Source organism: Primulina tabacum, chromosome 14 (assembly GCF_025594145.1).
Source record: "Primulina tabacum isolate GXHZ01 chromosome 14, ASM2559414v2, whole genome shotgun sequence".
Taxonomy (NCBI): domain Eukaryota; kingdom Viridiplantae; phylum Streptophyta; class Magnoliopsida; order Lamiales; family Gesneriaceae; genus Primulina; species Primulina tabacum.
Genome location: NC_134563.1, coordinates 1559174 through 1631262, shown reverse-complemented (window position 1 = coordinate 1631262; position 72089 = coordinate 1559174). Strand labels below are relative to the sequence as shown.

General features: G+C 31.8%; 4 protein-coding genes and 1 pseudogene across 4 annotated transcripts; all 5 read left to right on the top strand.

Moving 5' to 3' along the window:
• The first annotated feature begins 20725 nt into the window (after positions 1-20725).
• Positions 20726-59822, top strand: LOC142524170 (7-deoxyloganetic acid glucosyl transferase-like). Its single transcript, XM_075627985.1, has 3 exons — positions 20726-20885; positions 57783-58332; positions 58698-59822. The coding sequence occupies exons 2-3, from the start codon at positions 57813-57815 to the stop codon at positions 59615-59617; spliced, it is 1440 nt and encodes a 479-aa protein (XP_075484100.1). The 5' UTR covers positions 20726-20885; positions 57783-57812; the 3' UTR covers positions 59618-59822.
• On the top strand, positions 20868-29167 carry LOC142524169 (7-deoxyloganetic acid glucosyl transferase-like). Its single transcript, XM_075627983.1, has 2 exons — positions 20868-21432; positions 28034-29167. Exons 1-2 carry the CDS (start codon positions 20913-20915, stop codon positions 28957-28959), a joined length of 1446 nt encoding a protein of 481 aa, XP_075484098.1. The 5' UTR covers positions 20868-20912; the 3' UTR covers positions 28960-29167.
• On the top strand, positions 39318-41704 carry LOC142525657 (7-deoxyloganetic acid glucosyl transferase-like). The gene is made up of 2 exons (XM_075630005.1): positions 39318-40019; positions 40666-41704. The coding sequence occupies exons 1-2, from the start codon at positions 39497-39499 to the stop codon at positions 41589-41591; spliced, it is 1449 nt and encodes a 482-aa protein (XP_075486120.1). The 5' UTR covers positions 39318-39496; the 3' UTR covers positions 41592-41704.
• Positions 46536-48551, top strand: LOC142524171 (7-deoxyloganetic acid glucosyl transferase-like; annotated as a pseudogene).
• A 5480-nt stretch (positions 59823-65302) lies between the features above and the next one.
• On the top strand, positions 65303-67482 carry LOC142525074 (7-deoxyloganetic acid glucosyltransferase-like). The gene is made up of 2 exons (XM_075629245.1): positions 65303-65922; positions 66406-67482. The coding sequence occupies exons 1-2, from the start codon at positions 65412-65414 to the stop codon at positions 67341-67343; spliced, it is 1449 nt and encodes a 482-aa protein (XP_075485360.1). The 5' UTR covers positions 65303-65411; the 3' UTR covers positions 67344-67482.
• Positions 67483-72089: the final 4607 nt, after the last annotated feature.

Sequence of the window (72089 nt, the reverse complement as noted above, 5' to 3'; positions counted from 1 at the left end):
ACTAAAAAAATACGCAATAATTAAATTAAAAAAAATATAATAACCTAACCCATAAAAAATATTCTAACATAAATAATAATTTCATTTATAAATTTAATATTTAACATAAATAGTTTATATTACTATACATATTTTATATTGAAGTTGGAACAAAATTTTACCAGAAAAACATAAAAAACTTCAAATTAATTAAAAATTGCCTTGAATTGATGAAAAAATAAATTCAAAAATTTAAGAGAATTCACAAATGAAGAGATGAATGAAAAGGAAATAATGAAACTAAGTATCACGCCAATTGAATTGACGTGATAAATTTACCTAATTATTTTTTTAAAAAAAAAACAATGCAAGTCATGTTTATCGAGTATGCGTGACATGTAATTTTTTTAAAGACAAGTCATGTTTTCTTCGTAGGCGTGACTTACATTATTTTTTTAAATAAAATAATGCAATGCAACTTTAATTAGACGTCTGGATCACTCCAACCGAGGAACGTGCAGCATGTGTCAAAGGCTGGAAAACTAACGGGTCAAAAGATGTAAACTATAGCCTAAATAATTATTCAATGACATTATTATACTCATGTTCATTTATTTTTTTTCCTCTGTATATAGAAGAGTTATGCATCGTATTTTTTCATTATTTCCTCTTCGGTCGTAAGTTATAGTAAAATTTTGAATTTAATTTTTCATCACTTCAAGGCAATTTTTAAATAATTTGAAATTTTTTGTGTTTTTAGAGGTAAATTTTTGTTTCAACTTCAATATGTATATTAATACAAATTATTTATGTTAAATATTAAATTTATAAACGAAATTATTATTTATGTTAGAGTATTTTTATGTGTTAATTTTTTTTTACAATTTTAATTATTACACAGTTTTTAGTTAGTATTATTTGTTAAAGATATTGTAAAATTATTTATTATAATAAATTATCATTATTATTATTTTTAGAAAAATATAAGAAAATGAATTTATATATTAATTTTTTTCTGTTATTATTATTGTTTTATAATAATTATATAATTATATATTACGATGACAATAATTTTATATTTAATGTGTTTTTGTATGTATATATTTTTTTTATCCAAATTCAATTTAAAAGATTATTTTAAAAAAAATGCAAGTCATGTAGTTTTTTTTATTTAAATTATAGAGTCACGTTTTTTAACTTGATTCTTAAAGTTCCAAATTATAATAATACCTTGAAACATAATCAACTATTTTAATCATAAATTTGATATGTAAGATAATGATTATATCATAATTTATATTCAAAGACTAAATTCACATAATTTATATTAATACTTACCTCAAATATTTAACTATTTATTCTATACACCTCTCATACAGTAAAAAAATAAAACCCAATAATGTTTCATAGTGATTAAAATTTTTCACGTGGAAGACGGGTTTTTTTTAAAATTAATGTAAAAAAAAAAAGAATTTCAAAAATAATTAAATTTTTTTTTTTCATAACTACTGTAATCCGCGGACGCTCCACGTGGACGAGCGTCCGCGCTTTTTAATATATTTTATTATAATTATTTAATATTATTTATTATTTTTTAGTGTTTGTACGCAAGTTTATTATTATTTTAAATAATTAATTTAATTCGAATATATTATTATTATTATTATTTTTAATTATTAATTTAATTTCAATGAAAAATATAAAATATGAATATTTATAATATATGTTAATTATTAAATATTTTGTATTATTTGGTTGGACGATTGAGAAATTTAACAGCGTGCAGGCATCGTCCAGTTGTTACATTAATATGACGTGAAATGCATTAAATGCATTTTGTCTACCAAAATTGATGGTGGGTCGTTGGTGGTATGGTATGTCTTATTTATCAGAATTGCGCAGCTGATAAGTTTGACAATGTGCTGCGTGTGAGATTCGCTTGGAAGTTACTTCAACGTTATCGGAAAATGCATCTAAACATCATTCGGCATTTCAGAATTCAGATCATCTCTTTCTCAGTTTTTTTCCTCTCAACTCAAAGTATTTGATTAATTTAAGTGTTTTTTTTAAAAAAAATTTTTATTTGTGAAGTAGATTTCTTTTGTCTTAAAATTAACCAACACACACAACAGGTAATCATCGGCTGATGTCAAATCATTTGATTTCGATTCGAATTCAAGAATTAATCGGGACTCAACTCACCACAAGAACCCTCTCAACTCAAAGTATTTAAAAGGCGGTTAAAGATTTAATGCTAATTAACGCGCACACACACATCTATCTAATCTATCTAACGTACATATAAATATATGACTTTTAATTGTGAATTTTCTAATATATCCTTATTCATTTAAGTTAGTAAATTCAATTAATGGTTTTTTTATGGGTTCTTTTGGTATTGTACATCTTAAATGACTTTGGAGATTAATGCATATTGAATTCACAATTTACCTATTGTTTTTTTTTTTGTTGCTACTAAAATTGGTTGCTAAAATGAGTTGGTTTTTTTAATGATTGCTAATGAATATTTAATGTTTTTATCTTATCTTTTCTTTTATTTTACATATAAATATATCACTTTTATAACAAGTTGATTTTTAAATGTGAATTAAGAAGCATAATATTTTTTTTATTTAAACATGTCATTTTGTTTTTCTGACACTATTTTTTCCTTATATATATTTTTTAATGTTTGCGGGTGTTTTTGTGCTTATTATTTTTATTTAACATTGTTTGAAATATTATATGCATATAAAATTTAAATCATAATGTGTCTACACGCGTTTGCAAATTTAGGATCAATGTTCATAGTGTGTTTTCCGTGAAATGTGTCAACTATACATGTATTTACAATAATAATTAATATTTTTGTCATAAAAAATAATATTTTTTCATTATTGAATCAAATAGAATATTCGTCTCACAAAATTATTCGTGAGCCGTCTCACAAAATTTTGTGAGTTATCTTATTTATATATCTATTTCATTTAGCAAAATCACAATTGATATTTAATTTAATAAATGTTTAGTAGTTTTATTTTAAAATTATTATGATAATTTATTTAATTAAGAGAATTTTATTTGACAAAATTTTGTTTATGTTTACTCAATTTAAGTACATCGTGATTTTGATCTGATAAAATTCACTATTATGTTATTTTTATTATTTTTTCTATTGTGAATTATATTTGGATGAAAGATATATTTTCAAATTTGAGAGAGCTGTCATTATGTTATAATCACGCGGATTGAAAGTGTCATATGAATCAGTGAATATATATGACTTATTATCATAATATATTTTCATTTTTTGTGTTTTATATATATTTAGATTGATAAATACTCATAAACAATATGTTATTCGATTTTAAATATTATCTAAATCTCATTATTATATATTTCATTCTTAGTTATCTACGTGCATCGCACGTATACATTCCTAGTACTATTATAAATATATGAGTTTGAACTGTGAGCTTTCTATTTTATCTTTTATTTGTTTTACAATTTATTATTTTAATGAGGTTCTTTAAGTCATTTTCTATGTTGGTTTAATATAGTCATTAATAATATACTTAACTCAAACAAGATAATTATTATGAGCTTACTATTTTACCCTTTTATTTGTTTTACAATTTATCATGTAAATGAAGTTCTTTAAGTCATTTTCTACATTGGTTTAATATAGTCATTAATAGTGTACTTAACTCAAACAAGATAATTATTATTTTGATTTTACTTTCAAATTTAATTTAATTAATTATTATTTTGATTTTACTTTCAAATTTAATTTAATTACTTAATTTTATACATTTTCGTCAAACTCATGGAAAATCCTTATCATAATATTATACATTTAAGCTATTTTACCCTTTTATTTATTTTACAATTTATCATGTTAATGATGTTCTTTAAAGCCATTTTCTATGTTGGTTTAATATAGTCATTAATAGTCTACTTAACTCAAACAAGATAATTATTATTTTTATTTTATTTTCAATTTTAATTTAATTAATTATTATTTTGATTTTACTTTCAAATTTAATTACTTAATTTTATACATTTTCGTCAAACTCATGGAAAATCCTTATCATAATATTACACATTTAAAAAAATTGCTAATATTACTATCATATATTACTATTATAAATAAATATTATAAATATATGACTTGATTTTACTTTTAAATTTAATTTAATTAATTTTATACATTTTCGTCAAACTCATGGAAAATCCTTATCATAATGTTACACATTTAAAAAAATTACTAAAATTACTAACATATATTACTATTATAAATAATAAATAATAAATAAATATTATAAATATATGACTTTTATTTTTAACTTACTATTTTATCATTTTGTTTGTTTAATTTTCCATGTTCATGAGGTTCTTTAAATTATTTCTATGTTAGTTTAATATGATTATTAATAGAGCGCTTAACTCAATCAAGTTATTTATTATTGTAATTTTAATTTTACTTTTAAATTTAAAATTAATTACTTTAATATATTTTACATTGACATTAAATTAATAGAAAATCACTATCATAATGTTATAAATTAAATAAAATTTTAATATTACGGACATTAAGGTAATAATGAGAAGACAAATGGAGATGAGTTAAATTATTAATAAATATTAAGGTCATATAAAACATTTTTTTTCCATTTAGAATGTAGACATTTTTAGACTACTTATGTATCAAAAGAGAAACGTGATTGAGAGAAAATGTTTGTATATAAGTGATTTAAATGTAAACATTTAAGTTATTTATTCATTTTCGATATATGATGCTAAATAAATATTACAAAATAATATATTATCTATTAATATATTAAATATATGAATTACTTTTGTGAGCTTACTATTTTACCATTTTTTATTTTACAATTTCTCATGTTAATGATGTTATTTAAATTTTTTTATGTTAGTTTAATAGGATCATTAATAGTGTACTTAACTCAATCAAACTAATTATTATTTTAATTTACTTTTAAATTTAATTTTAGTTACTTAAATTTATACATTGCTGTCAAATTCATGGAAAATTTCTACCATATTAATGATTGGTAATAATGGGAAGACGAAGGAAGGTGAGTCGGATTGAATAAAAATAAATTATTAATAAATATTAAGGTCATATAAAACTTCTTTCTCTCATTTAGAATAAATATATTTTCAGACTCTTTATGTATCAATAGAGATACGTGATTGAGAGAAATTATTTAATATAAGTGATTTCAAACACTGTTTTTAAACTATTTAATCAATTTTTTTTATAAATGCTGCTAAATAAATATTATTAAATAATATGATCCATTTGATCATTTTGTGTTCTTGCAATGAGATGAGTTTTTTACCCTAGCGTTAACATGTTTTATTGTTATATGTCATTTGTATTGATCATGTTGTGTTTGGATTGCTTATGTGATTTGTTTGTTTGCCGAAAGAAAACAGAAAACAAAACCACATATCCCACGAAAATGGTTATTTTTCAATTTTTTGTTGTTGAGATATATTGTTAATTTGTAAACACATAATGCATGTTTTCTGTTTGCTTAGATTACTTAGTTTGAAGTGACTTAGAAAATATTAAAAATGATGAAATATTTTTTTGTTTTTACCTTATGTATCAGAATATCAAGAGATAATATTTTTTTATCTATTGAGGCAAATGTTTTTCCAGAATCTTGTCTATAAATCAATATTTAATTTTTTTTACGAATTATTGTATTCTCTATTCAAAATTTTTGTATTTAGATTGATAGAAAGTATTTGAATTTGAGTTTTTATGTGCTTGCTTATATTATTTTTGTAGTAATATTTATTGTGAAAATAATATGTGGACTAAAAAAATTCGGTACGTTTAGGAGTCCTCTTGTGGACGACAAACATGGATAAATTGTTAAAAGATATAATATACAATAGATTTTTTGCATGCGATTTTATTCTAATCTGGTTCCAGATGATTTCTGTCTATCCTGTTACTTAAATTTGACAGATTATATATTTCAGGAGTATTGCTATCTTCATCAAAGACAACATGAACCGATTCTTCAACATTGAGAGTTCTATTGTTGAAGATTCTGAAAGCTTTGCTCACAGCAGAGTAACCAAGAAATATTCCAGTATCTGATCTTGAATCAAATGCAGTTAAGTAGTTTGTACCATTATTGAGCACAAAGCACTTGCAACCAAATACATGAAAATAAGATACATTGCTTACTCCCTTTCCATATCTCATAAGGAGTCTGATTATGCCTTTTGTTGATCATTGTTCTGTTTTGCGTATAGCATGCAGTGTTGATTGCTTCTGCCCAGAAGCGCTGAGAGATGTCTGCATCTGCTAGCATTGTTCTAGCAGCTTCTTTAAGAGTTCTGTTTCTCCTCTCAGCTACTCCGTTTTGTTGAGGCGTTCTGGCAGCTGAATATTCATGATGAATTCCCTGCTCATCTAAATACAACTCAAGTATTTTGTTAGTGAACTCAGTACCCCGATCACTTCTGATTTTAACAATAGAAGAAGATTTTTCATTTTGAATCTTTTTCAGAAGCTTGATCAGGAGGTTACTGGTTTGATACTTTCCAGCAAGAAATATTACCCAAGTAAATCTAGAGAAATCATCAATAACAATAAGGGTGTATTTCATTCTCCCTAAGCTCATGATAGGGATTGGACCAAATAAGTCCATATACAGTAATTCCAAACACCTTGAAGTTGATTTACTGCCTTTGTTCTTGAAGCTGGATCTGACCTGTTTTCCAAGCTGACATGCAGAACAAACATGATTCTTAACAAATTTAATATCAGGCAAACCATCAACTAAGTTCTGCTTTTTGAGATTATTGATTGACTTGAAATTCAGATGATTCAATCTCTTGTGCCAGAGCCAATGCTCAGTAAGAGAGGCAACTAAACATGTAGAAGCATTAACATGATATAAGTTCCAAGAAACTCTGTAGGTGTTGCCTTCTCTCTTTCCAGTTAATACGGTGGACTCAGCAGAATCTTTAACTGTACATATGTGCTTCTGAAAAGCTACAGAATACCCATTATCACACAGTTGACTTATGCTAATCAGATTGTAACAAAGATTCTCAACAAGTAGTACGTCATTGATAGTTATGTTACCATGGATAATCTTACCCTTACTCACGGTTTTACCTTTTGAGTTGTCCCCAAACGTTATCTTTGGTCCAGTACAACTCATTATTTCTTATAGTAGATTTTTCTGTCCAGTCATGTGTCTGGAACATCCACTGTCCAGATACCATGTGGAGCTGCTTACTTTAGCTTTCTTCATCTGTTCCTGCAAGCAAAAATTTTAGTATCTGGTACCCAATCTATTTGGGTCCAAGCCTTATTAGTCCCTTAGGAACACACATTTGTACAATTTTTGGTGATTTTGTACTTCGGGTATCCATAGAGGTGTGTGCAGCAGAGGTTCTGTTATTTCTAACAATATGCATCTTAGAATGTTGTTCTTCCCTTCTGTTCCTGTTGTCTGGCCTGTATCTCTTCTGAACAGGTCTAGAATTATAGTACTGGTAATTTTTAACCTTCATAGGGGGTTGTCTTCCTGAGTTGAATCCTCTACTGGATTCAGAACTTTGGTCAACTCTTCCCTTAGGTTCAACATAACCAGACCATAATGCTTTCTTCTGTTCATCTGATTTACATTTCTTTCAACTTGAACAGTCGGTACTTCTGGTTCATATGCCACACTGGATTTGACAAAGTGAATAAATTTTCCTTTATCTTTCTCCAGTTCTGGTTTAGTACTGGTTTCAGAAGGGCTTTCATTATTGCTGAATCCGAGACCACTTCTGTCACCGGATTGCTTCTGCAATTCTTGCATCTTTTCTAATGAAACAGAAGACTTATTCCAAGCATTTACCAGAACAGATAGCTTCCGATTTTCAGATTTCATTGTCTGGTAATCTGCTTTTACTCTCTCATTCTCAGTTTTCAATTTACTCATCTCCACTTTCAAATCATTGCAGCTAATCTCTTTCAAGCAAGTGAACTTACTGACTTGATTTTTTAAGTTTAGATTTTCAATCTTAACTTCCTCGAATGATTGAGAAAGTCTCGAGTACTCTTCTACCATGTCATGCAGTGCGTTAATTAACTCAATTCGTGTGAATTCATCAGAGTCAAAGTCGAGCACCTCTTCAGATGTCGAGTTTGGTTCAACATCTGCCATAAGACATTTGATCTCTTCTGCATCACTTTCGCTGGAATGACTTTCAGAGTCAGATGACTCAGTACTGGAGTCCGCCCATTTTGATTTGCTTTCCTCAGCAATCATCGCTTTGCGTTCTCTTCTGAACTTCTTGTCATTCCTTCTGTATTCTTTCTTCTTCAGATCATCCTTCTTGGGCTTTGGGCAGTCAGCAATAAAATGCCAGACTTTTCCACAATTAAAGCATGCCATATCTCCAGAAGATGAATCCTTTTTGAAGTTTCGATTTGGACCTTGGTAAGCTCGATGATTCTTTTTCATGAACCTAGAGAACTTCTTTACAAACAAGGACATAGCAGCACTGCTGATCTGCTCAGCAGTCTTTTCAGAAGTACTTTCAATAGAGGTGGCAGATGCTGCTTGTGGAATGACTGCAGCAGCAGCAGTAGAGGTAGTAGCAATAAAAGCAGCAAGGGCCTTGGTTGGCAGACTTGTTGAAGGCTCTTCTCCGCTTCTCACTTCTAGCTCAAACTCATAGGCTTTTAAGTCAGCGAACAAGTCATGTAATTCCAACTTGTTTAGATCTTTAGAGACTCTCATAGCCATTGTTTTCACGTCCCATTCTCTAGGTAACGCTCTCATTACTTTGAGTGCTATTTCATTTTTAGATTTTCAAACTTCTGCATTGCTACAGACAGTTTGTTTTCCTTTGTCTGCTCATTTCCTTCACATATCTGAATGAGCTTTTCCCAGATCTCTTTTGCGGTAGAACAAATCTTGATTTTGCTAAAGGTGTTTTTATCAAGAGTCTTATACAGAATATCCTCCGCAACATTGTCAGATTAGCTTTCTTCTTATCTTCGCCAGTCCATTCGTTTCGTGGTTTTTCAACCATTTGAGGTGCCCCCTCAGTAACAGCAATAGCTGTATTTGGCTTTAAGATCTTTAATGGTCCGTCTGTGATGACATACCACATGTCATCATCCTGAGCTGCAAGGTGAGCTTGCATACGGATCTTCCAATCATCAAAATCTTCTTTTGAGAACATGGGAACCTTGCTAAAGTGTGCCATAAATGTTGCAAATATTCAGAACAAGAGAAACCTGCTCTGATATCACTTGTTGGGGGTCGATGTAGAGTTTAGAAGGGGGTGAATAAACTCTTCTCCTTTGATGATAGTTTATGCAAAGGGTGCTAAAATCCTGTTAGAGATTGTAGTTGTTCTTGTTTAATAGTACGTTCAGCAGATCACAATTGAAAGTGCGGAAACAATCTGATGGAGTAAGGTGAGAAACAGTAATAGCAGTAGGTAGTGACACAGTAGTTGTTTCTGGAAGCTCGAAGATAAAATCTTCTACGTCTCCACTTCTTCTGTTTCCATAAGGTATCACTAAAAGACTTTGGTTTTGTAGTACACACTTGTACACACCCACTTCAGCAGGACTTATCTATTGCCTACTGAAACTCTTAGCAACTCAATACAATAGTTCAATATAGCAATGTTCTGGAAAAGACTCTTTTCCAGTTTACAAACTATTCTACAACAATATTATAAAGTTTTGCTTGAAGAGATGAAGAAACAGCAGTACAAAATGATCTCCAAAGATCAGATGTAAAATATGATGCGTGTACTGCTTTTCTGCAAGTTTGAGCTTTTGAAGATAATGAAAATTTCGCGGTAGCTCAATGTATCTGTAACGCCCCAGATTCGACGACTGTCCTCACTGTATCAAGACGAGTCTTTCCAGCGTGCTTATGTCCTCACTGAAATAACTGAAAGAATAAAATTTAAACTACTGAAATAAAATAATTAACTTTACAGAAAGGCACTTTAAGTACTCATGCAATAAAATCAATTTACTTTAAAATACTAGAATTATGCATGGCTTATACGTAGTCTAAGTTACGGGTTCTACAATCCTTCCCCCTTAAAAGAAATTTCGTCCTCGAAATTCGCTTATCCTTGATAAACAAAAAGTTTAGACTCTTAATTCTAGAATCCTAATAATCCACGCTTCCGATGCGCTACTCTGATAAGATAAATATTAAGTTGTCCTTATGTCTCCTCAATCCTAAATAAATTTGTCTACCAAAGTCCTCGTTTGTGAATCGCAACTTAAAACAACTTATGGTGACTTAGTTCTATTCAACTATAGCCCCGAATTTTGACTTATCCCGCAGTTTCTCATACTAGAGATGGATGTCTAAACTTATCGCACCTTACTTTTCTTATACTATACTCGTACCCTTAATCGACCTATTATATCAGCATTTATGCAGTTCGACTAAAAAAAAAACCTTTGTACCAGAATTTACTGATCGACTTCTATTCTCAGTAGAACGCTTAGAGGTTATACCTTATTTCAACCTCATAGTAGTATTAGCCTAAAATCCTTGAATCAAATCTTTATTTTACGACACCAAACTTACGTAACTTATTATTTAGAAGTGCATCCCGATTGTGAAATCGTTGTAAATCTTAAACCTCGAATAACGTTAATCCATAAAACTCAATTATACAACATCGACCTCCTACCTTAATAATAACACTTCTCGCATCAATTACCTGCTCAAAGTATCCTCTCCCCAATTACAATCTACTTGAGGCCTAGGACTCTGAACTCCTCATTGGAACAAGTGTCGCATTCTTATGTATCCTTAATGCTTACTTAATTCTATCATATAAACTTAATAAGTTAGCCCATGGTAGCATTAGACCAACTTTAATAAACCAATTTCACTTATAACCCATAGAATTCTAGAATCTCCATATCAAGATTTTAGATTCCTTACTTGATAAAAATCTTAATATTCATCAATTGATAACTTATATTGAACACAACTAATTTCCTTTTGTTTTTATTTCACCCAAAATTTTTTATTGAAACGTCCCAGATTTGACGACTATCTTCACTGTATCAAGACGAGTCTTTCCAGCGTGCTTATGTCCTCACTCACACGCACCCTGGGAAACTTCCCAGGAGGTCACCATCCCAAAATTGCCCCAAGTCAAGCACGCTTAACTTTGGAGTTCTTATGTGATGAGCTACCGAAAAGAAAATGCACCTTCGTGATATGAGTAGTACCAATCAAATCTTTTTAAGCCCTCTTCAACTGTACAGTCCATTACATTGAACAGTCTCGGAATCCCTCTCATTCCCGTGTAGGTCAGTTCATTCATGTTCCCCTCCACCTAGAAGCCTGCCAGGAGCCGCTCATTGTCCGTGCAACTGATGGCACCGGCGATCACCCCCCGCCCTCTTCGGCCCCGGGCCTCACATGCCCACCAGCTTCCGCTTGGTTCGTCCCCGAACCACACCGTACTAAGAGAGGATCTGGCTCTGATACCAATGTAACGTCCCCAGATTCGACGACTTATCCTCACTGTATCAAGACGAGTCTTTCAGCGTGCTTATGTCCTCACTCACACGCACCCTGGGAAACTTCCCAGGAGGTCACCCATCCCAAAATTGCCCCAAGTCAAGCACGCTTAACTTTGGAGTTCTTATGTGATGAGCTACCGAAAAGAAGATGTACCTTCGTGATATGAGTAGTACCAATCAAATCTTTTTAAGCCCTCTTCAACTGTACAGTCCATTACATTGAACAGTCTCGGAATCCCTCTCATTCCCGTGTGGGTCAGTTCATTCATGTTCCCTCCACCTAGAAGCCAGCCAGGAGCCGCTCATTGTCCGTGCAACTGATGGCACCGGCGATCACCCCCCGCCCTCTTCGGCCCCGGGCCTCACATGTTACTGTAACGCCCCAGATTTGACGACTGTCCTCATTGTACCAAGACGAGTCTTTCCAGCGTGCTTATGTCCTCACTCACACGCACCCTGGGAAACTTCCCAGGAGGTCACCCATCCCAAAATTTTCGTATGAACGCATATCCCCTAAATTTGAAATTCAAACTTACGCAACCCAAATAGTGTTGGATAACATAATTCCAACACACATATTCACTTATTCTCAAGTTTCTTCATGACTTACAAAAATTCCTCAAGACAAGGTGTCTACCTCAATTCTTACATGTCTCTATCAAATAACCTAATCATCAATCATACCCAACTTTCTAGAAAATCAAATTCCAACAAAGTTATAAGTTTAACTCTTAAGATCATGATTAAAACTTATGATACACCAAAATTAAGTTCCAAAAATTTTGTTAGCTAAATGTCTAATATTATAACTTAACTGACTGATCAACTTCACCTTAAATTGTCATCACTTCAAATTCTTAATTTGCCACAACATTATTTCACTAACGCTTAAATTTTCACGCCTAAGATTGATTCATCCTACAATATCCTTGGGTTACCATACATTATAACATTATAACCCAAATATCTAAATATTTTATATCTCCTTCGAGTCTAAATAACCGAAAATTCCTATCATTTGAACCGTTCAATTCTCACTTACTACTAAATAGATTCTCAAATTTCTTAAAATTGTAAAATTAATTCTTACTTTCCTCGAATATCATCCAACTTTTCCCTAAATCTCGAAATTCCACAATTACCCATTAGTTCTCAGTATTCCCAATTTCATTTTATAGATTTCCCGCATCATAAGGTTCAATAGCCTTAAGTTTATTAAACCCAAAATTAATTCCCATAACACGTCTTACATTTCTATAAATACTTAAAATTCCAATTCCTCAAAAGTTCGCATTTAATCCTTAAAATTTTGAAAATTGCAATCTGACCCTTACAGTTCTCCAAATTTACATTTTGGCCCTACAACTCTTCGAAATTTGCATCATTGTCCCCATAAAATTTTCCATCTTTACCTCATTAAACTTTTAGATTCTCGAACTCGAAATTTAATCCCAAAATTTGGTAAATTCGAAAATAGTCCCTTAGAATTTTATTTTTTGAACCTAGGTCCTCAAATCATTGGTTATTACAATTAGGTCCTTAAAATTCTCAATTCCTGCAATTCAATCCTTAAATCCAACTATGTAGAGCATGTGTCCTAAATAAATTCTCATAATTAATCTTACATTTTTATAGATACTTAAAATCCTCAAATTGTACATTTATTATCCTAAAGATTGTCGTAGTCTTCGAATCGCTATTGCTTATATGAAATCCTCAAAAATTCACTCGACTAGCAACCAAGAACCATCAATAATTTCTTAGAATTTCTACAAGTCCCAAAAGGATTCATAATTTTTTAAGTTTAACTTATAACCCATAAGGAGGACATTAACACTACTGACCTAAAAATTAATATAGTCAAATCATTTTCAACCTCTCCTAAAGCCCAATATTCGAATTCTTAGACATGTCCAATTCCAAACGTACCCAACATGCATAATTCCATAATTTATTTATTTATTTTATATAAACACTGAACAATTAAAATCTGAACGTAAAGACATTTCATGAAAACATGCTGTTAAAATAATTCATGCTTTAAATAAAATGCGTAAATGTAAAACTTACAGACCGAAGACGTGACTTCATGAGCTTCTCGAGATCAGTAGTAGTACAATCCTATACAGAACCTGGCTCTGATACCACTGTAACGCCCCAGATTCGACGACTGTCCTCACTGTATCAAGACGAGTCTTTCCAGCGTGCTTATGTCCTCACTGAAATAACTGAAAGAATAAAATTTAAACTACTGAAATAAAATAATTAACTTTACAGAAAGGCACTTTAAGTACTCATGCAATAAAATCAATTTACTTTAAAATATTAGAATTATGCATGGCTTATACGTTGTCTAAGTTACGGGTTCTACAGTATCGTTGGATGGATAAGAATGATCAGCGTTGTTATCTAAATGATTTTGATCCATATATATAGATAACTTGAGTCCAACGTCTATAATCAGAGATTGTCTTCTGTCCTCTGATACAATCAGCTTTATTACCGAAATAGGTTCCTGCATAAGAGCTACAGAACAATCAGTCCTGTTTTATACTAAAATCGGTAAAGCGTATTAAATGACTTAGTATAGCATTTAATGGTGCAATAAATGCTTGGTACTAGATAAGATAACGATAACAATTAAGATTGAAACAATCGAGTAGAAAGTCGTTAAGTGCTGTTCCAGTAGAACTAAGTTCTGCTAAGCCGTTGAGTATTAACTAAAATACTGCTTCTGATAGAGCAACTCAAAAGCTACTGTTTTGCATAATCTTCTGGTTGATATTATTCCTACTGGTTTTAATACTTATCACCACAATAAAGTTAAGTCTAACATAATAGATGGCTTCTGTGAAATATATAATTTATGGTTCTTCATACATATAGTCTACGAAATGCGTCAAACTTTGAACACAAAAGTTAAGACAAATATAATGGATGAAAAAAGACATGTTAAATAAAAAATAATGTTGCGTATTAATATGTGCTAAATTCTGTATGATATAATTCAAGCACATTTTTTATAGATATTTGAAATTAGGTCTAACTAAGCAACATGAAACATATACATATATATTAAATCGTATTTAAAGCAAAATGTTAAGATCAAGAATGATTCAGATTTAAATTTCAATGAAGCACAATGAAGAAGAAATTGAAGAATTGTATGTGTACGTTAAGTGTTATATAGTGATTATGGTTCTACTACATGGTTTGCGACATATGGATGTCATATAAAATGTCAATATTTCTAAAAAATAAAATAGTTTTTCAAAAAGAAAAAAATTCTTCAGTCAGAAAAAAATACATGAAAAACAAAATATGCGTAATTCTCATTCTATTTATAATGGTATGAAAATAATTCTAAAGCGTTGTGGACACAATAAATCAATTTTGTGCATTTTATTGAGACATTGAGCCATTTCACTTTATTTCCTCAAATATTATCTCGATATATTTCGAAGTGGCTAAAAGGTTGTTTTTGTCTCTTTTTTTAGTCAAAGTGTCTAACCAATTAATTCATAAGATATACGATGCTAGCATAGAAAACTCCTCGTCAAATAAATTCACTTAGCCAAATATTGAAATTCAAAAAGAATTCTGCAATATTTCATAAAATTAATTTTGACTATCATAAAATGCTTATGAAATATAAACAGTTGTATTATTAGATGAAATATTGTATAAGACAAATACTTTGACATTTATTTGAATGATATCTCATACGCATATCTTAATTACGTTATTCGTGTCTTTTCTCAAGGTTTTTAAAATACAGTTATTAGTTTTGTATGTCGTTCCATAAGATATAAAATATTATAAAACAAAATGTAAACTCAATAGAAGAAAATTTGTTTTGTTTCAATGAATAATATAATATTATGTTCCAGACACAACAAATTAGATTAAAACTATATCATCCTCATGACATGATGCACGCAATCATTGTTCTAAAGCTTTCAAAAAAATGATGAACGAGATGACTTTCCTGAATTGCGTCAAATTAAACGAGGACACAATTATAAGATATAGTCATTTGAAGAGATTTTCAAGTATTTTTTATCACAGTGATTGAGAAATACTGAAATAGTTGTTAAAAATTTATTAACCTTATAGATATATGTTGACAATATTGATACTAAATATATAAAAATGATATCACAAATATCATAATGTTTGAAGAAGGTGTAACACTATTCATTGATTATGTTATTGAAGAATATATAGGTTATGCATACTTTTCGTCACAGTGAAAATCTATCACGATTAAAAGCATGTTTTCTTAAGAGTTATAGTTGATGATTGTCAAAACTGAAAAATCATTTAACAACAAAACAAATAGTCGGAAAAATAAGATTATCAGATAAAAACAATGTAGAAACCGAAAAAATGTCGTGATAAGGAAGCAAGCTACGAGCATGTCAGATCTCAGATGAGGATTGTGAATAACATAATAGATGTTAAAAACGATCAGATACTTGTTGAGTATACCAACATAGTTATATGCATATTATAACAAACTACGACAAAGAGTTGTTGAGTTGTCAAAATAAACCAAGAAGCATATTGAAAAGTGTGTCAAGTGGATAAGATAACTTCTTCAATTCATATAACGTCTATGGTCATGATTTTTTATTTTTTGTTGCTTGGTTTGTTTCAATTGATAAATGCTATTAGCCATGTTTTAATTCATTTAAATATGATCAAAATTTCGTATATATCTTCAGCAGTTTATGTTCTCACGTGCAACGCACGTGCATTTTTTTAGTATATATATATATATATATATATATATATATATATATATATATTGTATTTTTTATCATGTATATTAAACTCTTTGCGATTTTCGCGTGTGCATGAAACACTCACAATGAAAAAAGAGTAAAATTCCAAAAAATCGAAAGATACAAGATTGAAACTTTAATTTGACAAAATTTAAGGCACAAACCGCAAAGAGACAAACATACAGAATACAAGATACATTTTTTTCCACACAATACTTATGTTTTGATTTGAGTTACATAATTACTACCAGCTATAACTTTTGGTAAAGCGGAAAGCGCTCGGTCCTACACTTATCATGATTACTTTATGATATATTTATTCCAATTCCATTATCTTGTTATTGAAAATTGCAAAATCAAAAATTAGTTGACATGTTTTGATTTTTCGTCTTATAATCGATCAAAATATGGTCTTTATATATCAGTGTGGATTTTTTTGCGTCTCTCTTTTTCAAGAAGTCACCTGTTTAGTTGGTCTTGTAAAATTCTCGTGACACAAAATTGAGGGAAATGGCCTAAGTGGACGTTTAAGCGTCCATGCAAAAGTTGGTTTATTTGGAATGTTTGTTCTATAAATAGTTAAAGTTATGGTTGTCATGCATTAAATCTCATTTTTTTTCGATTTTTTTCTCGCTGAAAATCACTCGAACTAAACTTTATTTCAAATTCTGATGCTATATAGGCATCTTCGGTGTCAAGTAAGCGATTTTTTCAGTTCAAATTGTTGTCAACCTAAAACGATCAAAACTGATGAAATGCAATTTAGTGCAAGACGATTGAACATCTACCATTATATAGAACGAAAATTCAAAACAAATCAAGTTACGAGACCAAATTTACAATTTTCACAGAGACTATAAGTTCATCTAGGCATTTACCCTCCATTTTTAGGCCATGTAAGTATCTTCCAATACCAATTAAGTAGTTCCGATAGTTTTGAAGGGAAATATTGTTTCCGAATTTAATTGTTATATTTCTTGACTTAAATTATTTCCTTGACAACATGTTTTCCTTGTTGCTTTGACTAAGTAAATATTTAATATGATTTTGTCTTTCTTAGAGAATGAGATAATCACTCAAATATATTTGAGTGATTACTGCATACTGGCCTTATTACTCTTACTGAATGAGTGGACTTCTTACTTACTCGAGTTCAGACGTTTGATGCCAAAAAGGGGGAAACAGAAGGCAGACCAGAAGCAGAAGGAAGAATGACAGAAGGAGGACATCACGCAAAATCATCTTTAAGGAGCCAAGATCCTCAGGATGAGGATACCTTGTTCCGAGACATTGGAACAGATGATTAAAACTCCTTTACGCTTTTTGAATTCTGATTTACTATTTATTTTCTTATCAATTGCTTTTAAAGGCTATCTGCTTTTATATTCATCTTCACTAACTTCTAGGTTTTGGCATCACCGCAAAGGGAGAAATTGATAGACTTAATTTAATTGTGATGATGATAGTCAAAACCAGTAGATCGTGTGAATAAAAACCTGAAGATAGTTTAAAGCAGTAGTTAGTATAAAACCAGTAGTTCCCCTATCGTTTTTACAAAAGCAGTACTCTTCGAGTACTTATCCGTTTAGAGAAATAGAAGCAGAGCTTGACTTTACTGAATCAGAACCAATCGCTCTTATATTAAATTTTACCGTTACTCTACCAAGTACGAGTATTAAATGCTTCATTAAATGCTGAACAAAGTCATTTAATATGTCTTACCTATTTTGGTATAAAACAAGACTGATTGTTTTGAAGCCTTTTTGCAGGAACTCTTTTAGGCAATAAAGCTGATTTTATCAGAAGTCAAAGAAGCCGTTTTTATAGACGTTGGATTCAAGACTTCTATATAAACGCAAGATCAACGACGTTTACAAGTTACCAAAATCTACGAGCTTATTCTCTAACATACGAACGTTGATTTGAGCACTCAGATTTTCTTATCATCTTTAAAGCTCAATATATAGAAAAACAGCACACGCTTCACTTAAGTTATCTGATCTTTTGAGATCATATTGTGATGAGTGTTTCTTACTCTCTCTACAATCATTATCGAGTTATTATATCTTTGAGAAGAGTTTGTAATCTGGAAAAGAGTCTTTTCTAGAACTTTGATTGTATTCGTATTATCGTGTTGAGAAACTAAGAGTTTCAGTAGGCGAATGATAAGTCCTGCTGAAGTGGGTGTGTACAAGTATTGTAATGTAAAAACCAAAGTCTTTTAGTGATACCTTCTGGAAACAGAAGAAGAGGAGACGTAGAAGATTTCATCTTCGAACTTCCATAAACAACCATTGTCTAATGCTTACTGTTTTATCATTATACACCCTTAAACCATCAGATCGTTTCTGCACTATATTGTGGTCTGCTGATTATATATTTGAACAAGATTTGCTACAATATCTAACAGGATTCTAGCACCCCTTTGCAAAAACGACCCTCAAAGGAAATGAGTTTATCCACCTCCCATCTAAACTCTATATCGATCCCCAACAATATGCTCGCAAATTTTTCTAATACTTTATTTGCAGTATAATTTGATTAATTTGAATTATTTCAACTTTATTAATAGAAAGATAAATTAATGAGAAATTAAAAATCTTTATAATAAATATGAATTAAAATGATAATTTATTAATATTTTTTATTTTTTAATATTTTATTTGCAGTATAATTTGATTAGTTTGAATTATTTCAACTTTATTACTAGAAAAATAAATTAATGAGAAATTAAAAATCTTTATAATAAATATGCATTATAATGATAATTTATTAATATTTGTTAGATATTAAATTTTTTATATATGATATTTTTAACTGAGTATTAAATATTATTTTTCTAGTAGGTATCTTGTGATACGGTCTCACAGATCGTTATCCGTGATAATGGTTAACTTTACCCGTATTATAATTAATATTTATGTCATATAAAGTAATAATTTTTCATTAGTGAACCAAATAGGAGAATTATCTCACAAAATGACTCATGAAACCATCTCTCAAAATGATTCATGAGACCGTCTCACAAAATTTTTTATGTTATTTTATTTATATATGTGTTTTACAACACGAATTTATTTGAGTGATATTATTTTAAAATTTATTTCACATGAAATTATTAAGCATTAATATATATTAATTTACAAATGATGCATTCTAATATAAAATTAAATATCAATAATATGTAATTCTAAAAATAAACATACAAATTTAAACAAAATCCATAAGGGGTTAAAAGTTAGCAAAATCACGATTGATATTTAATTTAATAAAGGTTTAGTGGTTTTGTTTTAACATTATTATGATAATTTAGTTAATTTAGAAAATTTTATCTGACAAACCTTTGTCTATGTTTACTTTATTTAAGTACATCGTTATTTTAGTTTTGGTAAAATTCACTATTATGTTTTTTTTCCTGTTGTAAATTATATTTGAATGAAAAATATATTTTTCAATTTGAGAGATCTATCATTATGCTATAATCACGATTGAAAGTGTCATATAAATAAGTGAATATATATGATTTATTAAAAAAGATGTAATTCGATTTTAAATATTATCTAAATCTCATGATTACATTTTTCATTATTAGTTATCTACGTGCGATGCACGTGTACGTTCCTAGTATGTATCTATATATATATATATTATATATATATTATTTATTTATTTATATATTTAGGGATTTGTTGAATTTCAAGTAAAATAAAATATTGTAATAAAATTTTGAGAATATCTTATCTCAAACGACGATTAACTTTGATTGAAGGCTTCTAATTCGCTTAGTTTGGTTTAGAAAGCGGTTTTTTTTTTTCAAGGTCCTTGAAATTGTTGGCGCATGTTGTCCTTTGAACGAACTTTCCATCTCATTGGATATTCTTTTCCAGCCAATCCCCAAAAAGTAGCATTGCTTTGGTCATTTTCAAATGCCGGATTAGTGAAAGCATTGCATCATGCTTTTGCAAGACATCATATCTTTGTCCTTCAACCAATATTTCCTTGTGATGGAGTCACCCGGCCTCCACTAGCATCAACAATCTTTCTTCCCTTCCTTTTTTGATTTTGAAGATGTTTCAAAAGTAAGAGGGACTTCATTTGGATTGTGAGATAATTGAGTTTCATTGAATATATGTCTCAACACTTGTTCGTTGGTGTATTGAGATTGGAAAAGACCAATCAATTGAGAATTGATTTGAGAAAAGTTGTGTGAAAGAGATTGAGACCATCATAGCTCCATGGATTATTTTCGATTGTTACATTAAATAATTAAAGTGGAATATACTTGATAAAAACAATATGTGTAGTATTATTATTGGTATTCGGTGTCGCCTCATCATTATTATTTTCGAAATTTCGTCCATAAAAAATGGATACATCAAAGACATCAAGATTTGTGAATCCTTTTTCTTTAATAAAATAAGGATTCAGATCACCATTTTGATTTAAAAAATTTCTATGCGTTGAATAAAACAAGGACACCGATGCTTTAAATCTTAGATAAGATTTATTTCAACTGGCCAGTGCTACAAAGTCAAGAATCATCTGTTCTCTTGAATCTCGGTGCTGCGAAAATGTGCTCCAAAGAAGCAAAGCTCCCACCCCATGTTCTCATTTTCCCTTTACCAGCTCAAGGACACATGAATTCCATGCTCAATCTAGCACAACTCCTCTGTTTATCCGATTTCCATGTCACATTCATCGTGTCTGAATTCAACCACAGTCGTCTCCTGAAGCACAGCGGCACTGGTTCGACCTTCGCCATATATCCGGGTATCCAGTTTCAGACGATTCCAGATGGTCTCCCGGATGACCACCCCCGTGCTGGTTACAAAATAATGGATATTATTCCATCCTTGATAAACAACGTGGCACCAATTTTCAAGAAAATGCTGATGGAGAAAGATTTGTTTGCTTCTGCGAACAGAAGGCCTGTAACGTGCATAGTAGCAGATGGGGTGCTGAGTTTTGCTGCTGATTTTGCGGAAGAGCGAGGGATTCCTTTGATCTATTTTCGAACTATTAGTGCTTGTGCTTTCTGGATATACTTCTGCATCAGCCAAGTCACAGAAGCTAATAAAATTCCCTTACAAGGTCCGATCTTTTATTGCTAGTTTTGTATTTTATTAGGAATTCCCCCAATAGATTTTAATGAAGTTTTAATTATATTGATGCACTGCTAAATGATGTTTGTATAACACCAATTAGTTTCGTGTGTAAAATTGCCTGGGCTTCCCCTCAGATGACTCACGAGGAGTGCACAAAATTGCACCTAGGGATTATTGAGCCGATCATAGGATCGAACAGTCGGGTTATACTTGCAATATGGATGTCCAGCATCAACTTGGATACTAGCTTTGGAGGTTGACATTTTTGAATAGGCTGGTCCGATAACTCGATTGTACCCTTGAGACTCTCCCTTAAGGAGTCCGTCAACTGTTAGGCAATTGTATCCTCGTTGCATTTAAACAGAGTGCTATGAACTGATAAGCCCTCTCTAAGGTTTCATAGATTACGTAGCAGCGTGCACGTCCTAGATGTCATTCACTCATTATGGGGATCATGTGTCACGCCCCAAACCGGGGTTAGTCGACACCGGCGTTATTCAACAATCATAAAATTGCTAAACAACAAACCTCGTAGTACACTATAAACTAAAACTAGTTTATATCATAAATATCATAAAATGGAATCGTCTTTACAATAATAACTCTGAAAACGATAAAAATCTGCGGAAGCATCTATAACTTGAATTAAAAACTCACGAGAATATATTCTTAATTAAAATTCTTCATGTGTCCACTATCAGTCCAAAAATTGGTGTCCGATTCTTCTTTCTCTATTTGTTCTTCTGATTTATCTGGGGAGGGTAGAGTAAGTGGTGAGTATTTTGGGAAATACTCAGCAAGTGGGGGCCGTTCGAGCACAACATAAAAATATTTACACCATTTTCGAAAATAACACATAAACACATCATGCTTTTCATAACGTAACATCATATTCATATTTCTTGGCGAATGTTATCACTGTCGGAGCACAAATATTCTTCCTTTTATCCATAAGATTCCCTTGTCATCAATCTGATGATCCTGAGACTTCCCTTCCCTGACGTGCTCCTTAAGTTTGGTCAGTACCGGGTCTCGATCTTGGTTTAACTTGACGGTCTCCTACAAACATGGCTGGGCCGAGAGGGAAGCTAGAGTCACTTTGCCTGGGGCCTTCCGACTTAGCGCATCAGCCACTTTGTTTGCTTTACCCGGATGGTAGCTTATGGTCAAGTCATAGTCCTTCAGAAGTTCGATCCATCGTCTTTGCCTCATATTCAGCTCCTTTTGGGTGAACAAGTACTTGAGGCTCTGATGGTCTGTGAAGATTTCACATTTAGCACCATAGATGTAGTGCCTTCAAATCTTTAAGGCGAAGGCAACCACTGCCAGCTCCAGATCATGAGTGGGGTAGTTCTGCTTGTGCGGTTTCAACTGCCTTGATGCGTAGGCGATCACTCTTCCTTCCTGCATGAGTACGCATCCTAGTCCTTCCTTAGAGGCATCACTGTAGATAGTGAAATCTTTATTCTTTGCGGGCAAGGACCAACACTGGTGTGGATGCGAGTTTCTCTTTCAATGTCTGGAAACTCTTCTCACAACCCTCACTCCAGATGAGTTTAGAATTCTTCTGTGTGTGTTTCGTCAGTGGCACGGACTATCAAGGAGAACCCTTCGACGAACTTCCGGTAGTAACCTGCCAATCCAAGAAAGCTTCTGATGTCGGTGGCGTTCTTAGGTTTCAGCCACTCTGTAATTGCCTCTGCTTTCCTTGGATCCACTGACACTCCTGCTCTCGAGATCACGTGTCCTAGAAAGGACACACTCTTTAGCCAGAATTCACACTTGCTAAACTTAGCATATAGCTTATTTTCTCTTAAGATTTGCAGAGCAAGGTGAATGTGCTCTTCGTGGCTCGTCTCGTCAGGAGAATAGACGAGGATATCGTCGATAAACACCACTATGAACTGATCCAGGAATGGCCTGAATACTCTATTCATCAGACCCATGAATGTTGCCGGCGTGTTTGTCAAACCAAAAGGCATTACTGTGAATTCATAATGGTCATATCTGGTCCTGAAAGGCTGTTTTGGGGATATCTTCAGTCCTGACCTTCAACTGGTGGTAACATGTACTCAGATCCAGTTTAGAAAAGACGCCGGCTCCTTTAAGTTGATCAAACAGATCTTCTATTCGCGGTAGTGGATACATGTTCTTGATTGTGATCTTGTTCAGTTCTCTATAATCGATGCACGATCTCATACTCCCGTCTTTCTTCTTCATGAAGAGTACTGCAGCTCCCCACGGGGACACACTCGGTCGAAATCGCCTTTTATCTAGCAATTCTTGGAGTTGTTCTTTTAGCTCTTTGAGTTCGGCTGGTGCCATTCTGTAAGGTGCTTTAGAGATTGGTGCAGCACCGGGAACCAGATTGATCTCGAACTCCACTTCGCGGTTCGGGACCGTCCCCGAGAGTTCTTCTGGAAAAACATCTGGGAACTCTCTCACTATCGGGATGTCCTCCAGTTTCAGCTCGACTTCTTCTTTTATTTCACTGACCATTGCTATGTAGATGTCTTCTCCGGATTTCATGGCTCTCCAAGCTTGAGATGCGGAAAGCAGCGATTTCCGTTCCTTATATTTACCGTGAAACACGACTTCTTCCTGATCTGGGGTTCGGAGTTTGACTCTCTTTCCCTTACAATCTACTATCGCACTGTTTTTTGCTAACTAATCCATCCCTAAGATGATGTCGAAATCGACCATGATCAACTGTATCAAGTCGGCGCTAAAAGTCTGATTACTGATACTGATTTTACAATCTTTGTAAGTTTCGTAAGTTTCAATGGGCCCTACTTGTAGGTGTGGCTATTCGAAAGGGCTCATTTAGTTTCTCGGGCTTACATCCTAACTTCTTAGCAAATCTTTTAGACATAAAAGAATGTGTAGCACCACAGTCAAATAACACATAAGCAGGCACTTGCTGAATAAATATGGTACCTGACACGACATCGTTCGCAGTCGTCTACCTCCTCTTGCGTCATGGCAAACACCCTGGCGTTTAGTTTGTTCTCCCGTGGTTTATTGACATTCACCCCTGAGTTTGACCCGTCTCCTCTACTCGGTCCAGTTGCTCTGTTGGTGGCGTCTGGACATTCTGCCATACGGTGTCCTGGTTTCCCGGCATCCAAAGTAAACACCGCTCGCTCTACGACACTCTCCAAGGTGTCGTAAATGGCAAGTTGGGCAAGGCTTAATAGCTTGGTAATTGGTGGCAGGCGAAGCCCCTTTAGATGGTCCACCGGACTGGTTAGGCTTCTTGAAAGTCTGACCATTATGTGAGGATTGACTACTCATAGGTCTTTTGTTCTTAAATTCCTTTTCCCTGCGCTGGATGTCAGTTTCAGCTCGGATAGCTGCGCCCATCAGATCTGAAAAATTTGCTGGCTGATAGACTGCCAAAGCCGACTGGATTCTGCTGTTCAATCTCTTCTTGAAGCGATGCAATTTTAAAGCTTCATCCGCCATGATTGTCGGAGCATAAGATCCAAGGGCATTGAACTGGGAGGTATAATCCACAACTGACATATCCGGAGCTTGAATGAAATTTTCAAACTCGCTCAGTTTCTGCAGTCTAACCTCGGCTGGATAATACTGTTTCAGAAAAACTTCTCGAAAACGCTGCCAAGTGATTGGTCCTGCCGCTGTCATGGCTGGCGAGATTGCCTCCCACCACTTGTCTGCTTTATCCTCCAGGAAAGGCACTATCACGTCCACTTTCAGTGCCTCGGGAATTTCCAATAGCCGCAACTGAGTCTCCACACTTTTCAGCCAGCTCTGGCTTAACTTCAGGGTCGGCAGCTCCACTGAAGGTTGGACACCTGTTCTTGCGAAGTGATTCATAGTGGAATTTGATTCCGTGCTGAGATTGGGGTGGTGGTGGCTGATTGGCGTTCGGATTTACTAAGCCTTGCAGTGTTGTCGCCACGATCGTGGCTATAACCATCAAGTCTGCCTGGTTAAGACTGAACCCAGGTGGTTGTCCATTATCTCCTTCGTTGGCATTGTTGTTGCTAGCATAGTGGGGGTTGCGGTTTTGTCTCGGAGGTCTACCGGCCATTTTCTACAATTTAAATGTTTCTAAGAATTTGTTGTTTATAACGATAGGTTTGAATAAGTTATGCTGGAACAACTGAAATTAATAAATAAACATAAATTTATTAATTTTTGAATATAGCGGAACAACTGAATGAAAATAAATAGTACTGAATAAAAACAAATCGTACTGACTGAAATAATATAGCAACAATGAGAAAATAGACTCCTAGTAATAAAGAAAGGTCACTAAGACACCCTAGTCCTCTATCTCTCCATCCCCAATGGCTGCTATAGGCTCATCTATCTCTATAGGCTCTTCCTCTTCCGGTTCCTCCTCTGGCTCATCCTCATGAAGTAGTTCTATCATCTGTGTGAGCTGGGCGTTCTCTCCCGTGATCTGTGTCACCTGCGCCTTTAGCTCCTGTACCTCTACATCTGCCGCGTCCAACAGATAATTGGCATGCTGTTGGTACTGCTTCCGTTCAGACTTCTTCTGTTTAACTTGGTTCTTCAGAGTTTCCACCTGCTGGGTCAGACCATGGGTCACCTTCACGAGGCTGCTCATAGCCTCACATGAATTTTCCTAGTCTCCTCTTGCCCCTGGCATTTTGCTGCCTCTCCTTATCCAATTCCTTACGGTACCGATCTATATCCTTTCTCAGCTTTCCTTCTCGATACAGGCTCTGCTCTATGACCTCCCTCAAGTCCATGTTGTCTCCTCTTACCAACTCTCCTTGATAGATCGACTTGTTCAGCTGAACCCGGATCTCTTCTTTTTCAGCGGCTAGGGTCTCGACCTCTCGTCTCCTCTCGCCTAGTCGGGCTCTAAGTCGCTTCAGCTGGCGCGATTGATAATCAAGGGCAAGCTGCTTCATGTGGATAGCAGCCTGGGCACGAGTACGGAATCGTCGGGGAGTCGGTGGAGCCATTTCCTGAAAAAATGGAAATGCTCAGAATCAGAAATAGTCAATATAGAACAAGGGGCAATATGTAATATACATGCAATTTTTGAAATATATTTTTTTTCCCAAAAATGGAAAGTCTGGAAATAGACACATGGTTTCGAAGCATATGTCGAGAGGATTCCAGAACAATCGACGGAATCGAATTCGGAATTTCCTATGAGAAGTTATAGGGTCTACGAATATTTCCTAAAACGGCAAAAACGACGTTTCGGAGGCCTAAACGAAGGAATTTCACGATTTCGAACGTTTCGGAGGGGGTAGCAACGACCTTTCTCAAAAATTCCACCGAATTTTTTTTTGGTAAAAAATTTTCTCATTTTTTTCCCCAACCGGATTATGAACCCGGCGGCTCTGATATCACTTAAATGTCACGTCCCGAGACCGGGGTTAGTCGACACCGGCGTTATTTAACAATCACAAAATTGCTAAACAACGAACCTCGTAGTACAGTATAAACCAAAATCAGTTTATATCATAAATACCATAAAAATGGAATCGTCTTTACAATAATAACTCTGAAAACGATAAAAATCTGTGGAAGCGTTTATAACTTGAATTAAAAACTCACGAGAACATATTCTTAATTAAAATTCTTCATGTGTCCACTATCAGTCCAAAAACTAGTGTCCAATTCTTCTTTCTCTATTTCTTCTTCTGATTTATCTGGGGATGGTAGAGTATGGGGTGAGTATTTTGAGAAATACTCAGCAAGTGAGGGCCGTTTGAGCACAACATAAAAATATTTACACCATTTTCGAAAATAACACATAAACACATCATGCTTTTCATAACATAACATCATATTCATATCATAACAACACTGCGATTTTTCCACCTTCTATGGTTTACTGATATCAGTCCATAATTTTTAATCCTTTAAGGGGGCGAGGCCATAAAACGGTTCTATCCCACCGTGAAGGGACATATGTTGGGATTCCCACCCATTTTCAGTGAATCCTCACAGTGCCAAAAAAAAAAAAGAACGTAGGAACAGAGTGAAGGTGCTCAACCGAAACTTTCGAAAACGAAATAATTCGTACGCAACATATTTTTAATTGGCTAGATCCCACATTTTTTTTTTATGTGCCAATCTTGATGATTTCCTTCCAACAAACCAACTATCTAACCATAATAATTAGGCATTCAATCTAGGAGAATTTCGAAATTTGCTTGCACTCCTTATGCCTTAATTCCTCTCAACTTGTATGGTATCCCAATCTTATAAATCTTATTTCCAAATTTTCGAAAATCAGCATGCCTTAGTGCATGTATTATTGTCTTGGCCATAAAGATTTCACCAATAATTATTTCCCATATGCATATCTTATTTAATACAATAATAAAAATCTTATACTAAAATTTCCTTACACTTATTAATTACATCATTGAAAAATTCAGTTCTCACATCATGTATAATCATATATCAAGTTAGAATTATGAATTATCATCTCATAATAATTTTCTATCATCTGATTTAAATTCTGATTTCTGAGTCCAAAATTTTCTAGTTTCCAACATTTTGTACAAAATGGCTATAATAAAATTTTCTATTACTGAATTCTTGATCTTTCTTGATGGACATTGCAGAAAATGGGTTGGAAGAATTTGCGAAAACCATCCCTGGAATGGAAGGTCTACTGAGACGTTGTGATTTACCAAGATTTTATGGTGTGGACGATACAAGCGACCCAAGCCTTTGGGAAGTAATTACCTTGACAGGGCAAACTGTGAGAGCAAAAGCATTCATTTTGAACACATTTGATGATCTAGAGCAACCTGTGTTATCAAATATTCTGAAGCACATGCCGAGATTGTACACCATTGGGCCAGGTAATGCGCACTTGAAGTCCAGGCTCGGGGAGAACAAGGCCGATGCCTCAACTCCTTCAGCCAGCTTGTGGGCCGAAGATTTAAATTGCATAGACTGGTTGAATGCACAAAAACCAAAATCAGTTATTTATGTCAGCTTCGGGAGCATAACGACGGTGACAAGAGAGCAACTACTCGAGTTTTGGCACGGATTGGTAAACAGCGGGCAGAGATTTTTATGGGTAATGAGGCCGGATTCTATACTAGGAAAAGACGGGGATCGAATCCCAGCTGAATTGGAGAAGGGTACTAAAGATAACGGCTACATGGTGGAATGGGCGCCGCAGGAGGAGGTGCTGAACCACTCCGCGGTTGGTGGGTTTTTGACACACGGTGGCTGGAATTCGATTCTAGAGAGTATCGTCGCGGGCGTGCCTATGATATGCTGGTCGTATTTCGCCGATCAAATGGTTAATAGTCGATTCGTGAGCGAAGTTTGGAAGATCGGGTTGGACATAAAGGATAGATGTGACAGAGTTGTGATTGAGAATGCTGTGAGAGAATTAATGGAAGTGAGGAAAGATCAGTTCTTGGATAGGGCCGATCACTTGGCGAAAATGGCAGAAATGACAATAAGTGAAGGGGGATCATCATACCGTAATTTAAATGATTTGATAGAGTTTATTGAATCTTTCTGTGTGTGAGTTGTGACTTGAGAATGCCTTGCATGTCATTTGGATTCAATAAGGCTGTGTTTAATTGGTGCATTAGGGAATTATCTCTTCCGGTCTAATGTATACTTGCAAATTTGTGTAATGATTATTCATCACACTTCAATCAAATTAAGAATAAAATAACAGCATTATTTGTATTCATTCAGAAAAGAAAACAAAAATATGTGCATATAATATATGATATGTGTCACGCCTCGAGTCCGAGCCCGCGCCTGCAAGACTGCACAATGGACTCCTATAACAATTACTTCGTATTCGTCCTCGCTTTTACGAAAATGATTCACCCAAGTTGCTATAGAAGTTCATAGTAAGCACATTATAAACTCATTTTAAATATTTAATTTTTAAGATGTGAGATAAGAATATCACAATATGGAGAATACAATCATTTAGATTGAACATAATGAGAAAATATTTGTATTCAATCGTAGAAGTCGAGAAATACCAATTATAATATCTAAAAAAAGTATATCAGTAAAATTTTAAAGAAAAAATTTAAAATCATACAGGAATTTTTCTAAAAATAAATGAATATAAATTATTAACATTCATTACAAAATATGCATACATAATTTTCTTCTATCAAATTAATTAATTTTATTTCAACCGCACCGCATACAATTGTTTGATAATAATTTGAAAGCAAAATGGCGTACATTTGGAGGAATTTATTTATTTTATTATTAATTATGCAATGACGTATAAGATAATTTATATTTGATCTAAAATATAAAAACTAAACAAAACCAGCTTGCACCTTATTCATAATTCAACTACATATCATCATTTCCTCTTAAACACTCCAATTTCACAACAAAAATCAGGAGCAGATCACCTTTTGTGGGGCAAAAACGGCACACAGTGTTGTGCATGAAAAATGGTATCGTCTTGCTGAAGATTCAGAGAAATCATTCAATCGATCTAAAGATGCAAAATTATCCAACCGTTTTATCATCAGCAGCGTGCTTGAGACTCAATCGATCAAGAGTACAAATATGTGGCATAAGGATTACTCTATCGTTCACATTATCGAAGTACATTTATAAACTGTTGAATAAGATATCTTTAGATATAAGACATATATCTTACAAAGATCTCACATACTTTATCAGAAAAGTTTGTAGACTGATCATGAACGACAAACAAGATATCAGAAGATCAAATTATTCCCCTAAAATGACATAACACATTGCTAGTTACCTTTTGTTGTCACTAACCGTTTCTTCTCACATTTAAAAAATGCCAAACTGCTCATTAATTAAAGTGTACGATAAATCAAGAAATGACGGCGACAACAATACTATTGCATTAATGATAATTTATTGAGCTATAGTAGAACATTGAACGAGAAGATACAAAAAGTATTATAAATAGATAATGCCAAGAAGAACGGAAGCTAAAGATATCTAAAGCTTGTATTTTCTAAGAGATTTCTAAGCAATTTTCACTCTCATCAACTACTGCTCCACAGCTCTCACTTCGAAGAAAATTTATCAGATCACCAAGGATCATGAAGGGCTCCAGTCAAAACTGCTCAACCATTTCTGTCTAAAACATTTGAAGAGTCGAACGATAGTTTGATTATGATGATTCATTATATTGTTACATCAGTGTTGTATTGGTTGTTTGAATGTGTGTCTCAACCTGTTGTAAGAATTCAACTAGGAGTTTTGACTTAGGTAGTTGATGAGTTAAAAGGTTGAAACGGATTGTTACAAAGTATTATTAACCCAAAGTCTTCTAATAAAATTCTTTCTAAGTGGAAGAAATGATAAAGTAGGAACTTGAGTCTCCTAGCATCCATAAATCATTGTGTTATTTCATTTATCACATTTACTTATTTTGTTGATTTATCATATCTGAGTATGATGGGATCGATTAGGGGGGTAATCGTTGAGCTACAATAGCTCGGTTCTTGAAATATTGAACACCGATGAATTAAATCGAGTTTGGTGTTCAAACCAAGCGGAAAATACTCGAAATAATCCTTCGTGGAAACCAAATAAATATTTTGTAAACCATTTAAAATATATGCACGTTGAATGAGTTAAAATATTCAGTTGAAGCATTTTATCAAACACTTGGTATACAATATTTTGGTATTTGAAGAAGATATAAAATGCTTCAACAATGCATCTTTAAAACTATGGAAATGATAAGTAAATGCAATAGACAAATAGACACGAATTTGTTTATGGATGTTCGGAGATTTCAAACACTCCTACGTCACCCCTTCTTCCCCTTGGGAAGGATCCACTAGAAGAATTTGATTTATACAACTACTTGTACAAACTCATTCCGGAAGGGCAGCACCCAACTAGAACTCCTAGCACTCAAGATTGTAGGCAGCACCTCACAATCAACATATTGTTTAATGTCTCATATGCAAAGACTACATACACAAGTTTATTGTCTTTGTGCAAGACTCACTCAACTAATCTTTGAAGTTCAACTCTCTTGTATATGTGTGAGGAATTTATCATTTACAGTGTATATCTCAAATGTATCCTCACACAAGGGCTTGTGCTCTCAACTAGCTGATATCTTCATGCTAACTGCCCATGCTTTGAATCCACTTCAAAAGCTCTTGTTTGATCTTCAAGATGTTGTATTTATAAGCCCCAACAATGATATATACGTTAGACACAAGAATATGACCGTTGGAAAGTTTCTGTACTGTTTCTAGAATTGCAACGGTCAAATTCGTCTTGCTGGACATTTTCTCGACTGGTCAACTCTGGTCAACTGCTCAACTCAATTGGTCAATCAGTTCAACTGGTTCAGTTGGTCTGGTTCAGTTGGACTGGTTCAACTGGTCTTCAGCTGGTCTGGTTCAGTTTCAGCTGGTTCAGTTCAGCTGGTCTGGTTCAACTGGTCTTCAGCTGGTCTGATTCAGTTTCAGTTGGCCAGCAGCTGGTTTAGTTCAGTTGGTTGGTCAGCTGGTCAGCAGTTGGTTCAGTTGATTCAGTTTCAGCTGGTGTGCTGAAATCAGCCTAGCTGATTTCATTTTGTGCAGAACCAGTAATTTCATCGTCATTTATCAGTATCTTAAGCTTTGATTCAGACTTTGACTTCTGAAGATGATTTGTAGATCGTCATCTTATCTTTCCAACGCATACTGAATCGCTTCATTTCGATAACCGAGCTGAGAGATATGACCAAAATACCACAGCTGCTCAAACTCAAATGATTGTTGTTTTCGTGTGATCAGTTCGGTAATTGAGCGATCAGTTAGACCATGATAACATTCGATTTTGCCCAACTGACGTGATGTAAGATTTGTTCCAAATTGAGTTTTCTAATCAGTCCAGTTGGCGGATTGTCATTTGGATAATCCAGTTGAGAGATATCATCAAAAAACCGAAGCTCGCCAGAAATTCAGTTTGTGCAGAATTCAGTTTAGGTTTGCTTCTTGTGTTTGCAACTTCACACTTGAGTAAATATGTCAGAAATACAATAACAAGTTTTGTTAACATCAAAATCAAGATTGCGAACTTGAAAAGTTCCAACAGAGTACATAATCCTCACAAGAATCATCGACAATTTTTCGCACTATTTGTGGTCTGACCATTTCTTAAGTGTTGAGAAAATCAAGTCTTGTATGACTAACCCTATGAAGATCAGTCGCATTACTTGATAGTGTTTTAGAGAAAAAAATTTATTGTTTACTCACTCTCCCTCTAAACATATCCTTGATGCGCGCATCTTCTACCTAATCGACTCATGAAAAAATATTATATATAACAACATTATTATTGTTCACTCAAAATATGAACCGAGTTGACTCGTCCTATGAATATAGATATGTAATAACGTCTCACAAGAGACTTACTCAAAATAATTTAAGTAAATGTTTTTCTATCTTGAGTAATTTTCCATAAATATGTTCACTAACAATTTAATTAGACTAATAATTTCTAATATTTTTTAAAGGATCATAAGAAATTATTTTAAAATAATAATGTTATTATATTTTTCTTCAAAAATATATTGTATCAAATTTTAAGATAATTTATTTCTTTTCAAATAATTTTTTTATTTATAATATTTATTTATTTAATTTAATTAAAATACAAAAAGAATTGTAAATACTTGTAGTTCGTAATTATTATGTGTGTCATTGTATATTTAAGTTTTCAAATAAATTTGTCAGTACTGAAATAATAAATATTGTATTATTATCTTTTAATGTAAATTATTACTTTAAATATATTATATCCTTTTGTTTAATTTTTTTTCAAAATAAATATGTTTAAATACTTATATGAGAAACTTTTTAAAATGAATCGATTAATGATATTAGAAATTGAAACATTGTTATATATAATAGCATGAAGTTTTTGGGATTGACATACTTTATATAGATATTTCATTTTTATCATTTATGTACGTTGTTTAACTATGTGCTAGAAATATCACCTAGCCACAAAAAGCCGCTTGAAACCGACCAAAATCTCATATTATGTTGAAGTAATTAGAGTATGAAATAAAATTAGTTAATTCAATAAAAAATAATGATAATAGTATTGTAAATTTTGACAATTCGTGTTAATTAGCATATATAACTAATTTGAAAAAAAAAAGCATATTTTTTTATTTTTAAAAAAAGATTTGGACTACTAAAATTTTTCTCATATCTTTTTTATCATATTGTTTTCTTTTGTTATTTGTCATATTCTCTTAATAATGCATATATTTTATTATAATATTCAATTATTACAATTTTTTTTGACAATCAATGATATGCAATTTTTTATTTACAATATTGTTTAATTATTATTCTCTTTCATGTAAATTGACAACAATTTCTACTGGATACTTTTACTTTCCTAGTCACATTTAATTTATTAGACACTTATACTTGATAAAATATAAACTACACATTATTATTAGGGGTGAGAAAAATTTCGTTTAAACCGAATTAACCGACCGAACCGAGTCAATTTGAAAATTCGGTTCGATTATTTCGGAAATTCGGTTTTCAAATTAAAAAAATTTGGTTATATCGGTTAATTCAGTTCGGTTACGGTTTTAAAAATTTTGAAATCGACTAACCGAATTAACCGATATAATAAATACTAATATTTAATAAATTTTTATTATTTATCAATTTTAATATATTTTTTAATTTTTAATTTTAAAATCAGCCCTAATTCTAAAGAAACATTTGTGATGGATGTGATTTTATTTTTTTTGCATTTGTGTAGACTGTAGTGTTCAAAAAAATTACATATATAATTAAAGTTAAATCACAAATTTTTTTTAAAACCAATCGGTTAATTCGGTCACCAACCGAAGTAACCGATTTTAATTTTGTTCGATTTTCATCGGTTATGAAAATTAATTCGATCTGTTGGATGCCATAATTGTCCCTGATTGGTAGAGCGATCGAACCGTGGTGCTTGAGCTGTTGTTCATTTTTAAATATTTGAGTTGCACTATTACCACTAGCTATAGCTTTTGGTAAAACGGTAAGCACTCGATCCTACACGGTCGGTTTGGTTATTGCTAAATATTTCGGTTCGATCTGCTTATGATTAATTCGGTTCGGTTGGTAACAAAACCGACCGATTGCTCACCCCTAATTATTATAACAATTTATCATCACATAAAAAGTAATGATGGATTGATTTAAAAAATTGATTAAATGTTGACATTTATTTGCAATTTATAACAATAATATTTTTGACAATAAATCAATTTTTTACGGACTCTTATGATACTTATTTTAATAACTCATAAGTATAATTAACAAAATCAAATTACTAATGTCATATTGGTATTACCTCCAAAAAATAAAATATTTAATTTTTCTAATTGTTTAAATATCTTAACGTGAACATTTGTGTATCCTTATCTTGAGAAAAATTCATTGCATTTATAAAGTCTGAACGGTAAATATAACTTTATAGTATACATTTAATTTGGAAACTGAATTCATTGTATGACGAACACTTCTTCCATTTATATTTTTTTGTGTAACCCAAAAGAGTTAATATTTTTTCTCTTTTATCTTCTCCAACTCACTGTAAAAAGTTATAAAAAAATATTTATATCTAGAAAAATATTTTTATTTATTGTTTTTCTTGTTTATATATTTTATTATATGTGAACATATATTCTACTTTATTTTCTTAATTTTCATATATCTTTACTATATAATTTGTGTACATTGAAGATAAATAAGTTCATTTTGTAGTTTTTTAATTACCTGGATTTGATTGATATATTAATATGTAATATACATAGATATAAGAATTTTCAAGTTCAATTTATTCACAATGATTTTTAATAACAAAGGCCAACTCAAAATAATAAAAATTAGGATTCATAATTATTTTAAATATGATATAAAAATAATATGTGGAAACTTTTATTAACATTTTAGTTGCAAAATACAGTGACAAATGCATGTAGGTGCACAATTTCATTGTGGCAATTATAATTTTATATAAATATCTTATTTCTCACTCAATGATCAAAATTTGTTTATTTCCTATTTTTATTATCGACAAATCCAATATTTCATTTAAATATTTTTGTTAATAATATTTACATGAGTCTTATTATATATTTATCCAATTTGAATATATTTATCCAATTTGAAAGAGATAAATTATAATTCAATATATCATAATATTTGAAAACTGTAGAATGCTTCTAAATTTAAAAATCGAGTAACATGTAAGGGATCAATTCAAAACTAAAAGTTGATGCAACATGTTTCTTCTAGCTTTACAATCGAATAGGATCAAACGTTTTTCGCTTGACCAAAAGCTATAACTGATGGTAACTATGCAAGTCAAATCTTTAAATCATACAACAGCTCAAACGCCTATCCATCATGGACAATTATTGTACCAAACAATCTATCTCCTAATAATTGCAATCAATGAAAATCAAAGTCGCGATCTTGACTCTGATACCAATTGTAGGCTCAAGTATTTACTGTTTTATCAAAACCTATAGATTATGGTAACAGTGCAAATCAAATATTTTAAATAGTACAACATCTCAAGCACAACATTTCAATTAATCTACCCAACATGATCAATTATTGTACCCAACAAATAATTTTATGCAAATAACCTTTTACTATATATATACTTGATATTCAACGTAAGTAGTAGAGTTATTTTTCATTTATTTGAAAATTTATATTTTAAAATAAAAGAAAAATCAGAATATATATATATATAACGATCACATTATTATCACGTTACAATGATAAATAAATTATTATTTTTAATTTATCTTCATAGTCTTTAACTCAATAAACACATTTTCGAATGTAGGATGTTAAATTTAATATTGACATTAGATAATTATAGTATTAATTCTAACATTCTTTTTTTATTCTTCTCAATACATTATTTTTTCTATCTTCAAATATATTAATCTAATTATTATTGTATACAAAGTATAATAATTATTTGGTTAATTGATCACATGTAAGATTAGATGTTTAGAAAAAATTCTAATATATCTTTAAAGACCAATAGATGATGAAATTAAATTTGAAATAAAAAAAATTAAGAAAATGTAGAACACTACAGTGCCTAAACTTTCGCTTTGTACAGTGACAAAACATAAGGTGAGACCAAGTGAGGTACTTATATATATGAGTCTCATTCAACTTAGCCCATTATAATATTTTTATCAACCCACTTTGTCCTTCGTTTTTACTTCACTAACTTTGCAGTATGACTCATTCAAGCATTAACTTTTTATTTTTTTAATACATAGTGGCCTCCACTCTCACCGACTTCAATATTTAGAAGTCGGTATTAGTAGTTTATAGGTAATAGACAATTATTTAGTTTTTACTTATTGTCCTTTGATTAATTGTGTAATTTTTTATGTTCTACCAAATTCATTTTTAGAATTTTTATTGAATTTTTATAATCATGATTAGAAGTGTTGCACGCATACAATATAAAATTAATATATTTTAAAATTTTAATATTGAAGTGTCGAATAAACGAATTAAATCAATATTTAAGAACTTTTAGAAAAACAATATACATCATAATTCAGATGTAAAGATTAACATACAAATAAAGAATTACGATGAATATCTTATAAAATAAATGGTGTTAGCCCAAAAAAGATTAAATATGATTATTGTAAATGAATTTTTCTTAATTAATTAGAAAATTTTCAGCAAATGCGCTGAATTTATTAGAATGTTTTCAATACAGTATGTCGATAAATGTGTTTCCATAAGAGTTAGTGATTGAGTCTTTACGAACATTTAAAAAAATGTGTCTTTAATTATAGTAACGGTGTCTTATAATTTAAAATATTAAATGAAACAAATTATCAAGATAAAAAAATTAATTAGGAAATTCAAGAATATGTGATTACTCAATTAATTTAATTGACATGCTCTTTAGTTTGCTGATTTAATAGATGTTAAATCCACAATCACTGAGTTTGACAAGAATTCTTGTAGAATAAAATACAATTATAATAAATTACTTGATTGTATATATAATAAAATTTTGTATATTTCATATATGTTTGATTTATTTCATTTATAAGGTTGAAATTTTATATATTATGATATAAGATTTGCTATACATCTTAACATCAATAAATTCAAAAAAATTTATACATTAATTTTCGTGTTGGGTGCAATAATTGTTCTTTCTTGGTAGAGCGATCGAACCGTGATGCTTGAGCTGCTGTGCGGTTTAAAAGATTTGAGTTGTACCATTACTACTAGCAATAGCTTTTGGTAAAGCGGCAAGCGCTCGGTCTTACAATTGGTATCAGAGCTAAGGTCACGGGTTCGATTCCCATTAATTACAAGGAGTGCAATTATTGAGAGACATATTGTTAGGTGCAATAATTGTCCTTGCTTGGTAGAGCGATCGAACCGTGGTGCTTGAACTGCTGTGCGGTTTAAAAGATTTGAGTTGCACCATTACTACTAGCTATAACTTTTTGTAAAGCGGCAAGCGCTCGGTCCTACATTCCGCTACCATATAATTCTGGTTTCGCCCCAAACTTTTGTGTATTCGTTTGTTTGAATTTATTATTCCTCATTTTACCAAGACTCATAATATGTCAAACATGAAAATGAATATTAATTTAAAGAGATGATCATATTTATATATTGTAATAAAAAACCTCACGATACTGACAAAAATAACTTAAAAATAATATATTGACGAACATATTATCAGGAATCCAAAAATACAACTCAAATGTCAACTTTGACACTCAATTTTGAGTGACTGCCAAAATGTCTCAACAACCCACAATTTTTGGACAAGATAGTAATATCACAATTTTGAAATCAAACTGATATTTCTCATTTTATATCAAGAATTCATGATTGAAAATCGATAATATTAGATATACAGATATTTAAAATAAAATATGAATGAGGAGAAAAAGAAAACATATTTAATGAAAAAATATCATTCGATAAAAAAAATATTATAATATGGGTAGACATAAAAAAATTAAATGCTAATAATCAAACATATTTAAAATATGAATGAGGAGAAAGAAAAGACATGTTTAAAATAAGCAATTAATGTAAAACAAGCAATTAATAAGGAGATAACGGAAATTCGAAAGAAAAGACATATTTAAAGTAAGCAATTAATGTAAAGCAATCAATTAATAAGAAGATAAAGGGAAATTCATATATCAGGAATCCAAAAATACAACTCAATTGTCAACTTTGACACTCAATTTTTTGTGACTGCCAAAATGTCTCAACAACCCACAATTTTTGGACAAGATTATAATATCACAATTTTGAAATCAATCTGATATTTCCCATTTTATATCAAGAATTCATGATTGAAAATCGATAATATTAGATATACAAATATTTAAAATAAAATATGAATGAGGAGAAAGAAAAGACATATTTAATGAAAAAAATCATTGGATAAAAATAAAATATTATAATGTGGGTAGACATAAAAAAAGTAAATACTAATAATCAAACATATTTAAAATATGAATGAGGAGAATAAAAAGACATATTTAAAGTAATCAATTAATGTAAAACAAACAATTAATAAAGAGATAAAAGGAAATTCGAAAGAAAAGACATATTTAAAGTAAACAATTAATATAAAGCAATCAATTAACAAGGAGATAAACGGAAATTCACATGTAAAGTTATATATATATATATATATATCATATATGTATGTATATATTTGCATCAAACATTTGAGTCTGAGCATTTTTCATGTACATACATACATATATATTTGCATCAAAATTATTAAATTTAAGCATTAGTGCGTACGTAGCGAATACTCCAAAAACAGCCTACAATATTAACTTTAGTGATGCACGGAGGAAATCTGTTAGAATTAAACTATGTGCTCTGTATTCAGACAAAGCATTGCATCGTTGTTACCAAGCTGAAATGATAAGTTCTTTGTTTTTGTTGTTATTATCAATCCACACCTACAAAATTAGTTCATCTTCTTAACCATTAAACCACGCCATTGTCGAATCTTGAAGCTGCAAAATGAGCTCCAAACAAGCAGATCAACTGCCACCCCATGTTCTCATTTTCCCTCTACCAGCTCAAGGACATATAAATTCCATGCTCAATCTAGCCCAACTCCTCTGTTTATCCGATTTCCATGTTACATTCATCGTGTCTGAATTCGACCACCGCCGTCTCCTGAAGCACACCAGCACTCCTTCGTGCCTCACTAGATATCCGGGGTTCCAGTTTCAGACGATTCCAGATGGTCTCCGGGATGACCACCCGCGTGCTGGTGACAGAGTGACGGATGTTTTTGCATCTGCCGTAAAATATATGGGGTCATATTTCAAGAAAATGATGACCGAGAACGATCTTCTTGCTTCTCCTAACAGAAGACCTGTAACTTGCATAATAGCAGATGGGATATTCAGTTTTGCCGCTGATTTTGCGGAGCAAAGTGGGATTTCGCTGATCTATTTTCGTACCGTCAGTGCTTGCGCTTTCTGGACTTATTTCTGCACGAATCTAGTTGTTGAAGCCAATGAAATGCCCTTCCAAGGTGCGATCTGTTGTTTACAATTTTTTACTTTAATATCATATTCGACCACAAAATCTATTTAGGTGTAAATTTTATATTAAAATAATGCGTTTTTTGCATCAAATACAACATTCATCTATAACTCATTTAATTCAAATCTTACGCCAAAAAGAATATTCTCGAAATATTCTTTTTGTTTTACATATATTAATTATTATATTTTATTTAATATATTTTTAATTAAGAATAATGTTTATATATCAATATTATATTATTAATAAATTTAAATAATAATTATAGTTTTTAATATAACTATTTGTAATAAAAAAAAGCAAATTTATAATTAAAAAAAATAAAAATCTATGCGCCAAATTTGGCGAAAAGGAATGAGGCTGCGTTGTTTTAGCAATATATATTCATATTTTACCAAATTTGGCGAAGAGGAATGAAAATCACTTACTAGGCTTGGTGTGATGATGTTCTGAGATTGGTTGAAAATAAAAGTTTATAACAAAAGCTAGCTTACAATATATTCATATAGCAAATTGAATGGCGGATATAAACTATTTGCTATAAGGACAGAATTGCATAGAATATTCAAAATATCAAACTACAACAGTGTATAATTTTGTTCGAGATTCTTGATCTTTCTTGATGGGTATTGCAGAATATGGGATGGATGAATTAGTGAAAAGCATACCTGGAATGGAAGGTTTTCTAAGATGTCGTGATCTACCGAGCTTCTGTCGTGGGGGCGATACAAATGGTTCTATCCTTTCCAACATAATCACCTTGACAAGGCAAACTGTTCGAGCAAAAGCAGTCATTATGAACACATTCGATGATCTAGAGCAACCTGTACTATCAAATATTTTGAAGCACATGCCAAGACTCTACACCATCGGGCCAGGCACCGCGCACTTGAAGTCGAGACTCTGGGAGAACAAGGTTGGTGCCTCGGTTCCTTCAGCCAGCCTGTGGGCTGAAGATCGAAATTGCATAGACTGGTTGAAAGAACAAGAACCAAAGTCAGTGATTTACGTCAGCTTCGGGAGCATAACAACCGTGACAAGAGACCAACTACTCGAGTTTTGGCACGGGTTAGTGAACAGCCATAAGAAATTCTTATGGGTAATGAGGCCGGATTCTATAACAGGAGAAGGCGCGGATCGAATCCCAGCCGGATTGGAGAAGGGCACTAAAGAAAATGGTTACATGGTGGAATGGGCACCGCAAGAGGAGGTGTTGAACCACCCCGCGGTTGGTGGATTTTTGACGCATTGTGGTTGGAATTCGACTCTGGAGAGTATCGCCGCCGGTGTGCCTATGATATGCTGGCCATATTTCGGTGATCAAACGGTTAATAGTCGGTTCGTTAGCGAGGTTTGGAAGATTGGATTGGACATAAAAGATAGTTGTGATAGAGTTGTGATTGAGAATGCTGTGAGAGAGCTAATGGAAGTGAGGAAGGATGAGTTCTTCGAAAGGGCCAATCACTTGGCGCAACTGGCGAAGAAGGCAGTCAGTGAAGGAGGATCATCTTACTGCAATATAAATGGTTTGATTGAATACATCGAATCATTGATTATATGACTTTATTTTGTCTTAAAAATCATTTGATTCTGTAACAAACTTACAAATCTGTTTTATGTAATTGTATGATTTATAGATTTATAAAGTACAGAAGTCATTATATTTCATAATCAAAATTTTAAATATTTTTATTAGTACCATTAGTCACGCCCCGAAACCGAAACGTGCCATCGGCGTCGTTTAACAATTTAAAATCGTATAACAACAAGCCACGTAGTACATCAAATAGCCAAAAGCCAGTCTATTACATAAATCAATACTCGTCTTTACAATGCGATTAAAACGAATAAAATGTTCATCGTGGTGTCAAATATACCCGAGGCCCGGTCAATAATCTAAAACAGTACCGGAAGTTTCCTTTTTCCAGCCGCCAAAACCCCATAAAGGCTAGCTTGAAAATACACAAGCTGGGCGAAATGAGTTAAGAATTTTGAAAACTTTCTATACAAAAATTATATAACTCGACAAGATACACCTATTGTGAAAATTTCAAAATATTTGGAGATGATTCCGAATTATTATGATTTTTCTCGTATATTTTTAAATTGTGTCTAATCCCAAATTTGACCGAGATTTGAACTTAGTCAAGTTAATTATATAGTAATCTTACTAACACATTAATTATCATAAAATTGATGATTATAAGAATATTGAAGCTATTGGAGTGACGAAACAAATCATTGATAAAATAGAAAGGTGATGTTTATTAATGGTATTATTTAATATGACCCGTTTGACATTTGACCTATAATTTACAGTAATTTCATCGGCTACTAATTGTTCTACATATTGCATTATATTGAGTAATTCGTACCTTAATGGATAATATTGATTTGCCTATTTGATTGTCTAGAGTACTTGATTATTGTTTAATTAATGATCTATGATTGTAAACGAATGACTGAATGAAGCCGGGACACATGTCATTGTACTAGATTTCTAGTCCATCAGACAACACGGCTTCAGCCCGAAAAGTGAGTCCAATGAAGAACGAACGGGTTTCAAATCCGGGTATATGGTTCATCTGAACTACGTGATTTCGGTCCGACATTGTGAATTCACATTGGCTTGTAATTGATCCATTGTAAGGATTTTACTTAAGTACGTGGGGAAAAGTTTTTTAACCAAATGATGGTGAGAGCCACCTCTTTAACCTACGTAACCATTCTAAATGTTATTAATAAATGCAAAAATTAGACTATAATATACAAGTCTCGAAAATCAAAAGATATACGGAAAAAAAAATACAGAAAACCTTGATTTGAAGATGAATCGTGAAAATCATGCTTGAGTACTGTTGGAACGGAAGATGACATATCAACGGTCCACAAATTATAATCTAAAATGGACCCCACACTTGTAATTATAATATGTTTATCCAAACTTTTGTTTAATCCAAGAATGATTTTTTTAGTCAGTAATCAGCAGTAAACAGTAAATAGATATAGATATATTGTTGGGCATATAACATGTTTTTCGAAATTCAAAAAAAATGTGGTGAGACATTTCGCAAGATGTTCAATGTCGATAAAATATCCAACAAGAAATGTCCAAAATGTCATACCTTATATTACCTTTATCTTTGGTACTCTGAAATACTTTTAGGACGTATTTAATCACATTAGTGATTCATATACTATTGTTCGTTTATCGCGATGATTGAAAAATATATGGTATCCGTTGAATACAACATAACATCTTACACCAACATCCCTTAAAAAACAACCAAAAGCCATCGTATTCATTAGTCGAGTAGGTCACTTGTGAGACGGTCTCACGAATCTTTATCTGTTAGATGGGTCAATCCTACCGATATTCACAATAAAAAGCAATACTCTTAACATAAACAATAATACTTTTTAATGGATGACCCTAATAAGATATATGTCTCACAAAATATGATCCGTGAGACCGTCTCACACAAATTTTTGCGTCATTAGTTGATTGTATATATCCCAACCGACACATTATTTACATTTAGATTTGGTGAATCTTTTTCTTGAACAAATTAAAATAAGGAAAAAGATACCCATTTTGAATAGAAAAAATCTCCACGTGACTCACGAGTCACATAAGAAAATTAAAATTAAAAATTAGTAAAATAGAAGAAAGGATCAACTTGTTAATTAAGTATGAACGCAAACAAAAGGAGGAATATCAATGGTTAAAACATATCGGTGGCATGAGCTAAATCAGAGAGAAAATGAAACTTGTGACACGGATTTAAGTGTTAATAATCCAACATAATTTTTTCCTTTTAAGATTGGGACAATTATCCCATCGAGTTTTTCCATGAAATTATATTTTGGGTATACACATTAATGGTCCACCAATTTTATTTCACAATAATATTTTTATTTAATGATTTCTTTAATTTTTAAAATATAACTAATAAAATTTGTGAGATCTTCAATTAATATTAATTTTTTTTATGAATTTTATAATTTTTATATATTTATTTTAAGTTATTTTCATTAATTAATATCTATAAATTTTGTGAAACTCTTGATATTTTTATATAGATGGTAAGAAAGACTAAAATTTGAAAATTTCTAATAAATTCACTTATGATTCATTATTTGTTATGATAATATTTTAGATAATAATGTTTTTAAATTAAATATCCTATTATTATATATTTTGTTATCTAATTTTCACTTGCGTTTTAAATATAATATAAATTATGATTGTAGTTGCATTATTCTACTTCGAAATCATCATATATACATTGATTTGTTGTCTTATTTGTTTTTTTCAATCTATTAATTAATTTCTCATTGTATATGGTGAAATAATATACATAAAAAAAACATTTTTTTCCTCTTTTCTGCATATTAATTAATTTCTCATTATATATGATGAATTTATAAATATAAAAAACTATTTTCCACATTTTCAAATAACAAAATTGTTATTTAATATTACTCACTTACTAAGTTAATTATGTTATGTTTACCAATTCGTTGTGCATTATTACTACAATTGTAATTTAATGGAACATAGGTGAGTGCATAGTTTTCCATTCCAACAATTATTATTTATGTTTATATTATTATTTGTGTTTGATGATATTATTTGATGACTGGGAAAATATTTGATTTAGAGAAATGATTTCTATAATGTGAAATAACATTTATATCAAATTTGTTATGTGTAATAATTTTCCATTCTAGGTAGAACACTCGAAACGTGACGTTTGAGTTGTTTTACGGTTTTAAAATATTTTAGTTAACGTTTCACCGTTACCACCGGCCATAACTTTGGTAAAGCATCAAGTGGATCATACAATTGCTATATATCAGAGCTAAAGGCATGAGATCGATTATCATATATTGCAATGAATGTAATTATAGGGGATGAGATTGTTGGAGTACAATAATTGTCCTTACTGGATACATCGATCAAATCATGACGATTGGATTATTGTATCGTTTAAAATATTTGAGTTGCACAGTTACCATAAGCTATAGCTTTTGTAAAGCATAAAATGCCTGGTCCTACAATTGGTATCAGAGCCAAGGTCACGAGTTCGATTCTCATTGATTGCAAAGATTGCAATTGTTGGGATATAATAATTGTCCCTACTAGATAGAGCAATATGAACATAGTGTTTGAGCCACTATATGGTTTTAAAAGATTTGAGTTAACATTTAAGAATTGTTACAACAAGTTATAACTTTTGGTAAAACGACTTTAATCCGCAAGATTTATTTCTACATAACTCAATTAATATTACATTAATTTAACAAAATAATAAAGTTCGAATTTGAAATTTTTCTTAAATAAATTAAGTCAAACAATTGATGAAAATTATTTTATTAAACTTTCTTTCTCGAAAACTTTCATTGACAAAATTTTTAAGTAAACAAAATAATTATTTAATTTATTTTTTTTTTCAAATCTTGAATCATAAATCCTAAATTATAATTGAAAATTTTGAAATCTATCGTCATTTCTCTATCAATTCTTAATTGTTTTTGTAATATTTGACATTATTCACTACTTTAAAAGAGTTTTATATATCTTTTTGGTAATTTTAACTGTTATATAGACTTTTAAATGCAACAAAATTAATTAAAAATGTAGTAGCTTAATTGTTTTTGTAATAGTTGACATTATTCAAAATATTGTATTACTATATATTAATTTTTAATGATTACATATATTTTGTTTATATATATATATATATATATATATATATTCTCTAACTTAGTTTTTGAATCATGTGAATATATGCATATTTTTTCATATTTTTATGATATGACTTAAATCTAAAAAAATGTTTAGTAACTTTTGAAATATTAATATTTGCATATAAAGATTAGGAGGTGTTCCGCTAATTTTTTTTAAAGGAAAAAAATATATTTATTATTTTAGATTTTTCCGATGATGAATTATTTTGAATTTTTTTTGTCTCCATATTAAAATATTTATCTACATCCCTTACTTTGTAGAGTTTTTTTCTAACATATTATTTGTTCTTAAATTTTCATATAATTTTTCCTAATTTTTATATCAAGTAAATATAGAAATAATTTTAAAATTAATATATACATCACATCTATTTTAATCACTCTATTTTTTATTCAATCTTTTTCTATTCATTATACTTCAAAATTCAGGTATACATTTTTATCATTAAAATTAATTCATACACTTAATTATGTTTCTAATGCAAAATAATATAATATAATATGTGGAGAAACCGATTGAGACTTCAAAAAAACAAGAAAAATAAAATGAAGTTAGACACAAAGTATGAACGATTCAATTAAACAAAATAAAAAAATCATAGAAAAAAATACGAAAGCATCGTAACAAAATCGAGTATGCTCTTGAATTAATTTTTATGGAAAATTGCATTTAATAGTAGATTAGGACCAAAATTTGACAAAAATATAATAAAAATTCATTTTTACTTTGCGTGACATTCTTCTTTTGTCACTGGTGGATTAAACATCATTATTATTTTCGAGTTGGGTAACCTGTAGTGCTCGATATCGATTGCGCTACAAATTCGAGAATCCACGCAAAAAATCACATTTTCATCTTCCAGGATCATAAAGTGTGTTGTATTGAATCTCGGTGCTGCGAAAATGTGCTCCAAAGAAGCAAAACTCCCACCCCATGTTCTCATTTTCCCTTTACCAGCTCAAGGACACATGAATTCCATGCTCCAACTAGCCCAACTCCTCTGTTTATCCGATTTCTCCATGTCACGTTCATCGTGTCTGAATTCAACCACAGTCGTCTCCTGAAGCACACCGGCACTCGTTCGACCTTCGCAAGATATCCGGGTTTCCAGTTTCAGACGATTCCAGATGGTCTCCCGGATGACCACCCGCGTTCTGGTCGGAGAGCGACGGATATTATCCCATCTGTATTGAAAATTTCGGGGCCATATTTCAAGAAAATGATGGTCGAGAAAGATTTGTTTGCTTCTGCTGGAAGAAGACCTGTAACGTGCATAATAGCAGACGGGTGGCTGAGTTTCGCCGCCGATTTCGCGGAAGAGAATGGAATCCCGTTGATCTACTTTCGTACCTCGAGCGCCTGTGCTTTCTGGGCGTATTACTGCACGATTCAAGTCATTGAAGCTAACGAAATTCCCTTCGGAGGTGCCATCTTTTAACTATTTACTTTTTTTGTTGTGTGAATGATATTAACAAAGTTCTATGTTTAATGACGTTGTACCGAAAGTTTTTCTCGAACTTTGTCTGTGTTTGTTGGATGACACCCCAATTCATATAGCTGCCACCCACTCATCCTAGTATGATTATGTGTTTTACAATCATTTTCAATATCGAACCATTTTCCCATTTTTATACATAAAATATGACATTGAACCATTTTGTTTGGAATTCTTTATCTTTCTTGATGGGAATTTCAGAAAATGGGATGGATGAATTAGTGAGAAGCATCCCTGGAATGGAAGGTCTCCTGAGATATCGCGATCTACCGAGTATTTGTCGTGTGAACGACGCAAAGGACCCTACTCTTTGGCATAGAATTACCTTGACAAGGCAAATTGTGCGAGCGAAAGCAGTCATTATGAACACATTCGAAGATCTAGAGCAACCTATACTATCAAATATTGTGAAGCACATGCCAAGACTCTACACCATCGGGCCAGGCACCGCGCACTTGAAGTCGAGACTCGGGGAGAACAATGTCGGTGCCTCAGTTCCTTCGGTCAGCATATGGGCTGAAGATCAAAGTTGCATAAACTGGTTTATGTCAGCTTTGGGAGCCTAACGGCGGTGACAAGAGAGCAATTACTTGAGTTTTGGCATGGACTAGTGAACAGCCAGCAGAGATTCTTATGGGTCATGAGGTCGGATTTTATAATAGGAAAAGACATGCATGAATTAATCCCACCCGAGTTGGAGAAGATCACAAAAGAAAATGGTTACATGGTGGAATGGGCTCCGCAGGAGGAGGTGCTTAACCACCCTGCGGTTGGTGGATTCTTGACACATAGTGGCTGGAATTCGACTCTGGAGAGCATTGTTGCGGGTGTGCCTATGATATGTTGGCCATATTTTGCTGATCAACAGGTTAATAGTCGATTTGTGAGCGAAGTTTGGAAGATTGGATTGGACATAAAAGATAGTTGCGAAAGAGTTGTGATCGAGAATGCTGTAAGAGAATTAATGGAAGCGAGGAAGGACGAGTTCTTGGAAAGGGCGACTCACTTGGCAAAAATGGCAAGAATGGCCGTTAGTGAAGGGGGATCATCTTGCTGTAATTTTAATGATTTGGTGGAGTACATCGAGTCATTTGTTGTTTGAATTGAGTGTGTCTTACAAATGATTTGATCCAATGAAAATATTGGAAGTTTTCGTTCTTTTTCTCATTTGTGAAGTATGAAAACGAAGTATATGATGTAAGAATAAAGTTTTATAAGGTATTTTTATTTATGATAACTAATTGTACGTCTGGAATTTAAGCTGTTTGGAATAATGAATGAAATTATAAACTAAATTGGAGGATATGTATTCTGATTAAAAATGATTTCTGGTTTTCATCTCTCGTAGAAATTACATACAAAATACACAATCCGGGCGAAATTAGTATAGAATTTTGAAAAACTTACCATACAGAAATTATAGAACTCAACAAAATATACTTACTGTGAAAATTTCGAAATATTTGGAGATAATTTCAAATTATTATAATTTTCCTAGTACATTTTTAAATCGTGTCCAACTCTAAACTCGACTTAAGTGTGAACTTAGGCAAGTCATTATATGATAATCTTACTAACAAATAAATTATCATAAAATTGATGATTATAAGAATATTGAAGCAATTGTAGTGACGAAACAAGACATTGAATAAAATAAAAAGATGATGTTTATTATCGCTTTTATTTAATATGACTCGTTTGACATTTGGGATGTAATTTATTGTAATTTCATCAGCTACTAATTGTTCTAAATATTGTATCATATTGAGTAATCCGTAACTTAATTGATCATAATGATTTGCCTATTTGATTGTATGGAGTTCTTGATTCTTGGTTAATTAATTATCTATTATTGTAAAACGAATGATTGAATGGAGCCGGGACACAAGTAACTGTAGCAGATTTGTATTCCATTAGACAACGTGGCTTCGGCCCGAAAAGTAAGTCCAATGAAAAATAGGTTTCAAATATGGCTATATGATTCATCTGAACTACGTGACTTCGGTCTGACATTGTGAGTTCACCTTGACTCGTCATTGATCGATTGTATGAATTATATTTGAATATATCTTGAAAAGTGTTATACAGCATGATGGTGGGAGCCACCTCTTTTAACATACATATTCATTCTAGAATCTGGAACATTCACTACATATTCCTGACAATACTTCATTGTTGTGTTCATTTGCAATACATCATTACATATTGATTACGGCCTTGGTACAATATTATTAATTTGATATATAAACGAAATCTTTGATTATCATCTCACTAAATCTTCAATTACTTAACTTCTGTTTTTATATTTAGTATAAATTACAAATACCGGAGAACCAGAACCACACCCAAAGAAAATTAAAAAGGATTAATATGTTAGATTGTCTTGTACTATATTGTAAAATAATATGTCATATGTTCGTTTAGATTATGCGATATTTGACGCAATGTCATGTATTTTAATAAATTGTAGTTAAACTTCCAATATTGTATTAATGTTTATATAATATTTATGTTGGTTGAAAATAAGAGATTGAGTGTTGAAAATAAGAGTTGTAAATATTGAAAATTAGTGTATGATGATGTATGTAATGATGTATTTATTTTTGGATTATTTTCAAAGAAATTCTATAAACAGGTCTTTCAATTTGTGAAGAAAAACTTAATTGAGTAGACAAAATTTTTATAAAGTGTGTTGTTTAATATATTTTGTGAGTTTGAGATTTTTACTTTTTACCGTAAATTTTTACTTTTAATATGTTATCAACACGATACTCGAAGGTTCAGTTCTCTATATTTTTTCAAGCTCCAAAACACAAGAAAAAAGTAACAATATTCAAAAGTAAGATTATTTAATTTACTGTTTATTTATTTTTATTGTGTATATATTTAATATATAATATAGTGTTATTATATTAAAGGAGTCTATGACACCTCGTTATAATAACGTGATGTGATTATATTATTACACTGCTTATATAATTTTATTGTGTTACTGTTTATTTATTGTATATATATTTGAATAATATCATGTTATTATATAAAAGGATTCTATGACCCCTCATTATAATAATGTGATGTGATTATTTCACTGTTTATATATTTTTATTGTGTTATATAATAATTATATATATATTTGTATAATGTCACAGTATTATATAAAAAGAGTCTCTGACACCTCATTATAATATTGTGATGTGATATACATGATTATTTAAACATGATTAACATTATATACATCATATTTTTACCATAAAATTTACATATACATACATTTATTTTTTTTAGCTTTTGTAACTGTCATAAACGGTTATAAACGGCTAGTTTTACCCTATAAATATGATTTTACACACACATTCAGTCACTACAAACTTACTTTTCTCTCTAAAAATTTTCTTCATCAAAATTTTCAAAGAAGAAGATGGTTCTTTCAAGATTATTTGTATAATTATTTGGTTATTATATATCACTAGTCTTGTATTTATCGGAGAATTATTTGGTTCTTTCAAGGTTATTTTGTATAATTATTTGGTTCTTTCAAGGTTTTTTCTTTATTTTTAAGAATACTTGTACTTATAATTTATCTGTTACTTTTTATTGTCATACTAATAGATTTAGAACTTAACTAATAAAATGCATTGTTATTTTTCTGTTATCACCATGTCAAATTTGGCAAAGCTCAAATTTGTTGCGCTCGACATTAGGGAAAAAATTATATACTATGGACTCTAAATGTAAAAATGCATCTTGAGTCATTGAGTCTAAGCGAGACCATTACAGAAAATGGTATCTCATTATGACAAGAAAAAGCAAAAGCTATCATTTTTTGCGTCGATATCTTGATAAATGATTAAAATATGAATATCTCATTGAAAAAGATCTCATGGCTTTATGAAAAAGATTAAAATAAAGATTTGAACATATAAGAGAAGTTATACTTCCGACTGACCGTGATGAATTAAATACGTCAAGATTTTAAAAAAGTCAGTGATTAAAACTCGACAATGTATCGAATAATTTAGCAATTAAAATTTTTGGACATGATGTTACGGAATTGGAAATGCTTGAAAAAATATTTTTCACTTTTCACGTATCAAATATAACTCTACAACAATAATATAGATTATGTGGATTTACGAGATATTCTGAACTTATCATCGCATATCTTCTTGTGACGTAAAAGAACAACGAGCTACTAATGAGAAATCATCAGTTTCGACCCACGGGATCAACAACATTTCAAGAAGTAAATGTTGTAAGTAAAAATGAATTTAAATCTGGAAACCAAAATCAAATTCAGAGACAAGATTTTGGTTGAGGTCGTGGTCGTGAACGTGGAAGTGGTCGTGGTCGTGGTCGCGGCCGTGGTTTTGAAAACAATCGAAATAGTTACTTCTATAACTCATCTCAAACATCCACTGGAAAGGCAACATGAGAACATGAATGTTAATGAAAATCGCTCAAAACGATTTGAAAGTTCTTGTTTTAGATGCGGCACTCCAGGACATTGGTCTCGTATTTTGTCGAGTCCCCGAGCACCTTTGTAAACTCTAAAAAGAATCAATAAAGAAAAAAAAGAGAGACCAATTTCACTGAACGCAGTGATCGTTTGAGTGATTCAACTCATTTTGATGCTGAAGATTTCTGAATGATTTCTCTGAAAATGATCAATATATTGGTGGAATTGAAATGTAAAATATTTTATTTTTCATGTGCTCGTATGCTAATGTTTTATAGTATAATTATGATATGACTTATATTTTTCAATAAATTATATATGTATTGTCAGTAATTATTTTCATTGCATATTTTTTTGAAGTTCAAATATGGAAACTGCTATGAACAAGGCTAAACAAGAAATTAATCTCATGGAAGTTTGCATATCTGATAGTGGTACAACGCACACTATTATCTGAGATAAAAGATATTTCTTGGAATTAAAACCAACATAAACAATGGTGAATACAATATCATGTCCTGTAGACTTGATTAAAGGTTGTGGTAAAGCACATTTTTTGTTACCTAATGGTACAAAATTTTTGATAAATGATGCTTTGTATTCACCACAATCGAAAAAAATTGTTGAGTTTTAATGACATATATTCCAATGAGTATGATACTCAGACAATAAATGAAACAAATGAGAAATATATGTGTCTTACCACATATAAATCAGAAAAAGAAATATGTAGTTGAAAAACTACCAATGCTCTTTACTGGATTGATATTTTATGGTATTGATCGATGCCTCCAGCAGATGATCACATGTACGTTTATTATCAACTCAGAATATGGCATTTGCAAGATTACTTGCTCAAATAATAAAATTGCGGAATCAATTTTCGATCATACAATCAAAAAAATTAGACTTGATAATGCTGGTGAATTTACTTCCCAAACTTTCAATGATTATTGTATGTCAATGGGAATCACTGTTAAGCATCATGTTGATCATGTACATACACAAAATGGGTTAGCTGAATCATTGATTAAACGTCTACAACTGATTGCTAGACCAATGATTATGAATACAAAAATCCATGTTTCTATATGGGTACATGCAATTTTACATGTTGCTGCATTAACTCGCATCAGACCAAGTGCATATCATAAATACTCCACATTGCAGCTTGTCTTTGGTAAAAAAACCAGACATTTCTCATCCGAGAATTTTTGGATGTATAGGTACACGTGCCTATTGCATCGAATCAACAAACAAAAATGGGACCTCAAATAAAGATCGAAATTTATGTTGGTTATGATAGTCCCATCAATAATTCAAGATCTTGAACCTCAGACAGGCGACGTGTTTACAACATATTTTGTTGATTGTCATTTTACTAAGGAAATCTTCACAATGTTAGGGGTGAGAAAAGAAACATATCGAAAAGGAAATTATATGATATATATCATCATTATTACATCTGTATCCAAGAACTAAACAATGTGAAAAAGATGTACAACAAATTGTGCACTTGCAAAGAATAGCAAATCAAATACCAGATGTATTTGCAGATAAACAAGAGGTAACTAAATCATATATACATGTTGTAAATTCCCCTGCTCGAATTGAAATTCCAAATATACAAATTGAAGAGACTCATTATGTCATTAAATGCTGAAGCATGGAAAGCCAATGGGTTCCAAGGATAAAAATCCTCGAAAAAAAAACATAGAGAAACACGATGATCACAAAATAAAGAATGATATTCCGGCAGAAATACATGATGATGAAAATAGTTCCGTCAGAACCACAAAATGATGAGAATCAATAAATATCTATCAATTATATTAATACTGGAAAAATATGGAACCGAAAAGATATAAAAGAAATTGATGAGATATTTTCTTACAATGTAGCACTTGACATCATAAATGACAATGAAGATCATGAACCAATATCTTTTAGTGAATGTAAAAATAGACAGGATTGGATAAAATAGAAAGATGCAATCCAGGTTGAATTGGATTCGCTAAATAAACGTAACGTTTTTGGTCCTATAGTCCTTACACCTGAAGGTATAAAACATGTTGGGTACAAATGGGTTTTTATTCGAAAGCGAAATGAGAAAAATGAAATAGTAAGATATAAAGCTCGACTTGTTGTACAAGGTTTTTCTCAAAGACATGTAACTGATTATGAAGAAATATATTCTCCTGTTATGGATGCAATTACGTTTCAGTATTTGATTAGTTTGGCGGTATCTGAAAATTTAGAAATGTGTCTTCTGGATATTGTCACAACTTACTTATACGGATCACTCGATAGTGTGTGTGTATATATATATATACATATATATAAAATATATATATATATATATATATTATTGAGTATGAAAATATATATACATTATATATATGAAAATCCCTGAAGGATTTAAGATTTCTGAAGCACAAAGTTCAAAACCTAAAGAATATTATTCTGTGAAATTGCAAAGATCATTATATGGGTTAAAGCAATCCGGTCGAATGTGGTATAATCGACTAAATGAACAGTTAATGAAAAAGAGATATGTAAACAATTCAATATGCCCTTGCGTTTTCATTAAGAAAACAACATCCGGATGCGTAATTATTGCTGTATATGTTGATGATTTAAATATCATTGAAACGAATAAGAAAATTCAAGAAGTTGTGTTGTACTTGAAGGAAGAATATGAAATGAAGGACCTTGGAAAAACAAAGTATTATATGGGTTTGCAAATTGAACAAAAAGAATGTGGAATATTTGTTCACCAGTCAAATTATACAGAAAAGGTCCTTAAACGTTTTAATATGGATAAATTAAATTCTTTAGGTACTCCAAAAGTTGTTAGATCATTAAACACAGAAAAAGATCCATTCCGTCTATGTGAAGATGATGAAGTTATTCATGGTCCAGAAGTACCATATATAAATGCTATCGGTGCCCTTATGTATCTTGCAAATTGTACAAAACCTGATATATCTTTTGCTGTAAATTTATTGACAAGATTTAGCTCATACTGTAACAGAATTAAACATATATTCTGTTATCTTCGAGGAACGACATACTTGGGACTTTTGTATTCAAAATATATCAATCAAAGAATAATTGGTTATGCTGATGCTGAGTATTTATCTGATCCACACAAGGTACGTTCTCAAAGCGGATATGTATTTACTCGTGGAGGCACTACAATTTCTTGACGTTCATAGAAACAAACACTCGTAACAACTTTATCAAATCACGCCGAGATTATTGAACTACATGAAGCAAGTCGTGAGTATGTGTGGCTAAAATCAATGACCGAAAATATCCAAATCTCATGTGGTTTATCATTCGACAAGAAGCATGTGACACTATATGAAAATAATGCTGCATGTGTTACTCAAATGAAAGAAGAATATATAAAAAGCGACATAACTAAACATATTCCTCTTAAGTTTTTCGCATTCACCTACGAGCTTGAGAAGAATAAAAATATTGATATTACTTACATTCAATCAAGTAAAAACTCATCAGATCTCTTCACAAAAGTACTTCCTACGACAATATTCAGAAAGCATATATAAAATTGGGATGTGCAATCTACGAAATTTGTGAAGAATCGTTCGTGTTAACATGATGGGGAGTTTACGTGACTGTACTCTTTTTCCCTTACTATGGTTTTTATCTCAATGAGTTTTTCCTAGTAAGGTTTTTAACGAGACTGTATAAAAACACGTAATGAAGACAATCATTGTATCATGATCAACATCACAAGAGGTATTGTTGAACATAATAGTTATAAATATTGAAAATTAGTGTGTGATGATGTATGTAATGATGTATTTATTTTTGAATTATTTCCAAAGAAATTCTATAAATAGGTCTCTCAATTTATGAAGAAAAACATAATTGAGTAAACAAAATTTTACAAAGTGTGTAGTTTAATATATTTTTTGAATTTGAATTTTTTACTTTTTATCGTAAATTTTTTCTTTTAACAATTTTTATATATTTAGAAGTTGAGGTCCACAATAATGCTTTTTGTTTTTGAATTCCAATTCGGAAGGTGTCAGCTCCAAGCACGGACCGAGACAAATATCAAGCCAAAACATCTTACATCAACGTCCCTTCCAAAAAAAAAAAGACAGCCAAAAGCCACTTAGCTTGATGGAATGCTCTCTGCCATCGAGGAAAATAGGTGTTGTATGTAAAAAGAAGTCTCTTAAAATATATAGTATCGTTCTTATTGTTATTCTTATTCTTCCTTTTTTTTTTTAATAATATTATCCTTTTTATCATGGTCGTTTCGATCACCATCATATTCATTAGTTAATTACATACACCACAACCGACACATTATTTCCATTTAGATTTGGTGAATCTTTTCTTGAACAAATTAAAATAAGGAAGAAGATATCCATTTTGATCGGGAGTAGCTCTTTCACAAGACGATTTTACGGATCTTTATTCGTGAGACGGATCAATCATGTCCATATTACAATAAAAATTAATATATTTGACATAAAAATTAATATTTTTTCGTAGATGACCCATATAGAATACTCGTTCACAAAATTGACCCGTGAGATAATCTCATAGGAGTTTTTGTGTTGAACTAGAAATAATTGCCATGTGCCTCATGTGTTATATTTTGGGTATTCATTTTTATGGTTTTTACAATTTTGATATTTTATTTTTGCAAATATCAGTTTTAATGTGTTATTTTTTTTTTGTATAAACTTATTCGATTTTTCGACGTGACAGCGACGCAGTGCTGATCTGTGCAATGTCAAATTAACATTTCCGATCATAAAAGACTAAAATTGTTGAATTTTAAAAAATATAAGATTAAGAATGAAATTTGAATTAGTTTATCGAGATAGGCACCTGGGAAACAAAACCCAATGAATGTGACACACATAAATGCTAGATAATACAAACTACAAGCCTTATTGGCTCAAATTTTATACTCATTAATTTAAGAGAGTGATTTCATGTGTTTATTGACATGTACATTTGAGTTAGTTGATTACAATTAAATCGTAAGAGGTTAAGTTTTAAGCTAAATCTAGAAAAATATTCACCGTGTAGAAGAAAAAGTTTAGATATATAAATATCTTGTCTCTTTATTTTTTAGCAAGGTAGTTTAAAAAATCGGAGATCAAGCCTGAAATTTTATCTTTAATTTGCTTATAATTTTAATCATACAAAGGAAACCTTAGATTAAATGATATATAATCATAATAAATTTAAAATTATTAATACTTTTTTCCATCACATTATAGTATGTGTATTGTTGGACTTTGATTCAATCTAATGGTGTCTGTTATTCGAAGCAAACTTATTTTAATATTTAAAAATTTTTAGAATCGAACTTCGTGTACTTGCATTGATATCCCATGGGCTCCCTGAGCCCAGATTAGATCTTGGAGCTCATTAGGGTCCAAGTATTCTCCTATAAATATCAGATTTGAGCGTATGATTTGAGATTCAATATATTGTTTTCATCTGCACCCCTTAGCTGCTCCTCATATATCCTCAGTCTCTGATTTGAGCATCGGAGGGGCTACGTTAGGACACTCTCCTGACCCCCTCCTAACGATCTTATTCGTGATTTCAGTCTCAGGGCCATTTCAAAACATGTGTCTGGACTAGTGACACTTGCTGGAAGCAGACCCTAAATTTCCCGTGAGTATGCTACGCCAGGACAATCTCATGGTCCCCTCCTAACGATCTTATTCGTGATTTCAGGCTCAGGACAATTTCAAAACCTGTGTCTGGACTAGTGACACTTGCTGGAAGCGGACCTTAAATTTCCCGTGAGTATGCTACATCAGGACACTCTCCTTGCCCCCTCCTAACGATCTTATTCGTAATTTCAGGCTCAGGGCAATTTCAACATCTACGTTTGGACTAGTGACACTTACTGGAAGCAGACCCTAAATTTTCCGTGAGTATCATGTGTTAATGAAAGTGTGTCGTAACACGGGAGGCGACATATTCAAGAATCCACACCAAACTATAATATATTTTCATCTTCAACAATCATATGTAGACTGGTGCTATTGAATCTTGATGCGGTAAAATGTGTTCTAAAGATGCAAAACTCCCACCCCATGTTCTCATTTTCCCTTTACCAGCTCAAGGGCACATGAATTCCATGCTCAATCTAGCCCAACTCCTCTGTTTATCCGATTTCCATGTCACGTTCATCGTGTCTGAATTCAACCACAGCCGTCTCCTGAAGCACACCAGCACTCGTTCGACCTTCGCAAGATATCCGGGATTCCAGTTTCAGGCCATTCCAGATGGTCTCCCGGATGACCACCCGCGAGCTGGTCTCCGAATAATGGATATTATTCCATCGCTGATAAACAATGTGGCACCAAGTTTCAAGAAAATGTTGATCGAGAAAGATTTGTTGGCTTCTGCTGGCAGAAGACCAGTAACGTGCATAGTAGCAGATGCGGTGTTGGATTTCAATGCTGATTTTGCGGAAGAACATGGGATTCCATTGATTTATTTTCGCACTATTAGTGCTGCTGCCGTCTGGGCTTTGTTCTGCGTTACTGAAGTCGCTGAAGCCAATGAACTACCCGTCAAAGGTCCTCTCTGGTGTTATTCGAGCTCCACTTTGATTATTTTTTCCTAGTTTTAAGCTTTGTTGAAACTTGAAAAACACTATATTTTGGTTTGACGGCTGAAAATTTTGTTATTTGTAAATCGAGTGGCCCGAGATCTCTGTTTTCTCATCAGATCGGTTTAATTTTTTGGCATTGATTCTTGAGACGAGATGATGAAGTATGTGTGCTATAAGGGTGATATAACAAAAATTTACAGCTCTAATAAAATGTTGGGTGCAACAACAATGAATGAATAATCATTTAATGTCATGTCCTTCAAAACAAACGGTGTCTTTGTGTCTTATTCTTGACTTGAATTGTCTATATTATCCCGATGGTTATTGCAGGAAATGGGATGGATGAATTAGTGAAAAGCATTCCCGGAATGGAAGATTTTCTTAGGCGCCGCGACTTGCCAAGTTTTTGTCGTGTGGACGATTCAAATGATCCTGCTCTTCATAAATTAATCGCTTTGACAAGACAAACTGTGCGAGCACAAGCAGTCATTCTCAACACATTTGAAGATCTGGAGCGACCAGTATTATCGAATATCCTCACACACATGCCTAGGCTCTACACAATCGGGCCAAGCAATGTGCTCTTGAAGTCGAGACTCGAGGAGAAGAAGGTCGGACCCTTGACTTCTTCAGGCAGTTTATGGGCAGAAGATCGAAGTTGCATCGACTGGTTAAACGCACAGCAGCCAAAATCAGTGATTTACGTCAGCTTCGGGAGCTTAACGATAATGACAAGAGATCAGATATCTGAGTTCTGGCATGGATTAGTGAACAGTGGACATAAATTTTTGTGGGCGATGAGGCCAGACTCCGCTGGTTCCGCGGATCGCGTTATATTCGAATTGGAAGAGGGTACTAAAGAAAATGGTTACATGGTGGAGTGGGCGCCGCAAGAGGAGGTGCTGAACCACGTCACGGTTGGTGGATTTATAACGCATTGTGGATGGAATTCGACTTTGAAGAGCATTGGTGCGGGTGTGCCTATGATATGTTGGCCTTATTTCGCTGATCAAATGGTTAATAGTCGGTTTGTGAGTGATGTTTGGAGGGTTGGGTTAGACATAAAGGATAGTTGTGACCGAGTTGTGATTGAGAATGCTGTGCGGGAACTCATGGAGCTAAGGAAGGATGAGTTCTCAAAGAGGGCGAGTCGCTTGGCGGCGCAAGTGGGAAGAGCCGTTAGAGAAGGAGGATCATCGGATCGCAGTTTAGAGGACTTGATCAGGTATATTGGATCGATGATCACTTGAGTTTGGGGGGTTGATTTTTCATCCAAACAATAGAATTGGAAACTGTTTTAAATAATAAAAATTAGTCAGATCAAGATAAATATGATAAATAATATAATATATGTGAAGACTTTTTTCACACAGTGTCTCCCTATACTGTATATCAATAGTGATCCTGCTTTCGGATGCAATAATAATTGATCTATAAATTATATTCATTTTCTAACGCATTATTTTTAGGTAAAAATGTGTATGAGACGGTCTCACGGGTCGTATTTTGTGAGACGGATCTCTTATTTGTGTCATTCATAAAAAAATATTATTTTTTATTGTGAATATTGGTATGATTGATCCGTCTCACATATAAAAATTTATAAGACCGTCTATTATTATTATTATTATCCACGTCTCCAACTCCAGTTATCTATTTTTGCATAGATATGGGTAAATATATCATGCCGAATATGATATTAATTCGACGATACGGTAAATTTTGAAAATATAAAATACGTTACGGTAAAAAATTTAGGGTTTTAGAAACCCAAAGTTCAATTTCTTTTTATTAATTATTTTCCAATTAGTTTTCAGAAATTTCAATTTTTTCGATTAATCCATGAAAATTTTAAATTTTTGCAAGTTTGCCCAAACTTATAAGAAAAAACATATTTGTAACGTATCCATGGCTTACCCTCGCTGTATCCAAAACAGATTTGACTGATCAAATTTAGGCAGTAAATATACATTATTTTTATTTTTGTAATTAGAGTTTAGTGTGGATGGTGAAATATTTTTTTCCTTACGTATTACTAATTATCTTTAAATTATCAAATAAATCCATCATTTATATTTTATTTTATTGCTTTCTAATATATAATTTGAATAATACTTTTTTTTTCCAATTTAGATTAAATTATAAAAAAATAAAAATATGAACTAAAATATATTAGTTTTTATTATATTCAGTGTATGCAAAACGCCTTGTCGTCATAATGTTAATGTACATATCCCCAAATCTTGTCGAATCTTATGTTGCATGTGAAGAAAAATAAAAATATCATTAGAAGATAAGATTTGTCGATGTCGCCGGCTTAAGTTTGTCATTGGAATATGTTCCTTTACCTCGCAAACGTCAGTGGATCTATTAATATATATAATTTAACTAAATGAGATTCAATGGATCTTCTAATATATATATATACACACACGCGTAATAGGTCTCTTGTAAGACGATCTCACGAATCTTTATCTGTGAGACGTGTCAATCCTATCGATATTCACAATAAAAAGTAATACTTTTAGCATAAAAAATAATATTTTTTCATGGATGACCCAAAGAAGAGATATCTTTCACAAAATACGACATGTGAGACCGTCTCACACAAGTTTTTGTTATATATATATATATATATATATATTAATTATATTTTATGTATAAATATTATAAATTTTATATGTGTGATGAGTTTTTATTTTAAAAATATTTAATTTAATTAAGTTATTTTATACAACCATCGAGACATGATTCAAATTAAAAGATAAATTCAACGAAGAAGGAATATTTATGATTAAAAAATTATGGTTCTTACACATATTTAGCTAATTTTCCTCGATATTTGAAATTAATTTGGAGAGAAATATTGAATACTAAAAAATTTCTAGAAAATTTAAGAGGAAGTCAAGAGATATTTTTGAGATTTTGAAAATAAATTCGTCACACACACCAAAATGGCAAAAAATTGTGTGAGACGATCTCACGGGTCGTATTTTATGAGACGGGTCTCTTATTTAGGTCATCAATAAAAAATTATTACTTTTTATGCTAAGAATATTACTTTTTATTGTGAATATCGGTAGGTTGACTAGTCTCATAGATAAAGATTCGTGAGACCATCTCACATGAGACCTACTTCACCGAAATAGTTAGTTTACTGGGTTTAAATTTAATACATGATGACAGATTTTTTTTTAATGTTTGTAAATTCAAATTTATTAGGACTATCTTTATTTGACTAAAAAATAGCAAAAACTTATGTGAGATTGTCTCACTGATCGTATTTTGTGAGACAGATCTCTTATTTAGGTAATCCATGAAAAATTATTACTTTTTATGCTAAGAGTATTACTTTTTATTTTGATTATCGGTAGGGTTTATCCGTCTCACAGATAAATATTCGTGAGACTATCTCACAAGAGACCTACTAAAAAAAATATTTCCCTCGTCTTAATTACATAATCAACTTTGTTTTTCACATGTATTAAAAATGTTATTGAAAAAATTAATTTTGCACAGTCAGATTTTTTAATGTACCCTTATTTTTAATGGCATTGAGGAAATAAATTATACTCACCAACAATTAAAGTTGAATAGAATTATTTTAATATAAGGGTATATCGAAAAATAGTTTATTAAATATGAAAAATGAATTTTATATTAAAAAAAGATAGACTATATAATCGGGATAAAGTCTTCGTGAATATATCAGTAAGTGCAATGGAAGCGTCAAATACAGTTCCAAGACGAATTGTCCAAATCAAAAAATATTGATTATCGCAACGTTTCTGGGAACTAACAAAGACTTAATATCATTTTGTATTTATAAAAACAAAATAGCTTACGTTTAATTGTGGCCAATAACAACTTTCAAAATTATATTAAATGTGAAAGGGAAAAAATTTGTGTAAGATGGTCTCACGGGTCGTATTTTGTGAGACAACTCTCTTATTTGGATCATAAATGAAAAATTATTACTTTTTATGCTAAGAGTATTACTTTTTATTGTGAATATCGGTAGGGTTAACATATCTTACAGATAAAGATTCGTAAGACTGTCTCACAAAAGATCTACTCAATATGAAGAGATCGATGCTCCTCTAATTTACTTAAAAATAAAAGGAGATAACATATTTTTAACTCTTCTAAGTTTTATGAAATTTCAAAATAAATTGCAATATATATATATATATATTAAATGAAATATGTTGTTTAATAAAATAAATGTGTGTGTTTGGTTGATTTTCATATAGATTAAGAATACACAAAAAAAATTGACTATACTAACAAATTTCTTATTTTGTGCTTATTTAATTAATGTATTAATGATATATAAAAATGGGTATATTAGTAAAATAATAAAGAAATAATACTAAATATTAAGAACAAACGCTTATCATTAGATCAAAAGTTATAATTGTTAATAGAGATGCATAACTTTATTATTTATAACTATAGCATCACATAGTCTAATAATAAGCGAACGATGTACATGATTGACCGCACCTATTTGGATATCAGTGAGTCGGTGTTTAGGCACATAGGTTCAAAGAGAGAAACGTTCCTTATTGTGGGTTTTGTTTCATATCACTGATAAACCAATCACATCCTTCTTTCCCGCTTGTTTTTGTCTTCACTAAAGATTGGTCTTACCCATTAAGTTCTGGAATCTCTCATTTAAGACTCATCCAACCAATCAGACATAGAACATCGTCAACGGTTTGATACTCGAAAATTTTACAAGAAGCCACTCATCTCATTATTTATCGGTTCTCATTCACAAATACACTCAACCCAACATTAATAAAACGAATATATTTGAGATAAAGAAAAAAACTATTATTAGTAAGACAAAAGGGAGAACATCGTATCCAAATTATTATTACGCATATCGAGGAAATAGAGACATATTAAATAAGGATTGACCAAGTCACGTGAAAATTATTAATTGATCATTACATAAATAACTGAGGAGATTTGGCGATCTTGTTAATAAATGACATCCACCAAATTCCAGGGGTTCATTAATTCGACTTTCAACTATGGATTCATTCCTTCAAAAATCTATCTTTTAAAACTACAGCAGTGGTGTGGCAGGTACAATTATATTTCAATGGTCATGTGTATACGTTTTATAATTTCTTTATATATAAATTATTAGGCAAAAATATATGCGAGTCATGTTTTGTGAAACAGATCGCTTATTTGGTTCATCGATGAAAACATATTACTTTTTATGCTAATAATATTATTTTTTGTTGTGAATATCGATAGGGTTGACCCGTCTCCTCACAGATAAATATTCATGAGATCGTCTCACAAGAGACATACTCAAATTATTATAGTAAAGATATTTAATGTTTTTAAAATTTTGGTATTTTTTTAATAATTATTTTCTGAATTTCATTAGTTTAAATAATTGTTGTAATAGGAGTTTTTTTTTTTACTTGTAATAGGGGTATTTTTAGTATTTATAAAAAAAGATAATTATTTTCTGAATTTCAATAATTTAAATAATTGATGTAATAGGAGTTTATTTTTTATTATTTCTAATAGGGGTATTTTGAATATTTATAAAAAAATGATTGATTAAACTCTCGAAGTTAGTCATTCTAGATTTTTTGACTTTAATAATACAATATGATATAATATATTAATATTTTCAGATCTGGTGTTCCATACACTTACAACTTTTCTTTTTGCGTGTACTAAATATCTGTGTATAATATATATTTATTTTTAAAATTATTTTTATTTATTTGTTTAAATAGTTATCAATATTTTTAATTATTTATTTATTGCTTATTATGTGTTTCTATTTTTGTTTTTTTTCAGAATGATGTGTATTTTTGTTTGAGTGTGTGTTTCTAGAAAACAAAAATCGGTGAAACCTTGAATAAAAAAAACCATTAAAAATATAAAATTAATCTGTGAGACGGTCTCATAGTAGTTTTTGTAATGTATATATGTCGTGGAAAAAAAGAAGATAATTTTCATTTTTAACGATTTTCAATTTTTTTATTTTATTTTATTTTTTCTCATTTTTGGACAGACCAATGGGAAATTGGCAGCAGTTGTTAAAGTTGAATGGATCTTTTTGCCGGATAAGAACCCTATTTTTGGTCATTTAGTGGAAAACTTTCTTACCAAACAATTCTTTGAAGGTAACGAGCTGCCTACCTAATATTTAAGTACTCCCAAAACCAAAGAAGAAGAAGAAGAACACATTGGAATCAAGGGAATTAAATGATATATTCCTCTTGTTTGGTAAAGTTTATTTTATCTAGCTAGGGGACGAAAAAATGAGCTAGTCACTCACAAAAAAAGTAAAATAAAAAATTTAGCACCCCATTGAATCAATTAAAAAAATGGTAATAATACTATATGTTGGGTGTAATAATTGTCTTGTTTGGTAGAGCGATTCAACCGTGGTGGTTGAGCTGCTGTGTGGTTTAAAATATTTGAATTGCACCATTACCACTAGCTATAGCTTTTGGTAAAGCGGCAAGCACTCGGTCCTACAACTGGCATCAGAACCAAGGTCACGTGTTCGATTCCCATTGATGGCAATGATTACAATTATTGGGAGTGAGATTGTTGGGTGCAATAATTGCTCCTTGCTTGGTAGAGCGATCGAACCGTGGTGCTTGAGCTGCTGTGCGGTTTAAAAGATTTGAGTTGTACCATTACCACTAACTATAACTTTTGGTAAAGCGGTAAGCATTCGATCATAAACTATAAATTCAAAGTTTTACGGTGAAATTATCAAACATGTAAACAATATCCGACGTATATTGACGATACAACATGACATTAGCATCCCGACAAATAATAAATCATACAAAAACAATTTAAGTCAATTTACACGACTAAAATTATATTTTTTCCTACTTTTTTAGTAGCTTAATTGCAAAATATGACTTTTTTTGTAGGGGCCAAAATTTTCAATCCCATTATAACAAAAACCAGCTAGAGAGCAAGCAACAGTATTTGGTCTTGGCCTTCTTCTCAACTGCAATCACTCGCCAAACAATTCCACCCAATATGCATAATCGCTCCCCTCTTCCCCATGTCTTCGTCTTCCCTCTGCCGCTTCAGGGCCCCGTCAACTGTATGCTCAAGCTCGCCGAGCTCTTATCCCTGCAAAACATCCGAATCACCTTCCTCAACACGCAGCACATTCAGCAGCGCTTGCTCAGCTGCACAGACCACAAGAGTCACTTCAAAAGGTACGCCAATCTCCGTTTCGAGACAGTCCCGGATGGCCTGCCTGAGGATAATCCACGCACGGGGGATCAAATCCCGAATCTGCTGGCGTCTATGGAAATTGTGGCTGCGCCCATCTTCAGAGAGATGTTGACTGTGGGGGCATACGGCCCGGACTCGGAGGCGCCGGTGACGTGCATAATTGCGGACGGGATATTCACTTTTGCGCCGGGGGTCGCGGGGGAGATCGGGGTCCCGCTGTTGTACTTTGACACCATTAGTCCTTGTGGGCTTTGGGCTTATCTGTGTTTGCCGAAGCTTATCGAAGCTGGGGAGGTTCCTTTCAAAGGTGAGCGAGCTCTGTTTTTTTTTTTTTTTTTTTATGTGAGATTGTACTTGAGAAGTACAAAGTACACGTACTACTTCGTGCTCAATTTACTGCCAAATTGATTTTCATATCTTAATTGTGATATTGAAGTATTTTTGCCAGTTGCCCATTTCTCGGGAACTCCATTTTTTTGGTGTAGCGTTGTGGTATTAGAGTAAAGATATCTTCTTCATTCTTACCCAAGCTTAGCAGAGAGGATTTCAAATTTTTAGCTTTGAAAGAATTCCAAATATCGGCTCATAATTTTGTTAGGACAGGGTTTTTGTTTTACTGCGCCAAGACCGAATTTTTACCATTTGGGAAACTAAAAATTAATGTAGACAAACTTAAGGACGAATGTTTGGATTTTTCTCAATTTTCTGAGGATCGTCTATGAATCTGCCTCCTGCAGCATCCTTTAATTTGTTCTCTGCTTATTTGGGTTTCCTTTTGAATATAATGTAGATGATAACATGGATGAGTTGATAATGAACGCTCCCGGAATGGAAGGCATCATTAGGCGCCGAGACCTTCCCAGCTTTTGTCGCGCAAAAGACCTCGATGATCCGCTCATAAAACTTGTTCTTAGAGAGGATGAACATATTCCCTTAGCTCGAGGGCTGATTTTCAACACGTTTCAAGAACTAGAGGCGCCTATATTATCTCAAATGCGCAATATCTGCCCAAATGTTTACGCCATAGGTCCACTCCACACTCACTTGAAAGCAAGGCTCGAGGCTGAAACGACCACGTCAAATAGTATATGGAAAGAAGACATGAGTTGCATTTCTTGGCTCGATATGCAGCCCTTGAGATCTGTTGTATATGTCAGCATTGGAAGCCTTGTGATCATTACAAAGGAAGAGTTTTTGGAACTTTGGCATGGTTTGGTGAATAGTGGGTCGAGATTCTTGTGGGTTCAAAGGCAGGGCTCGGTTATAGGAGGTGACATGGTGTCCGAAACGCCGGTTGAATTGGCCCAAGGGACAAAAGAAAGGGGTTGTATTGTGAGTTGGGCTCCACAGCAAGAGGTTTTAGCACATCCTGCGGTAGGGGCATTTTTTACGCATAGTGGGTGGAACTCGTCGTTGGAGAGTATAGTAGAGGGGAAACCGATGATTTGTTGGCCATATGGTGTGGATCAACAAGTGAATAGTAGGTATGTCGAGGAAGTGTGGAAGCTGGGAGTGGACATGAAGGATATGTGTGATAGAGTCGTGATCGAAAAAATGGTTAAGGAGGTTATGGAGTCGAGGAAGGATGAGTTCTTGGAGAGGGCAGATCATGTAGCCAAGTTGGCCAAGGCGAGTGTAAGTGAAGGAGGTTCGTCTTTTCGAGATTTGGATCGTCTGATCGATGATATGAAGTCGATGAGGATACAGGCGACCTCGGGGCGAAACTAGTACTTTGTGTATTAGATAGAGTTGAATCTAACCAGAACCATTTCTGATTCTTCTTGAGGTTCCTTTGTTGTCTCTCCATTGCGTTCTCATTGTTCAATCCAAATTCACTAAAAAATATATGTTTTTGAGTGAAGATTTACTTATTTTTTAAAGATAAATAATGATTGGGGACGTTACTTGCAATAAACTCGTAAAAGTGTATACTTCTTAACTAATAAAATAAAAATAAAAATAAATTTTTTTATTAGATCAATAATTAATATATATGGTGCATAAATGACATTTTCCTTTGGTTTATCAACATATCCTTAAAATAATATTGTAATGCCAATATTTATTTATTGTGAGATCATAGAAGCAATTTTTTAACTATAAAACGGTTACCACCAGACCAAAATTTATAGTTGTTAGTTAAGGCGTAACTTTATTTTTTTATAATCGTAACAGCACAGAGTACACTTACTTAATTGGGTGCTAATGGATCAAATTGTTAGGTCCAGAGTATGAGGGGATTTGCGTGTCTCTCTGCTGGTAATGTGTCATATTCTTTATATTTCAATCTTAACTTTATTCTTTATATTTCAATCTTAACTTTTCTCTATTACTGGTCTTGATCTTATCAGAGATAATATCACATGTTAAGAACTTGAGTATCTCTTTTATGGCCCATTTAAGCTAACAAAATCAAACGACGCAACGTCAACCTAACAATATTTATGGTCTAGGTGATGAGTGTTAGGGTGAAGGTCAACAAATGAACAAAATAAATAATTAATCAGTGGTGGATTGGACCATCATTTTCTTTTTGGGGATAGATGAAAGTTCATCCATAAAAATGTACAAGGATACGTTTTATATTATGTCAATTATCTGTTCTCTTAATTTATAAGTGTTTTAATATATTTTTAATGTAACCTTGTTGATAATGATATCTTAGCTTACTAATATTTTAAACTGATATATAAACATTATTTAAATTTGAATGAGAATACTATATTTCAATAATAAAATTTCAATTTGTAAACAATTACATGAAAAAATGATTGAATAATTTATTTTTTATGTTTTGAGTAGCTTGAAGAACAAGAGTATTTATATATTTTTCATTATATAAGATATAAGTTTTTAGATTTAATTTATGTTTATATCTAACTATATTATTAAAAAACAAAAGATTCATCTATTATTTAAATAATAAAGACCGAAGTGTTGAAGTCTTTAACTAAAATGTCACTTACATAGATATTTGCTAGTTTTACCATTTCAAAATCAATCCATTTATATAATAAGAAACTAAGTAAATTTTTCTATAACATGTAATTATATTAAAGAAATTTCTATTTTATTTACTATAAGTACAAAATTTAGATCTAATTTATATTATAAAATTCCCATCAATTACATAGTTTTTCAACTATTTTCCATCCATTTATCCACGCATACCAAAAACTAGAAAGCAAATATCGATGAATATCACTTATTTATTGGATGCATACCAAAAAATCAGTTATGTGAATATCGATGAAATGTCACTTATTTATTGGATGCGATGAAATATATATATAAAAATATAGCTTAAATGGATAAATATTAGGCTCAAATTGATATAATTTAGCATTAAAATATATGAGCATTGACATATATTATCTATGGGTTGGAGTTAGACTAGACCGAAGCTTCGACCAAATCTAGCCCACATATAGGTCCGCCGTATTCTAAAAGATGGGTTGGAGGAGTTAGACCATACCGAACCTTCGACCAAATCTAGCTCACATATAGGACCGCCCTATTCTAAAAGACTTTACCGAAGCTTCGACCAAATCTAGCTCACATATAGGTCCGTCTTATTCTAAAAGAAAGTTCAAATCGAGATAATATGATAATAACAAAAATAATAAAATATATTATTGCAATTTGAGACTATTATATTTAAACTAAGATATATCATAATTGTAAAAACTAATGAATGACAAAATTATAATTTGAAATAATTAAATAAAAAGGACAAATAGCTAAATTGCAATTTCAGAGAATGAGGAGTTTGGTCCAGTTGCTAGGGAATCTTGGAAGAATACTCCATTCTGGCCTTGTTTTAAGTCGCATCATGATGCATCTTTTATTGACTGTGCATTATATGTGTGATTCTGTTCGTATACTTCGTTTGAAATCTGTTTTACCATATTTTAACTCACTGAAGCTTGGGGATAATGGATGGAAACCTACTCATCCTTTTCGATTCAGATTAGATGTTGATGCAAGCTATGATTCAGAGAATCAACATTTCAGTGTTATTGTCATAATTAGAAACTCACTTGGACATGTTTGCGGCGCAAAAGCTCTCCTTATTCGTGACCTGGGTTGTGTTCTTGCTGCTGAGCTCTTGACGTTACGTTGTGGGATGGAATTCTGTTTGGCCATTGGCATCTATAATGTTTGTATTTTCTCAGATTCTTCCGAGGCGGTTCGCTTAGCTCTTAATCCAAATGAGGAGTTTGGTCCAGTAGGGGCTCTAACCTTGGATGTCAATTTTTTTGCTTCTGGACAATAGCTTTATTTCTATTAAGCATATGTATCGCTCAGCCCCAACTGTGTGGCTCATTTTGTAGCTCGCAGAGCTTTAGATGTTTCTCTAGATTTCCAATGGCTAGATGAAAATATTCCATCTTGGTTTTCTTGTGTTGTTCTTCGGGATCTCCCGGATCGATTTTGTTTAATTTTTTAATGTTGAAAAAACACTATATTTGTAAGAATGCAATGAATATTGTTTATCGTCCATAAACAATTTATTTCAAATTACTTCAATTAAACATATAATATTGCAAATTGAATTTAATGTCAATTGATGTCATAAAGTGGGACTATTAAATCTCTCAACCTTTATATATATACTATATGTATGTCACAGTCACAGTATTTTTGGAGATACATCTAGATTTTATTGGTTAGAAAATAAATATTTCAAAACTCAATTTCCAGTACTCTTACATGTTTAATATTCTATTTGAGTTAAAAAAAATTTAAATCATAAATTCAAATTTAGATCTTCTAATAAAAATTTATTATGTCGTGTCATTGGTTCAAATAATAACCTTATGACCCTCTCAAATATCTTTGTTCTTAAGCTTATTTTCGACAGTTCAAGTTGGTTGTTCGGTGCAATAATTGAATCTGTGTAGAACAATCGAAACGTGATGCTTGGGATGAAATACGATTAAAAAATTTGAGTTGCACAGGTACCGCCATCAATAACTTTTGATAAAGCGACGAGCGTTCAGTTTTACAAATGATATCAGAGTAAATGTCACGAATTCGATTATGATTGAATGCAAGAATCAATTATTGTGATAGAGATTGTGAATGCAATAATTGTCTCTGCTGAGTAGAACAATCGAAACGTGATGTTTGAGTTGTTGTACGGTTCAAAAGATTTGAGTTACACTGTTACCATAAGTTATAATTTTTGATATAGCGTTCAGTCCTATATTGGTGATATAACAATAAATGTAAAAATATTCTCGTATGGCTACAAAAAGATATGTTTATACAGTTTTGATATACTGCATACCTATCCGTGCACAAAATATATTAAAATGATATTTTAAAATGTTAATCTAGCTAGTCGATGGCATATTGCTGCATTTTGTATTTTGTAAAACTCGATGTGTGTTTGAATATGCCATGGACAAGTTTTTGTTTGCATTCACTTTAATCTTACGTAACGATTCTTGTTGTATCATGGCATTTGTCTTTTGTGAATTAAATGCATGCTAGTTAATATTCAATATAAGCCGGTTATCTAACATGTTGATTATTTAATATTTTTTGTCAAAACCTAGCTAATCTGCAAACAAATCAAGGCCTAATTGCTAACAGACAATTGCACAAACAAATTTGTTGGGTATGATAATTGTTTTGTAGGATACAACAATCGAAACGAGATACTTGAGTTATTATATGGTTTAAAATATTTAAGTTGCACTGTTAACACCGATTATAATTTTGAGAGCAAGTGTTTGGTCATATAATTGATATCAGAGTCAATGTCACAAGTTCGATTCTCATTGATTACAAAGAGTACAATTATTAGGAAGGGTTTATTGGGTGCAATAATTGTCTTTGCTGGGTAGAGCAATCGAAATGTGATGTTTGATTTATTATACAATTTAATTCACTTTCTACGTCTCGTATAATTCATGTACCACATACTTGTTATATTAACACATTCTTGTTATTAGTACACACTTGCATCCATTTAATATCAACATTCATTATTTATAAGTCTTATTGTTCACTCATTTATCTTTATTCTTATTTTATATTAAATAAATATATTTCTAATTTTGTTTACAATTTCACAATTAATATTATTGAAAATAAATAATATTATTAATTTAATTTGAATTTTGATTAAAATAATATTTTAAAAATATAAAAGAGCCTTTGGACCGTTTGATATGATTATTTAAAATAACATAATATTGTTGTTTTATAATCATTTAATGTTTATAATTTTTGTTATTTATTTTACGAGTTTCATTATTTAAACTTAAAATTTTATTATAAATTTGAATGAATATATCATAAGAAAAAAAATATTTGTATAAAATTAAAAACAACATATGAAGCAAACATTTTAAAATTTGTAATAAACTAAATTTAAGAATTTGTTGGATCGAGCGCTTGCCGCATTACCAAAAGCTATAGCTGGTGGTAATGGTGCAACTCAAATCTTTTAAACCGCACATC

Coding starts and splice junctions, on each gene's coding strand:
- LOC142525657 (XM_075630005.1), top strand. CDS start 39,497: ATGAGCTCCAAACAAGCAGATCAACTGCCACCCCATGTTCTCATTTTC. Junction 40,020..40,665: donor CAATGAAATGCCCTTCCAAG/GTGCGATCTGTT, acceptor TGGGTATTGCAG/AATATGGGATGGATGAATTA.
- LOC142524170 (XM_075627985.1), top strand. CDS start 57,813: ATGTGTTCTAAAGATGCAAAACTCCCACCCCATGTTCTCATTTTCCCT. Junction 58,333..58,697: donor CAATGAACTACCCGTCAAAG/GTCCTCTCTGGT, acceptor TGGTTATTGCAG/GAAATGGGATGGATGAATTA.
- LOC142525074 (XM_075629245.1), top strand. CDS start 65,412: ATGCATAATCGCTCCCCTCTTCCCCATGTCTTCGTCTTCCCTCTGCCG. Junction 65,923..66,405: donor TGGGGAGGTTCCTTTCAAAG/GTGAGCGAGCTC, acceptor AATATAATGTAG/ATGATAACATGGATGAGTTG.
- LOC142524169 (XM_075627983.1), top strand. CDS start 20,913: ATGTGCTCCAAAGAAGCAAAGCTCCCACCCCATGTTCTCATTTTCCCT. Junction 21,433..28,033: donor TAATAAAATTCCCTTACAAG/GTCCGATCTTTT, acceptor TGGACATTGCAG/AAAATGGGTTGGAAGAATTT.